The sequence below is a fragment of the Callorhinchus milii genome, unplaced genomic scaffold (assembly GCF_018977255.1).
Source record: "Callorhinchus milii isolate IMCB2004 unplaced genomic scaffold, IMCB_Cmil_1.0 Scaffold19, whole genome shotgun sequence".
Classification (NCBI taxonomy): Eukaryota; Metazoa; Chordata; class Chondrichthyes; order Chimaeriformes; family Callorhinchidae; genus Callorhinchus; species Callorhinchus milii.
In genome coordinates this window covers 8038882-8110248 of record NW_024704760.1, presented here as the reverse complement: position 1 = coordinate 8110248, position 71367 = coordinate 8038882, and the positions used below count along the sequence as shown (strand labels likewise).

The 71367-nt window shown below is 46.8% G+C and overlaps 3 protein-coding genes across 14 annotated transcripts; 2 read left to right on the top strand and 1 right to left on the bottom strand.

The window, feature by feature from the left end:
- The first annotated feature begins 874 nt into the window (after positions 1–874).
- On the top strand, positions 875–2497 carry LOC103179166 (potassium voltage-gated channel subfamily A member 10-like). Its single transcript, XM_007894298.2, has one exon. It carries the CDS (start codon positions 875–877, stop codon positions 2495–2497), a length of 1623 nt encoding a protein of 540 aa, XP_007892489.2.
- A 9317-nt stretch (positions 2498–11814) lies between these two features.
- LOC103179167 (EF-hand calcium-binding domain-containing protein 4B-like) lies at positions 11815–36876 on the top strand. Of its 12 annotated transcripts, none has more exons than XM_042342201.1 (32): positions 11815–11984; positions 14083–14288; positions 16182–16293; positions 18054–18225; positions 19265–19411; positions 19534–19624; positions 19990–20096; positions 20488–20578; positions 20938–21068; positions 21634–21724; positions 22038–22168; positions 22711–22801; positions 23164–23294; positions 23944–24034; positions 24345–24475; positions 26086–26176; positions 26495–26625; positions 27166–27256; positions 27575–27717; positions 28306–28396; positions 28771–28901; positions 29709–29799; positions 30585–30715; positions 31401–31482; positions 32071–32201; positions 32630–32813; positions 33126–33255; positions 33634–33715; positions 34324–34438; positions 34579–34680; positions 34909–34985; positions 36260–36876. In XM_042342201.1, exons 2-32 carry the CDS (start codon positions 14106–14108, stop codon positions 36360–36362), a joined length of 3606 nt encoding a protein of 1201 aa, XP_042198135.1. In that variant the 5' UTR covers positions 11815–11984; positions 14083–14105; the 3' UTR covers positions 36363–36876. The 12 variants fall into 12 exon arrangements, with proteins under 12 accessions (XP_042198135.1, XP_042198134.1, XP_042198131.1 ...); XM_042342200.1 differs by having other exon boundaries at positions 19975–20096; positions 24351–24475; XM_042342197.1 differs by having other exon boundaries at positions 19975–20096.
- Positions 36877–63817: 26941 nt separating this feature from the next.
- LOC103179090 (adenosine receptor A1-like) lies at positions 63818–69737 on the bottom strand. Its single transcript, XM_007894178.2, has 2 exons — positions 69295–69737; positions 63818–64467 (listed from the first exon to the last, which is right to left on the bottom strand). The coding sequence occupies exons 1-2, from the start codon at positions 69624–69626 to the stop codon at positions 63819–63821; spliced, it is 981 nt and encodes a 326-aa protein (XP_007892369.2). The 5' UTR covers positions 69627–69737; the 3' UTR covers position 63818.
- Between the last annotated feature and the right edge of the window lie 1630 nt (positions 69738–71367).

The window sequence follows — 71367 nt, the reverse complement described above, 5'->3', positions numbered from 1 at the left end:
AACCTCTTCATGAGCGAGAGGATGAATCCTGTGTATGACGGTTTGAATTCCACAACAGCAATAGCTTTAGCCCTGTGCTGGCCGATGGCTGGAGGCTCAGGGTGATGAGCTGGCTCTGAGCCCCATCACTGATACTTTTCCATCTCCCTTACCCATCTGTAAACCTCCCCTGTCCATATGTTCGTCCCTCCAGTCTCGGTGTCCCTCCCCCACTTTCTCCCTCACTCTCTACAACAACAACAAGATTCCATTTATAAAGCGCCTTTCACGTCAGGAGGACGTCCCAAGGCGCTGCACAGTTGGGTCATGACCCGAGCAGGGGGGAAATGGTCAGGGTGAGGGAGGGAAGGGAGGGAGCGAGGAGGGGGAAGAGAGTCGAGAGGGGAGCTGAAGGCACGGTCAAAGAGAAAGGTTTTGAGACCGGCCTTGAAGGAGGAAAGGGAGAAGCAAGGCGAAGGCACTGGGGGATGGAGTTCCAGAGCCTGGGGGCTGAGAGGCTGAAGGCCCGACCACCGATGGTAGGGCGGTTGGGGCGGGGACGTGGAGCAGACCGGAGCCAGAGGAATGGAGGGTACGGGCAGGTAGGTAGGGGGATAGTAGGTTGGAGAGGTAGGAGGGAGCGAGGCCGTGAATGGCCTTGTAGGTGAGGATGAGGATCTTGAAATCAATCTACCTCTCTTTCCCTCCCTCCCACCTTTAACTCTCCCCCTCCCGCAACTCTCTCTATCCCTCCCTCACTCAGCCCCTCACCTCCCTCCCTCCTTCCCTCCCTATCTCTCTCCATCTCTCCCTCCCTCACTCTCCGGTCTCTTTGTCTCTCCAGCAGCTGCTCCGCTGGGATCCGAGCAGTATCTGTGAGCAGTCGAGTGCTGAGATGACCGAGCCGGAGATGGAGATGGCTCTGATCAGCTTGGACCTGGCTGACGAGCTGGGAGGTCAGGAGGAGGGGGAGCGAGGGTGGCACACACAGCAACAGCATCGGAGCCGGTCTCGTCACAGCTGCACCAGCCTCTTCTCCACCTGGAGGATGCTCCTGAGCAACGAGGGCAGCTTGGACTACATGCTGATCCTGGCAGAGCAGGAGCACAGCGAGGAGCTGAGCAAGCTGGAGCAAGAGGAGGGCGAGCAGAAGATCATGGTGAACATCGCCGGGCTGCGCTTCGAGACCAGGCTCCGCACCTTCAGTCAGTTCCCTGACACCCTCCTGGGCAACCCCTACAAGAGGATGAAGTTCTTCGACTGTGTGAGGAACGAATACTTCTTCGATCGCAACCGCCCCAGTTTCGACGGGATCCTGTACTACTACCAGTCCAAGGGCAAGATCCGGCGTCCGGCCAACGTGCCATTGGACGTCTTTGCGGAAGAGATCCACTTCTACGAGCTGGGCGCGGCGGTGATGGAACAGTTCCGGGAGGGCGAGGGTTTCATCAAAGAGGAAGAGGTCCAGTTACCGGTCAACCAGACCCACAAGCAGTTCTGGCTCCTCTTTGAGTACCCGGAGAGTTCTGGTGCTGCCAGAGGTGCTGCGCTGGTCTCCGTCTCCATCATTGTGGTGTCCATCGTCAACTTCTGCCTGGAGACTCTCCCTGAATTCCAGGACAACCGTGAGTTGAGAGATTCCACCCAGCCTGCTAACTTGAGTCAGGCCCTGGAGTCCAGCTCCCAACATAACATCTTCAGTGACCCTTTCTTCCTGGTGGAGACCGCCTGCATCTTCTGGTTCTTTGCAGAACTGTGTATCAGGTTCGCTGCTTGCCCCAGCAAGCCCGAGTTCTTCAAGGCAATCATGAACATCATTGACCTGATGTCCATCATCCCATACTTTGTCACTCTCATCACCGAACTGGTACAGGAACAACAAGAAGCCGATGGACAGCAGCAGACCACGTCACTTACCATCCTGAGGATCATCCGCCTTGTGCGAGTTTTCAGGATCTTCAAGCTCTCCAGACACTCCAAGGGGCTGCAGATCCTGGGGAAAACCCTGAAAGCCAGCCTGAAGGAGCTGGGGCTCCTTATCTTCTTCCTCTTCATCGGGGTCATCCTCTTCTCTAGCGCCGTCTACTTTGCCGAGGTGGATGAGCCGAACTCGCAGTTCTCCAGCATCCCCGATGGCTTCTGGTGGGCGGTGGTGACCATGACCACAGTGGGCTATGGGGACATGTGCCCCATCACTCTGGGGGGCAAGTTGGTGGGCATGCTGTGCGCCATCGCTGGGGTGTTAACCATCGCCCTGCCCGTTCCTGTCATAGTCTCCAACTTTAACTACTTCTACCACCGGGATAGAGAGAATATGGAGAAGCAATGCATCACCATTACTGATGAGAATGCCCCCCCACTGAGCGAGGGCTCAGTCACCCGTGACTGCATCGTCTCCATTAACAAGGTTGACGGAGTCTATGTGGGCGGAGAGGAGGGGGCAGCCATGTGGAAGGAATGGCTCTGTGGCAGACGAACCTTCAACATTCGCACTTTCCTCTCCCGCAAGACCTCCTGACCGCAGTGGCTCTCTGCCCTCCTCGGGCTCCCTCTCTCTCTCATCCTGCAGTTTCACACTGCTTGTTCACTGTCTCATACCCGCCTAGGTTGCTCCGGGAGCTCACCTCACACCTCACCTTCTGACCTTGAAACACAGAGCTGTTAACATGATAACCAGTCTCACCATATTCCATTCCAACAGTCTACCTCTGGGATTTCCACGTGCAGGTGGGACGCATTGGAATTCTCAGGTTGGTTTGCATACTCTTAAGCACGTTGATGGGTTTCCGCATGAGTCAGACACCCGGCTGACCATCCCCAAACCCCCCCCCCCGAAAGAAGACTATCCCAACCCGATCGCTTTTCATCCATTCCTACCCTGAGGCTTATTTGTACTCTCTAACTTGATATTGGTTGATCTGAACCTGATTTGCATTTTGTAATCTCTTTTAACTTCTAATCATTTATTCTCCGGTTTTATATTTTGTACAACTTTGCTCTGTGCTTAGCGTGTAAGTGAGAGACCGAATGGTAATGAGGGGGAAGAGGCACCAATGGCCGGTAACAGGTGGGGGAGAGGTGAGGTGAGGATGGTGAGGTGTAAATGAAATGGTGAAGCTTCATTTGAGGGGATTGTCATAAACCATGATGACCAGTTTCAACAAGTGATCATTTAAAGATAGAATAAGGAGGAGGTGCAGCGGATTAGATTGGGGAGATAGATTTCCTCTGATGGGGGATTCCAGAACAAGGGGTATAATCTTAAAATTAGAGCTAGGCCGTTTAGGAATTAAATTAGGAGGCAGTTTTCACCCAAAGGCTAATGGAAATCTGGAACTCTCTACCCCAAAAAGGCACATTTTCAAGACGGAAGTGGATAGATATTTGTTAGGTCAGGATATTAAAGGATATTGCGGAAGGCTGGGTAATTGGACTTTAGGTACAGATTAGGCGTGAGAGGCTAGAGAAGCTGGGATTATTCTCTTTGGAGCGGAGAAGGTTAATAGAAGATTTAATAGTTTTCAAGTTTTCAAAGCTGTGAGGGGATTCGATAGGGTGAAAAATGAAAAACTATTTCCACTGCTGGGTGGGTCGGTAACCCGAAGGCATCGATTTAAAATAGTTGTTCAAAGAAACAGAGCGGAGAGGAGGAGAATTTTTTTCACACAACGAGTTGTTCGGATCTGGAATGCATTTCCTGAAAGGCTGATGGAAGCCGAATTTATAACAACTTTTAAGAGAGAAGTAAATAATTATTTGGGAGGACAAGTTTGCAGGGCTATGGGGAGAGAGCGGGGGAATGCGATTGATTTGATAGTTTCAAAGAGCCAATACAGACACGATGGGCCGAATGGCCTCCTTCTGTGCTGTATGATTCTGTGATCTAATAGAATGGCAGAACAGGCTCGAGAGGCTGAATAGAGTACACCTGATTACTGAATTATTCTGACTATTATTGTGATGTTGAGGGCATCAGGGATGCCCAGGACATGCTTAGCACTTTCCGGGTTGGGGGAGGGGGAGATGTATCCTGTCCAGCACCATGTGTTTCGAGTCTGTGCGCAATTCTTGCAAAAATAGCACTATCGGTTGATCCGCCACAAGGCACAGAGGTCCCTCAAATATTGAATTAATTGTCAAATAGCTTTTTGAATGACAATGATTGAGTTTTATTCCAACTGAGTGAGTGCCTTTCATAAAAGTGTGTTACTGCACAAACGCTACGGTTTTCAAGACCCTCGGCTTCGCTTCAATATTATTCTCACCACAAAGGAAGGACCTTCCTTTCAGGATCAGCGCCTGCGTCAGTCATAGAGAGGATTGGAGAATTGTAAATGGGAGTGTGATAGATCAGGAGTAGTAAAGTAGGTGGGTGTGGGGGTGAGGCACAGCAGAAGAACGTTCGCACCAGCCTAGGTATGATGGACAGAATGGTTTGTTTCTACGCGGGACAATTCTGTGATCCAAGGAAGCAGCCGTCGGGAAGATGGTCCTGACTGTGTCAGAAAAGGAACGATTTAAGATTGTTAACCAGGTCGGCCATTGTGTTGGAGACATTTCTTTGTTGCCAGCACCTTGAGGTAGCTCTTCATTTGGAAACTGTTGACAGAGCTAGTTCTTAGTCACTATCACTGAGGAACACTTCATTCACAAAATCTTCTCATGCCTAAGTGCGTGTAAGACTGAGATGTCTGCAGGAGTCGGGACAGAATGCAATTTCCTGTGATCCCAGTGAAAGGAGGTTACAATAATACTATTAATTATTTGGAGGGATTATTACTACCGGAAAGCGATCCGCCAATCATCAAACAACCAAGTTCCTACTTACTGCTCAGTAAACAGAAGTGTGTGGAGTAAGACACATTGCTTTGCTTGGGTATGAAACCGGAATTGAAGAGGGGCAGGAGAGAGAAAGAGGAGAAGGAGAGAAGGTAGAGGAGAACAAGGAATGAAAGGGAAAATCTTGTCCTTATTAGAGAAACCGTGCATGCGGGTGACACTCAACTCTACTTTTCCACTGCCAGCCTCCACACCAGGACTGTTGTGATCCATGTCCTGTCAGACATCAAATCCTTAATGAACCTTGACTTCCTTCAGTTGAAGGTCATCAAGACTAAAACCATTCTAATTGTTCTTGCTCCTCGCTCTGACTCCCCCCCAAAATCACTGGCCCTCACTTGGATTTAATCAGTGAGTTCATCAATTTGCATTTCTGCTCAATTTCAAGGTGTGCTTCAAACCTTACTTAAGCTCTCACCCCACTCTGTGGTTGGAACCTCATCCATGCCTCTGTCCTGTTGACTTCTCCAATGCCTCTCCACCCAATCTCCGTAGCTCCAACCTTAAATATTTCCCTCTTATCTCAAACATGGTGTTCTTGGCTGCTGTGTGTATATTTTCAGGTTACAAATAATGAAAGGCAACGTACTTAAATGGCAAGGTTTTTGAATAGAGGAAGGACATTCCAAATATATCTGTCATTTAAAAGGTTCGGCATGGAGTAAATAATGCAGATAAAAAGGCAAATTAAATGTAGGGTTTTATATCGAAAGACATAAAATACAAAAGCAAGGAGGTAATGTGAACTTGCACAAGAATGACAACTGTGTAAGATTCATCAGATTATATTTTCAGAGAGAAGAGAGCGACCAACTGAGACCAGAAAACAAAACTACAGACTTTCCATTGTCTGATTGTCAACAGTTACTTGCGTCCATGTCCGTGTTAGTAATTGTGTCTTTTGATAATAACTGTAAATAAAAACTCTTATTTATTTTAATATACAATCCGTTTGCCTTAATACCCACCTTATAACAACACCTTGCACTTATAAGGCGCAGTGGATCATATTGTGCAGACAATGATTTAGATTATTCATGTACAGCAGAGGCCGTACATGTATAATATATTATATATTAATGTATAACATTAATGCTTGTTAACAATGGACAAGGGGCGCCGTTTATTTTGGACAAAATGCCAGGTCCCAATTCCTTTCTGTTGTAAGCGTCTATTTAAAATATTCTGGTTCATTTGAACATAAATCTGGTTGATTCAGATAGAATGTCGTGCTGGTGGTCATTGCTGCGTGGCGCTTTTTTGATAATCAGATCACTGGAGCATTTTGTGAAGATTAGCTCGCTGGTCTTTTCATGCGCTGCGAAAATGCTGCCTTTGAGGATTTGTTGTGCTAAATCCACTTAATTCTCTTGCACAGCAAGTGTGTGTAAAATAAACAAACAAAAAAAACACAGAGCTCTCGTCCCTCGCAATCAGTCTGCATAAATATCATGTAGAGGAAAGTGTCTCTAATGCTCCTGCAGAAGCTAGAAGTTTTAGACAGAGTCAAGAAGGAGACGCCAGTGACTCCTCTATGAGAACTAGCCACAAGACGTTGCCTCTTTGACAGTGGACATAAGCCACGTGACACACCTGCCACTTGAGCTAAAGGCCATGTTGGTCTCTTTAAGCAGAGAAAATGCCGATGAAAAGATCCAGAGATAGTCCATGCTCTTCTTGTGTGGCTCCAAAGAGCATCCGTCAAGGGTCTGGGGCTCAATGGGCCCGTCCTCAAACTGAAGCAGCGAGTTTGGCCACGACCTTGGTAAGTTGGACTTCTCTGTGACCTTTACACACCCACAGACCTGGTGTCCTGTAATTGGTGCTGTAAATAGGTCCTGCGATGAAGACAACTGGGTGCTTTTTAACGTGGCTGCTGTTTCGTGGACCCGAAATGTTGACTCACTTTCCTTTCTCCATGGATGCTGCCATGGAGCATTGTTTTTTGTTTTCAGATTTCCAGCATCCAAAATATTTTGTGTTTTGCTGTTTAATGTGTTGACCTGAGATAGCTTTGGACGCTGGTTAATTCAGACAAAACGCCCTGACATATCTGAATTAAATGGCATCCATTGTATATACATATATATACCCTCACATTTTGGATTTTGCTCTCTAGCACTCACAAACGTTGGGTTAAAATGTCTAAATTACGCCTCACGAGCCAGTTTTGTAAAGACTTAAACTCATTGAAACTTTTCAGTCCTGGAAAGTTCAAGGGAAATTCCATTTGCCAATCCAAAACAAATCACTTGATAGCCTCCTGACCAATCCCACACTTGAGCTAAGTGCCAAAAACAGCCATTACACATTTCCACTATGACCATTGATGTGGGAAATTGAAATATCAGTGTGATTGAGGCACAGTATGAGAGGTCAAAACAAAGAGGCGGATGGAAAAGGCGCTTCACGAGGGTTTTATCCTAAAGTGGAGTGGCCGTGTATTTGTACATGAATGTGGTAACTAATTAAAGCACAACAATGACCCACAAACAGACATGAAATGAACGATCAATTTTATTTGGGAGATTGTTGGCTGGGAGAAACTCCATTCTCTTTTCCAAGGCCAAAGTACAACTTGTCACTTTATGGTCATATTGGGAGTGTACCTAAACAAATAAAGTTATACTGATGCAAAACCTCAATCAGCGCACCATAAAGTGGGAGGATTCTGATGTTGATGTGATGCATTCCTCTGTAATCAGGAGAGGAGAAAGAGAGAGAGAGATGAGAGAAGAGAGGATTGCTGAGCACATTAGAGGAGCGGAAAGAGGTGTGAGGAAAGGAGAGTTCAAGAAAAGGGACAGGATAAGAGAAGAGAGGTGAGGAGAACCCAAAGTGCTGTGATATGCCAAGATCGCAACTATGAATGATTTATTGTTCAAGTGTGGGAGCTATTCCCGGGCCAGACAGTGTAACACAGATCCTCTCACTCGCAATGCGCTTAGGACTCTGCTGATGTAAACATATAGTGTAGGAGTTACAGTAACAGAGCATGGAACTTTCCATGAAGCAGGAATCATTGATGAATTTCCCTCATGCATCTTTTACAGGAGCAGTTTCTCAGAAGCTATGACACACTCCTTCCAAACAGTCACAGAGAGTGTTAGCGAAACCTTCACCTGGCTCCAGCTCCCCACCTGCACCGTGGTTATACTATCCAAAATCAGAGTGTGAGATAGTGCTCACGGTGTGTTCAGTGCCCGGCAAAAGTGTGAGACAGTGTTTGGGTGGGGTGGGGGGGTGGGAGGCGATGATGGCCAGCGGATGAGAAAGTGATTGGGGGATGAAATGGCTGGATTGGGGTTGGGAGGGGTGTGGGGGAGGAGTGCGGTGAGGGTGAGAGTGTAGGCCGGGTATATGTGTGTGTGTGTGTGTTTGTGAGAGAGACCAGGCCTGTATGTGAAGCATTTTCTCTCCTCAAACCTATGAGAATTTCAGTCATCACATATTTACATCTCTCTGTGTATGGTTTTAGCACGAGTGATGAACTCCCTATAATGTCCGAGTGCAATGGTGCCACGAGTCAGAAACTGCTTCCCCAGCGATAAGATCACTAAGATTGAGATGACACCAGAATACAAATCCTGAGGCAGAGCAGGACTGCTGTGCTGGTTAGTGCTTATCTTCTCCAGGTTATGGTGTGGTTGCCATGCCTGAGGGTATGGAATTTGAAATGTGTAAACAGTTAAGTTGCTTCTGTGTGAGATTCCATACCCAACAAAACCTTCCCCTGCAAATGAACGTGCAGATATCTGGTCTTTGTCCAGCAACAGTCCAGCCATCCCGATTTTGAGCCTACAAAGACAGACTGACGTTCATCTACAAAATGCACAGTCACTACACTTTACGGTAAAACCCTACCAAGTGCTTTGAGACGTCCACAGGGCCTGAAAAGCACTGTATCAAATGCAAGTATTATTATTATAAAACAATTATTATTACTTCAACATTAAGAAAGAAGAAAATTGCACCGATAGGAAATTGGTGCCAAAGCATAAATGGCTCCATCCTATTGAATAGTCCCCTGTTCATTTGGAGAAAGAACATGGTTATTACTCGATTGGCGCATCGCTTTTCCAGGGATAATAATTCCTTCAAAAATAATAATAATAAATTGGTCACTCAATCCACGACTGTTTGTGGGACACTGTTGTGTGCAATTGGCTGCTGTATTTCACCCACAAAATATACAGTCAATTCACTTTACAGTATATTCTGTGAAGCGCTTTGAGATGTCTCAGACGTGATAAGGGGCTATATCAAATGCAAGGATTATTATTATTGTTATTTATAAAATGAGGACAGCAATGAGCAGCCTTTGTGATATTTGAGCTGGACGAAGATGAAGATAAAGAGAGAGAGAGAAAGAGATTCTCCCCAAACCCTCCTTCAAGAGTAACGGTAGGGTGGTCACGTGTCAGAATCATCCTTCTAGTAAATAGTGTTACTGCCTAGTGGGTCATTTTCAAAAGTGTGTGTCTTGAGATGACTTGTGCTTTTGGAATGAGTGTTCAAATCCCTTCACTCTTTGGTACCTCCCTACCTCTCCGACCTCCTCACTCCCCAATCCACCTCCCGCGCCTCTACTCAACTGGCCCCGGCCTCTTGCTCATCCCACACTCCACCATCGGACGTTGCGCTTTCAGCCGCTACGCCCTGAAGCTCTGGAACACTCATCTCAATCCCCCCATCTTGCCCCTTTCTCCCCCTTTTTAGGTCTCATGCGAATACCTTCCTCTTCGACTGTGCTTATGGCCACCTCTACCCTTTTCGTCTAGCAATTCCTATGTTCCTATGTCACTACCTAGTGGGCCACCTTCATAAGAGGGTGCCTTGAGGGGCAGCTGTCTTGTCTCTTTGGACTGAGTGGAGGTGTGACGGGATAAGATTGTCTCCCTCTGCCTCCTTCTCCTCCTTCCCCTCTGTCCTGGGGTCCTTCACAATAAATATAAATATTGTAAAAATGTTATGCATCGCAATATAGTTTATTTTGACCATTTAACTTGTCCTAAGTCTTTTCCTCAACGTATCTGTAACTTTCTTTTCCACGTATATATTTCTGTGACCTTCTGTAATGTGCACCACTAACCCAACACGCAGTCTAACGTTGTTTCAAAGATATACATATGGTCTTGATGTCCTAGATAAAATTACTCAATTTGTGACTTGGAAGGAATCTGCCCACAGTGATTATATAGCTGATTCTCTGTGGGATTTTCCTGTACGATGTATCAGGGAGGGTCTGTGTGTGAGTGTTGTGGATGTGGGGGTTGCGTGTAAGATATGTGTGTGAGTGGTGTGAGCTGGTGTGTTTGTGTTTATGGGTAATAATAATAATCCTTTTTGATATATCATGTCGTCGAGACATCTCAAAGCGCTTCACAGAATATAATATAAAGTGAATTGACTGTATTTTGTGGGCAAAATGTGGAAGCCAATTGTGCACAGCAGTGTCCCGCAATCCGTCGTGGATTGCGTGACAAAATTATATGTACTGTTTTTTTTGAAGAGGAATGATTATCCCCAAAAGAGATCTGCCAATCGACTAATAACTGAGTTCTTATGGGTATATGTGTGGTGTGCGTGTAGGGATGAGGGAGTGGGTGGGAGGGAATGGAGGAGGTAAGGTGGGGGAGTAATTAGATGGGGTTGCCAGAAAGACATAGTGATACTAATCCACTAATTACTCAAGTAGCCGAGAGCGTAGTCAGATGCAGGAGAGATTAGATTTATTGGCTATTAAAGGGCAGGATTTGATCGGGTGTCTCTCTGTCTGAACGGGCTCTGTTTGGGCCAGCGTCTGATATCAGTCCCATGTACTATGTAATTCTCTGGTCAGGTGGCAGTCACTGATACCAGCTTGGGTTAAAGTGTCAGGGACCAGAGGCATCCGCTCAGTGACTCTGCTTGTCTGTGCCAGTGAACGCAAGAAGCCAGATCAGGTTTCTGTTTACAATTTGCTTAAGAGCCCTATTTGTGTAAATGAAACGGGTTACTGCGCTGTGAGCAGCCACACTCCTCCACCTCTAGTATTACGTGATTTGTGGCAGAGGACCAAGGTTGGGCACTGAGTTTTTGGCATCTGGGCACTGGGTATTTGGCACCTGGGTTCGAACAAGAATGTCACAAGTGAAGCCTTTTGGCAGCAGCCTTAGCAATTCTACTTATGTAATAATAGCAACAGCTTGTTACAGCACTCTTCATGCCAGATAGTGTCTCGGAGTGTTTTATTTTAATAATAATGATAAAAATAATAATCCTTGCATTTGATATAGAACCTTATCATGTCGGAGAAACGTCTCAAAGTGTTTCACAGAATCTACTGCAAAATGGGTTGACTGTGTGTTTTGTGAGCGGAATTACAAAATTACTTCATTAAAAAGCATACTCTGAAGCCAGCAGCAAAAGAAAGTTTGATCACATGAGACAGCTTGAACAAGTTAACTATCTATTTTAGAGACATAGAAATGTTCTGCTCAGAAGAAGCCCATTTGGCCATCATTGACCTGCTCTGGGTCGAGTGCATCGGCTGTGACACCAGACACTGATGGCAGGTTGCTTGCTCCAATTCACTGTCACCGTATGTTGCTGGATGCCATTGTACTATCATTGGGTGTCACTGAATTTCGCTGTGTGTTGGTGTGTGGTATCTGTATGTCATAGGATGTCACAGTATGTCTGTGTAGGTGACTGTGTCTCACTGTGTGACAGTGTGTGTCGCTATGTGTTGTGGTCGCTGTATGTCACTGTATATCTGTGTATGTCACTGTATATTTGTGTTTGGCACTGTATATCTGTGTGTGTCGCTGTGAGTTGTGGTCACTGTATATCTGTGTATGTCGCCGTGTGTCCCTGAGTGTCGCTGCCTATCTGTGTATGTCCCTCTGTCTCTCTCTCGCTGTATATCGGGGTGCTCTCACTGGCCTGCGGCGGTGTGGTGCGGTTAACTGACACAATCTGCTACTACGGATGTGTGAGAAGTCAGCTCAGGAAGTGCAGTGTGGCCGTGGTTATTACTTCAGCTCCACTCCTCACAACCGAAAGGAACAGATGAAGCAAGACTGAAATTTCACTTTGCAACATTTGTGCACTGAGTAACTTTGCCGAGTGGAGTACAGGACAGCGCAGCGAGAGACTCAGGCAGAGACAGCAGTTGTGCCGAGGTAAGGCCATGAACTTATTTAGTCACAGCTCCTGAAACTCAGACGGTGTATGTGTTCCTACTGGAAAGTGAATCCTTCATTTCCTACTTGTTGAGGGGCAGAGGAGTGTGAGGATCAGGTAGACCTTGTTCCACCAGCCTCCAGATCAGTTACTCAACGCTGTGTCCGAGCTCTGATCAGAGTCCTGTGACGCAGGGCTCAGTAATAGGACCATTGCTCTCAGGTGTAAATCATAAAAATGATCGGGCCTCCGGTAATAGGAGCCACAGTATCAAAGTTTGCAAAAACGCAAAACTAGCGAGTGAGGCCAACAGCTAGAAAGATAAGATCAAATGGGGCCAAAGGCCTTCCTATCTGTCCCTCTCTTTGGAACATGTGACATTGTTCCAGGGCACTGTTCATAGATGAGCCTCATTCGGAGGGCAGATCAATCGCTGGGGGCAGGATTCTCTCCATTCAGCTCCCGTTAACCATGCAAGCCGAAGCTCTCAGCAGCACAGATCAGAGAAAAGCACAACACTGGGATGATTTAGGCACAAGGACTGTTAGGCAACTACAGGAGAACACAGACAAGACTCCACATCCCCCGCCCCAACCGCACTACCATCGGTGGTCGGGCCTTCAGCCTCTCAGCCCATAGGCTCTGGAACTCCATCCCCCAGTGCCTTCGCCGCCTCCTCCCTTTCCTCCTTCAAGGCCGGTCTCAAGACCTTTCTCTTCGACCGTGCCTTCAGCTCCCCTCTTGACTCTCTACCCCCTCCTCGCTCCCTCCCTTCCCTCCCCTCACCCTGACCATTTCCCCCCAATGCTCGGGTCCCGACCCAACTGTCCAGCGCCTTGGGACGTCCTCTCAACGTGAAAGGCGCTCTATAAATGGAATCTTGTTGTTGTTGTTGTATTGGGCACATAGAGGGCAAATTAAATTTGATGCAGAAAAGTACGAGGTGATACATTTTGGGAGGTTGTTTTTGGTCAGCCGGGTGACATACGCGGATACCCATCATCAGCATGCTCAAGAGTATCCAAACCAAACTACAGAGAGATTCACATGAAAATTTCTACTTGGGCACTGGAACTAGTCCCAACTAACTCCCAAGCCTTGCCTCTACCAACCTGAGGCTAATACTCTCTGGAATCAGGTCATGTCTCAGTAAAAGTCATATTGTAAAATACAGTCACTGTGCATTTCACTTATCACCCTCTGTGTTACTCATGTCTCTGCTCTGCCTGTACCTTTGCTAATTATTTGGTTTGCATGAAGTGCGAGGGGTTGAGGCCAGGACACGGAACTTATTTTAAAAAAAACTTGATGCTATGATGGGAGGATAGTAAAGTGGATATTCTGGGGGAATGGGATCTGATGGGCCGAAGGACCTTCTTCAGATTGTGATGGCTCCGCTGTGTCTCTGTGTCTGTCTTTATTCTGGTTCTGCTCTGACTTTACTCTGTGAGAAACGCAAGATTTCTGAAGCTGCTTAAACTCCTCTTCCTGTCCCCGAGTTTCAGAGATTCAGTGACAAAGAGAAAACATGAGCAATACCACTGGAGGTTGTGGACATCAGCCACCCAGATGTTCTGTGTGGTATAACATAATACAGGACGATAGGCAGAGCGCATGTGTTGCTGCTGTTTCGGACAGGACATAACCCTCATCTGTATCTTCACGCGCAGTGTCAGAACAAGGGAGGCAAGCAGAATTTACACACCAAAGAGGTATGCGTGGTGCTGCGCTGCTCAGCACTCTGTCTGAGTTTCTGACAGTTGAGAGGCGAGCTGTGCAGAGGAAACCTCCAAAATCAGGAAGTAGTGCTTGGGCAATGCTGAGTTTGCGTGTGAAATCTGCAGCGTTTCAGAGGGGGCGAAGGGGGCGGGAAGTGTTCCATTGGCTTGTAGCGGTGGGAAGGAACAACTCTCAGAAGGTGACGGTCTTCGGGATTCATAAGCACTTACGAATTTGCTGGTCGAAACTAGGTCCATCCGGTTCGCCTTCCACCATCCTGGCAGTCACATGCACGTACCACGCCGCATACTATATATTGTGTCCCGAGATATCATTTCCTAACAGAAATCGATCTCACTGAGTTTTCCATCTTGCCAGTTGGGAGCAGGAGGTGATGCTCGATGGCCGAGAAGAGGTTGAGCAGACACAGCAGGAGGACGGCACGGCGGAGGAGAGAGCTGCCGGAGGAGCCGGGAGAGAACGTGGGGCGGAGGGACGAGGCCTACATGATCCAGAAGGTTCGAGAGTTCTTCCATGAGGTCGGTGGAGATGACAGGGGCTCCATCACACGGACTGACATGCAGGTAAGAGGCATTCCATTTCCTCTCACGTGATGGATTCTTCATGCTGTACCAGTGTGGTGGTGGACATTGGTGGGCACAGTGATTTCTGAGTTTTCTTCCTCGGCTCTCTGCGTTTTGTTTACACACACAAACACACACGCACACACAAGGCACGGACGCATACATACAAACTACACATGTACACACATACCCCCCACCCCCCTCCACACACACACACACACACGCCACAAGCACACACATACAACAACAGCAACAACAACAAGATTCCATTTATAGAGCGCCTTTCACGTCGGGAGGACATCCCAAGGCGCTGCACAGTTGGGTCAGGACCCGACCAAGGGGGAAATGGTCAGGGTGAGGGGAGGGAAGGGAGGGAGCGAGGAGGGGGTAGAGAGTCGAGAGGGAAGCTGAAGGCTCGGTCAAAGAGAAAGGTCTTGAGACCGGCCTTGAAGGAGGAAAGGGAGGAGGCGGCGAAGGCACTGGGGGATGGAGTTCCAGAGCCTCGGGGCTGAGAGGCTGAAGGCCCGGCCACCGATGGTAGGGCGGTTGGGGCGGGGGATGTGGAGCAGACCAGAGCCAGAGGAACGGAGGGTACGGGCAGGTAGGTAGGGGGATAGTAGGTCAGAGAGGTAGGAGGGAGTGAGGCCGTGAATGGCCTTGTAGGTGAGGATGAGGATCTTGAATTCGATCCTCTGGGGGATGGGGAGCCAGTGGAGGCGAGCGAGGGTGGGAGTGATGTGGTCGCGGTGTCTGGTGCGGGACAGTACACGAGCTGCAGAGTTCTGAATGACCTGCAGTGTGGAGGGAGGACCGGGAAGGCCGGCGAGGAGAGAGTTCCCAAAGTCCAGCCTTGAGGTGATAAAGGCGTGGACCAGAGTTTCAGCCGCGTGAGGGGTGAGATAGTGCCGTAGTCTGGCGATATTCCGGAGGTGATGGAAGGCGGTGCCAGTTGTGGTGTGGATGTGAGGGAGAAAGGACAGCTCAGGGTCGAACAAAACGCCGAGGTTCCTGACTGCTTTGAGAGGTGGAGAGTGCGGCCTTGGATGCTGATGCTGTCAGCGCCTGAGGTGCGGAGGCGCTGACGTGAGCCAATCAGGCGGGCCTCAATTTTACGCACGTTGAGCTGAAGAAAGTTGTCTCTCGTCCAGGACTCGATGTTGGACAGACAGCTGTCAGGACATCGGTGGTCGTGGAGTTGAGGGTAGAGGAGAAAAGGTAGAGTTGGGTGTCATCCGCATACATGTGGAAGTTAACCCCATGTCTGAGGATGATGTCACCATAGGGGGAGCATATAGAGGGTGAAGAGGAGGGGACAGAGCCCTGAGGGACACCGCACGAGACAGTGCGGGGGCTGGAGGAAAAACCATTCGTGGAGACAAAGTGAAGACGGTGGGAGAGGTACAACCTAAACCACTCAAGGTTTAAACCACATACTAAACCACATACATCACACACCATTCACATACACATGCACACACCTTCCAGCAGCAGGTCAGGTCTTGTAGTGGTTAGTTTGAGTAAACCCAGGCTGATCACCAAGGCCCCCAGTAAGGAAAAGAACTTGGATAAAAATATCCTTATCTTTAGGGAGTCCGTGGTGGTGCACACGGGGATTTTTTGTTTGGTCGGCTAGGTTTCTGACACTCGCGGATACCCATCACCATGCTTGAGAGTATCCGAACCAAGCTGAGAATTCCCTGCACACTGGGAGTGTGAGGGATGTGTACATGGGGAGTGTGGGGGCGGGAGGCGTTTTCCTCCTGGCTTTTCTTTGACATTATTTGGGAGGTGGAGATTGGGTACATGCTAATGTCCTGACGTCATTGTGATGTTGGATTTGGTTGCCTGGTGTCCAGCAGTTTGAGTTATCCCGTGTTCGCTTCTCTGTCTCAGACGCTCCAGGCAAAGTTTGGCTTCAGCCCTCAGGACCTGGAGGTGGTGTTTGACAAGCTGGACGTGCATGGCAACGGGTACCTGACTCGCGAGGAGCTCACTGACCAGCTGAGTATGTTTATAATGTCACATTTATAAGCAAAATGCCGTGAATCTTCTGCGGTTATGAGAGCAGCAGGCGCCTGGTGGAATCGGACAGTGTTTGCAGTACAGGAGGAGCTCATTCCCCCACTGGAGCTCTCTACTGTAATCTGTGTTTCTCAAATGTGGCCAGCGCTTCACTTGGAGTGGGTTTAGAAAAATTGATTAAACAGGAATTTGCCGAGACGAGTGCGAATGTCCGGGAGGGTGGGGGGAGCATTTCTGGACAGCCTACAGACCATTTCCGGGTTGGCTACCACTGGTATAATGATGCACAACTGAAAGCGTACATCAGTCGGCCTGATTTTTCAGTACAGGAGTTCTGGGGCAACGTGTACCTGTTTGCAGAGAACTCCAAACCCTGGCTATGTTTGTGTTGGTCTTCTTGCCTATGTTCCCCTTGGCTATGCTGTGTGAGAGAGCATTCTTTCTGAACAGAAGTACTGGACCCACCCATATATTGTAAAGTGGACTGACTGTGTATTTTGTGGGCGAAACCCATGAGAAACGAGAAACCTGTGAGCCAGCAGGACACACATGTTTCCATTCAAAAAAAACTGCTGAAGTTTTGCAAATCGTCCCGAGTTGAAAAAAAGAATGGTGTGCTTGTGCCCTGTGCGATTGAGCAGAAAGTTGTACCAACGCCATCAAAAAAAAAGGCGTTTGAGAACCACAGAGCCTTTGGACCTCCTCCCGACGTGAAAGGCGCTATTCAGATTTGTCGTTGTTGTAATCCCATTCACCAGCGTTCAGCAAGAAATACACAGTCACCGCACTTTACAGGAAAAGCTCTTGTTTATCTAAAGCTAACCTGGAAGCTTTGCTTCATAATTTCACCATAATAATAATAACTCTTACATTTGAAATAGCGCCTTATCACGCCGTTGAGAAGTCTCAAAACGCTTCACAGAATATATTGTAAAGTGGACTGACTGTGTATTTTGTGGGCGAAACCCATGAGAAACCTGTGAGCCAGCAGAACACCCGTGTTTCGATTCAAAAAAAAACTGCTGAACTTTTGCGAATCGTTGTGAGTTGAAAAAAAGAATGTTTATTACTATGCTGCAAGGGACACTTTTCGGAACAAAAAGTGTGTTCTGCATATACTTTTCTTGTTGTTGCGCAAGGTTCTGTGCAAGAGCACTGTTTTCTCAAATGTGGTTTGTGCAACGTACAGAAATAAGTGAAACCTGCGCATGTCTTCATTTCCTTTATTTTTCGTATGATTCACTCAGGAAAAACTAGCAGTGAGACCGCCTACATGTGTTGGTGGCCTCACACCTTCAACTGCAGAAACGTTCTGTTTCTGCTAAACAGTGTGCTTGTGCCCTGTGCGATTGAGCAGAAAGTTGTACCAACGCCATCAAAAAAAAAAGTGTTTGAGAACCGCAGCGCCTTTGGACGTCCTCCCGACGTGAAAGGTGCTATTCAAATTTGTTGTTGTTGTAATGCCATTCACCAGCGTTCAGCAAGAAATACACAGTCACTGCACTTTACAGGAAAAGCTCCTGAGATGTTTCATCACAATATCAAATGGAAGTGTTATTGTCGTGAAATCATTGGGTTTGGATTGATGCGATGGACAGGGCTTAACTAAGTCCTCAGTTGGATCAGCAATAGGCGGTTCTGAAGCTGATAAAATGCGGTTTGATCATAGAGTGAAAACCTGACTTAGGATTGGGGTTTGGTGACTGGATGAAGCACTGATCACACATGTGCTGCTGTTTGTAGGTCACTTCCTAACAGACCAGAACCAGGGAGGAGATGAGGACGTTGAGCAGCAAATGGCAGACACCTCTTACCAGTCACAGGGACTGCAACAACAAGTACAAACCGAGGACGAGGAGAAGCAACATTTTGAAAAATTGGTGGAGCGTCTCGGAGCCACAGTCATATCTGAACAGTGAGTGAAGAATTGACTAGCGAGATGGGAAGGTGTGATTCATCTGCTGCGCGTCGCCCGATCTGGGCCGCGCGTCGCCCGATCTGGGCCGCGGGTCGCCCGATCTGGGCCGCGCGCGTCGCCCGATCTGGGCCGCGCGCGTCGCCCGATCTGGGCCGCGCGCGTCGCCCGATCTGGGCCGCGCGCGTCGCCCGATCTGGGCCGCGCGCGTCGCCCGATCTGGGCCGCGCGCGTCGCCCGATCTGGGCCGCGCGCGTCGCCCGATCTGGGCCGCGCGCGTCGCCCGATCTGGGCCGCGCGCGTCGCCCGATCTGGGCCGCGCGCGTCGCCCGATCTGGGCCGCGCGTCGCCCGATCTGGGCCGCGCGTCGCCCGATCTGGGCCGCGCGTCGCCCGATCTGGGCCGTGTTCAAACCCCTTCCGTCGCCGGCACCTCCCTCCCTCTCCGACCTCCTCACTCCCCAATCCACCACCTGGCCCCACCGCTCAACTGGCACCGGCCTCCTGCTTATCCCTCACACCTTCTGCTCCACCGTTGGAGGGCGCACATTCAGCCACTATGCCCCGAAACTCTGGAACACTCTCCCTCAATCCCTTTGCTTTGCCCCATCTCTCCCCTTTTCAAGTCCCGCCTGACAACCTTCCTTCTTGACCGTGCTTAAGGCCCCCTCCCCCCACCCCATGAGAATTGATCGGAGATTGGAAAGTAGTGCGAATGAAATAGTCCACAAAAGGCACCAGAACACATTAGGTGTGCAGCATCAACATATTTAAAAGGAACTTTGATGCACAGGGAAGGGGGAAGGAAATGGAGGAGGTTGGGTGAGAGGATCAGGAGGGCTGGAGATTCATGTGGAGTAGAGACAATGGCACAGACTAGTTGGACTGAGCTTGCACGCTGTCACACTCTACGTAGAGGGTGGTATTCGGAGTTGAGTCAATCCGGGTCGAAGCAGATGTCAAACCTTCAACGACAGAAAGGTCCTGTTGGGCTGAACAGGTTATTTGTGCGCTGTACGATTGTGTGATTGGCTTTACAGTCGCTCTGAGATGTGGAAGCTGTGGGTGCAGATACGGAGGGAAGAGCCCAACCTCCTCGGCCTCCTGGAGGATTTCATGGCTAAGGTGACCTCACAGATTCAGGAATCTCAGCAGGAGAAGGAAGAGGTGGAAAAGACATTAAAACGGTGAGTGAATTTGTCCGACCCAGCACTGCCAACGAGTGAGCCCCCGGACACTAACTCCCCATGACCCGCACCCCGCACACTGACTCCCCGCACATGCTGACACCCTTCCCTCTCTGTCTCAGGCGGGTCACGGACCACAACACTGAGGTCCAGCGGCTGTACGAGGAGATGGAGCAGCAGATCGCCAGCGAGAATGAGAGATTCCAGAGTGAGGTCAGCCCCCTCCCCCACCCACCCCCATCCATGTGCGTCACCCCGAGTCTCCCCTGTTGTGTACCTGAGCTCATATAACCAATAGCTTGATGCCTTAATGGGAAGACAGTCGGAAAAATGAGATCAAATGGGCTGAAGTGAGGTCAGGCCTCTGAATCTCCCCGTGTGTGTACCCCAAGTCTCCCCTTGTGTACCCTGAGTCTGTGTGTGTGTGTGTGTGTGTGTGTGTGTGTGTGTGCGCGCGCGTTCGGGTATGTGTATGTACCCCACGTTTGGGTTACGCAATCTCCTGCGACTGTGCGGTCAATGTGCGGTCACTGTGTGGTCACTCCGCGGTCACTCTCTGGCAGCTGCGCAGGGAGCAGGATGTCACACTGGCCGAGAACGAGAAGCTGAAACTTAGCAACAGGGAGCTGGAGATACAGCTGCAGGAGACACGCAATCAGCTGGTGGCCCAACAGCAGGAAGCAGAGTAAGTATGAACCCCTCCTGCCCCCCCAACTCCCCAACACACACACACTAGTTAGTTATCCCCAAAAAAGTGATCTGCCAATCGACTCATAACCGGGTTTCTACTTACTGCTGGGTAAACAGAGGTGTGTGGATTAAGGAAACTTGCCCAACGTTTCGCCCTGCGGGGAATCGAACGCTTGCGAAGCGAGTGCTATAACCACTGAGCTACAGGACTCTACCTAAGGATTAGAGTTTGGAGCATTCGCCTCGCAAGTGGGAGGACCTGGGTTTGATTCCCAGTGGGGCAAAACCTTAGGCAAGTTTCTGGGGATAATACTCCCTCAAAAAATATGTGGTCACTCAATCCACGACTGTTTGTTGAGAGACTGACCCGTTCCTCTGTGTCTCAGGCGGGTCACAGAGCACATCGCTGAGGTCCGGAGGCAAGACCAGGAGGAGGAGCAACAGATCTCCAATGAGAACGAGAGCATCCAGAGTGAGGTCAGTCCACCCACCACCCATGTGTGTCACCCCGAGTCTCCCTGTGTTTATTACTCCGTCTCCACGGGTGCAAATCCCGAGGACATATTTAAGATTCATTGAAGAGTGGCCGGAGAATGACCGGGGAGTTTAATGGTGGCGTTAGGGCGGGGGTGCTGGAAAAATTAGATAAAAAAATTACCCTCCTTCACCCGAACCTCTCCTGTGGTCAGTCTGTCTGTGGTCTACCAGTGCCTCCCTTGCCCTCTAGTCACTGGCTTCTTTCCCCAGTCAAGGTTATCCATTTCCTGTTATTCTACTGTCACTGTGCAGTCACTGAGCGGTCACTCTGTGTTCACTCTGCGGTCACTCTCTGGCAGTTGCAGGAGCTGCGCAGGGAGCAGGATGTCACATTGGCCGAGAACGAGAAGCTGAAACTCAACACCGAGGAGCTGGAGATACAGCTGCAGGAGACACGCAATCAGCTGGTGGCTCAACAGCAGGAAGCAGAGTAAGTGTGAACCCCTCCCACCCTCCGCCCCACCACACACTACTTGTAGGAGTCCTGTAACATAGTGCAGCGGTGCCTCACAAGCAAGAGGACCCAGGTTGATTCCTGGGCAGGACGAAACCTGAGGCAAGTTTCCTAACTTCACATGCCTCTGTTTAGCTAGCAGTAAGTAGGATCCGAATTGTTAGTCGATTGGCTGATCGCTTTCCGGGGGTAATAATACCTCCAAATGAAATTGGTCACTGACTGTTTGTGGGACGCTACTATGTACAATTGGCTCCTGAGTTTCATCCACAACATATACAAGTAAATTCACTTTACAGTACACTCTGCTAAGCGCTTTGAGACGTATCGAAGACACAATAAGGCACTATATCAAATGCAAGGATTATTATTATAATAACCCCGTACCGCGACCCTATGATCCAATCCCAGAATCCTGATCCTGTTCCAGATGCCCCGTGACCGCAGTCAGGAATGTGGGTGTGAGGCGGGCGGTGTGATGGCTGAGCGGGCGGGTGGGAAAGGCTGTGTTGAGAGATTGAACCTTTCCTCTGTATCTCAGGCGGATCACGGAGCTCAAAGCTGAGGTCCAGCGGCTAAACCAGGAGAAAGAGCAACAGATCTCCAGCAAGAACGAACGCTTCCAGAGTGAGGTCAGCCCCTCCTCCCCCCGCCACATGTGTGTTACCCCGAGTCTCCCCTGTTGAGTACCTGAGCTCATGCAGACAAGAGCTTGATGCTTTAATGGGACGATAGTTGGAAGAATGAGATCAAATGGGCTGAAGAGCCTTCTCCCACAAACCTCTCCTTTGGTCAGTCAGTCTCTGGTCTGGCAGGGCTCCCTCACCCTCTAGTCACTGGATTCCTTTCCTGGTTGGGTTACCCAATGTCCTGTCATTGTGCGTGGTCACTGTACGCGGTCACTGTGGGTCAATGTGTGGTCACTCTGCGGTCACTCTCTGACAGCTGCAGACGCTGCGCAGGGAGCAGGATGTCACATTGGCCGAGAATGAGAAGCTGAAACTCAACAACCAGGAGCTGGAGATACAGCTGCAGGAGACACGCAATCAGCTGGTGGCCCAACAACAGGAAGCAGAGTAAGTGATACCTCCACCACACCCCAAACACCAAGCCCGGAGTCACTGCTCCCCCCACCTCCCCAAACACACGCACACCAAACCCAGACAATATTTCCAAACTGTTAGAAAGATTGTATGAAATTGGGGGAGACAAACAGCAGCCAACAACTTGCATTTATTGAGCGCTGTTTACGTGGGGCAGAGTCTCGTAGCGCTTCCCACATAGACCACTGAGCAGAGTTGCCAGACACGTACCCTGACCCTATGACCCAATCCCAGAATACTGATAGAAACACAGAAGTCGCTGGGAACACTCAGGAGGTCAGGCAACATCCGTGGAGAGAGAAAAACCTGAGTGTTTCAGGTCTATGACCTTTCATTGGAACTCGAGGCGGAGCAGCAGATCTCCAGTGAGAACGAGAGCTCCCAAAATCCTGATCCTGTCCCAGATGCCCCGTGACCACAGTCAGGAACGTATGTGTGAGGCGGGCGCTGTGATGGCTGAGCGGGCGGGTGGGAAAGGCTGTGCTGAGAGACTGATCCTTTCCTCTGTGTCTCAGGCGGCTCACGGAGCTCAATGCTGAGGGCCAGCGGCTAAACCAGGAGAAGGAGCCACAGATCTCCAACGAGAATGAGAGCTTGCAGAGTGAGGTCAGTCCACCGCCCAATTGTGTTACCCCGAGTCTCTCTGTGTTCACTACTCCGTCTCCATGGGTGCATATCCTGAGGACACCTTTAAGGTTCATTGAAGAGTGGCCTGAGAATGACCGGGGAGTTTGATGGGGTTGGTAGAGTGGGAGTGCTGGAAAAATGAGACCAAATGGGCTGAAGAGCCTTCTTCACCCGAACCTCTCCTGTGTTCAGTCTGTCTGTGAATATGCCAATGGCTCCCTCACCCTGTAGTCACTGAATTCTTTCCCCGGCCAAGTTATCCATTTCCTGTTATTCTCCTGTCACTGTGTGGTCACTCTGCGCGGTCACTGTGTGGTCACTCTGCGGTCACTCTCCGGCAGCTGCAGACGCAGCGCAGGGAGCAGGATGTCACATTGGCCGAGAACGAGAAGCTGAAACTCAACAACCAGGAGCTGGAGATACAGCTGCAGGAGACACACAATCAGCTGGTGGCCCAACAGCAGGAAGCAGAGTGAGTGCAGCCCCCGAACCATTAACCCCATACCCCCACCCCACCACACACTACCTGTAGCAGTCCTGTAACGTAGTGGAGTGGTTAAAACACTCGCCTCACTGGAGACAGGACCTGGGTTCGAATCCCGGGCAGCGAGGAAAACCTTAGGCAAGTTTCCTTACTCCACATGTCTCCCTTTACCAAGCAATAAGTAGGAACCCGATTGTTAAGTGAATTGGCGTATCGCTCTCTGGGGGTAATAATCCCTCAAAAAAAATTGGTCACTCATCCCCATGACTGTTTATGAGACACTACCATGTGCAATCGATTGCGGCATTTAGCACACAAAAAAAAGTCAATCCACCCTACAATATTATCTGTGAAGAGCGTCAACAATGTGATAACGTGCTATTTCAAATGCAAGGATTATTATTATTATAATAACCCCATATCCTGATCCTACAACAACAACAACTACTTGCATTTATATAGCACCATCCACTGTGGACACCGTCCCTCCTTATGACCTAATCCCAGAATCCTGATCCTGTTCCAGACGCCCCGTGACCACAGTCAGGAATGTGGGTGTGAGGCGGGCGCTGTGATCGCTGAGCGGGCGGGTGGGAAAGGCTGTGCTGAGAGACTGACCCTTTCCTCTATGTCTCAGGCGGCTCACGGAGCTGAACACTGAGGTCCAGCGGCTAAACCAGGAGATGGAGCAACAGATTTCTAGCGAGGATGAGCGCTTCCAGAGTGAGGTCAGTTCCCCCTCCCTCCCCCATGTATGTCACCCCGAGTCTCCCCTGTTGTGTACTGAGCTCATACAGCCAAGAGCTTGATGCTTTAATTGGAAGATAGTCGGAAGATTGAGATCAAATGGACTGAAGAACCTTCTCCCCCAAACCTCTCCTTTGGTCAGTCAGTCTCTGGTCTGGCAGGGCTCCCTCACCCTCTAGTCACTGGATTCCTTTCCCGGTTGGGTTACCCAATGTCCTGTCACTTTGTGCGGTCACTCTGCGCGTTCACTGTAGGTCACTGTGTGGTCACTCTGCGGTCACTCTCTGGCAGTTGCAGGCTCTGCACAGGGAGCAGGATGTCACATTGGCCGAGAACGAGAAGCTGAAACTCAACAACCAGGAGCTGGAGATACAGCTGCAGGAGACACGCAATCAGCTGGTGGCCCAACAGCAGGAAGCAGAGTAAGTGCAGCCCCCACCTCCCCCCAAACACCAAGCCCGGAGTCACTGCTCCCCCCACCTCCCCAAACACACACACACCAAACCCAGACAATATTTGCAAACTGTTAGAAAGATTGCATGAAATTGGGGGAGACAAACAACAGCCAACAACTTGCATTTATTGAGCGCTGTTTACGTGGGGCAGAGTCTCGGAGCGCTTCCCACATAGACCACTGAGCAGAGCTATCAGACACGTATCCTGACCCGATGACCCAATCCCAGAATACTGATAGAAACACAGAAGTCGCTGGGAACACTCAGGAGGTCAGGCAACATCCGTGGAGAGGAAAATTAGTTAACGTTTCAGGTCTATGACCTTTCGTAAGAACTCGAGGTGGAGCAGCAGATCTCCAGTGAGAACGAGAGCTTCCAAAATGCTGATGCTGTTCTAGACGCCCCATAACCACAGTCAGGAATGTGGGTGTGAGGCGCGTGATGTGATGGGTGGCGGGCGGGTAGGAAAGGCTGTGCTGAGAGACTGACCCTTTCCTCTTTGTCTCAGGCGAGTCATGGAGATCAACGCTGAGGTCCAGCGGCGAAGGAGACTTCCAGTGAGACCGAGCGCTTCCAGAGTGAGGTCAGCAAACCCTCACCCACACCCCCCTCCCCCATGTGTGTCACCCCAAGTCTTCCCTGTTGTCTACTGAGTTCATACAGCTAAGCGCTTGATGCTTTAATGCGAAGACACTCAGAAGAATGAGATCAAATGGGCTGAAGAGCTTTCTCCCCCAAACCTCTCCTTTGGTCAGTCAGTCTCTGGTCTGGCAGGGCTCCCTCACCCTCCAGTCACTGGATTCCTTTCCTGGTTGGGTTAGCCAATGTCCTGTCACTGTGCGGTCACTCTTGTGCGGTCACTCTGCGTGTTCACTGTGGGTCACTGTGTGGTCACTCTGTGGTCACTGTCTGGCAGTTGCAGGCGCTGCGCAGGGAGCAGGATGTCACATTGGCCGAGAACGAGAAGCTGAAACTCAACAACCAGGAGCTGGAGATACAGCTGCAGGAGACACGCAATCAGCTGGTGGCCCAACAGCAGGAAGCAAAGTAAGTGCAGTCCCCACCACCCCCCAAACACCAAGCCCGGAGTCACTGCTCCCCCCACCTCCCCAAACACACACACACCAAACCCAGACAATATTTGCAAACTGTTAGAAAGATTGTATGAAATTGGGAGAGACAAACAGCAGCCAACAACTTGCATTTATTGAGCGCTCTTTACGTGGGGCAGAGTCTCGTAGCGCTTCCCACATAGACCACTGAGCAGAGTTGCCAGACACGTACCCTGACCCTATGACCCAATCCCAGAATACTGATAGAAACACAGAAGTCGCTGGGAACACTCAGGAGGTCAGGCAACATCCGTGGAGAGAGGAAAATTAGTTAACGTTTCAGATCTATGACCTTTCGTCAGAACTTGAGGTGGAGCAGCAGATCTCCAGTGAGAATGAGAGCTCCCTATTCCAGACGCGCTGTGACCACAGTCAGGAATGTATGTGTGAGGCGGGCGCTGTGATGGCTGAGTGGCGTGTGGGAAAGGCTGTGCTAAGAGACTGACCCTTTGCTCTGTATCTCAGGCGGCTCACGGAGCTCAAAGCTGAGGTCCAGCGGCTGGACAAGGAGAAGGAGCAACAGATTTCCAGTGAGACCGAACGCTTCCAGAGTGAGGTCAGCAACCCCCTCCCCCATGTGTGTCACCCCAAGTCTTCCCTGTTGTGTACTGAGTTCATACAGCTAAGCACTTGATGCTTTAATTGGAAGACAGTCAGAAGAATGAGATCAAATGGGCTGAAGAGCTTTCTCCCCCAAACCTCTCCTTTGGTCAGTCAGTCTCTGGTCTGGCAGGGCTCCCTCACCCTCCAGTCACTGGATTCCTTTCCCGGTTGGGTTACACAATGTCAGGTCACTGTGCGGTCACTCTTGTGCGTCACTCTGCGCGTTCACTGTGGATCACTGTGTGGTTACTCTGCGGTCACTCTCTGACAGCTGCAGACGCTGCGCAGGGAGCAGGATGTCACATTGGCCGAGAACAAGAAGCTGAAACTCAACAACCAGGAGCTTGAGATACAGCTGCAGGAGACACGCAATCAGCTGGTGGCCCAACAGCAGGAAGCAGAGTAAGTGCAGCCCCCACCTCCCCCCAAACACCAAGCCCGGAGTCACTGCTCCCCCACCTCCCCAAACACACACACACCAAACCCAGACAATATTTGCAAACTGTTAGAAAGATTGCATGAAATTGGGGGAGACAAACAACAGCCAACAATTTTCATTTATTGAGCGCTCTTTACGTGGGGCAGAGTCTCGTAGCGCTTCCCACATAGACCACTGAGCAGAGTTATCAGACACGTACCCTGACCCTATGACCCAATCCCAGAATACTGATAGAAACACAGAAGTCGCTGGGAACGCTCAGGAGGTCAGGCAACATCCGTGGAGAGGAAAATTAGTTAACGTTTCAGGTCTATGACCTTTCGTAAGAACTCGAGGTGGAGCAGCAGATCTCCAGTGAGAACGAGAGCTTCCAAAATGCTGATGCTGTTCTAGACGCCCCATAACCACAGTCAGGAATGTGGGTGTGAGGCGCGTGATGTGATGGGTGGCGGGCGGGTAGGAAAGGCTGTGCTGAGAGACTGACCCTTTCCTCTGTGTCTCAGGCGAATCACGGAGCTCAACGCTGAGGTCCAGCGGTTAAACCAGGAGATGGAGCAACAGATTTCCAGTGAGACTGAGCGCTTCCAGAATGAGGTCAGCAAACCCTCACCCCCACCCACCCCCTTCCCCACCATGTGCGTTACCACGAGTCTCCCGTGTTGTGTACTGGAGCTCATAGAACCAAGAGCTTGATGCTTTAATGGGAAGACAGTTGGAAGAATGAGATCAAATGGGCTGAAGAGCCTTCTCCCCCAAACCTCTCCTTTGGTCAGTCAGTCTGTGGTCTGGCAGGGCTCCCTCACCCTCTAGTCACTGGATTTCTTTCCCGGTTGGGTTACCCAATGTCCTGTCACTGTGCGGTCACTCTGTGTGGTCACTCTCTATGGTCACTGTGTGGTCACTCTCTGACAGGTGCAGGGGCAGCTGCAGACGCTGCGCAGGGAGCAGTATGTCACATTGGCCGAGAATGAGAAGCTGAAACTCAACAACCAGGAGCTGGAGATACAGCTGCAGGAGACACGCAATCAGCTGGTGGCCCAACAGCAGGAAGCAGAGTAAGTGCCGCCCCCACCACCCCCCAAACACCAAGCCCGGAGTCACTGCTCCCCACACCTCCCCAAACACACACCCACCAAACCCAGACAATATTCGCAAACTGTTAGAAAGATTGCATGAAATTGGGGGAGACAAACAACAGCCAACAACTTGCATTTATTGAGCGCTGTTTACGTGGGGCAGAGTCTCGGAGCGCTTCCCACATAGACAACTGAGCAGAGTTATCAGACACGTACCCTCACTGGATGGCCCAATCCCAGAATACTGATAGAAACACAGAAGTCGCTGGGAACACTCACTAGAGACAGGACCTGGGTTTAAATACCGGCCAGTGTGAGAACCTGAGGTCAGGCAACATCCGTGGAGAGAGGAAAATTAGTTAACGTTTCAGGTCTATGACCTTTCGGAAGAACTCAGGGTGGAGCAGCAGATCTCCAGTGAGAACGAGAGCTCCCAAAATCCTGATCCTGTCCCAGACGCCCCGTGACCACAGTCAGGAATGTGTGTGTGAGGCGGGCGCTGTGATGGCTGAGCGGGTGGGTGGGAAAGGCTGTGTTGAGAGACTGACCCTTTCCTCTGTGTCTCAGGCGGCTCACGGAGCACAACACTGAAGTCCAGCGGCTGGACAAGGAGGCGAAGCCACAGATCTCCAGCGAGGACGAGCACTTGCAGAGTGAGGTCAGTCAACCGCCCACTGCTCCGCCGCCCATGTGTGTCACCCCGAGTCTCCCTGTGTTTACTACTCCGTCTCTACGGGTGCGTATCCTGAGGGCACATTTAAGATTCATTGAACAGTAGCCTGAGAATGACCAGGGAGTTTAATGGGGTTGGTAGAGTGGGAGTGCTGGAAAAATGAGATCAAATGTGCTGAAGAGCCTTCTTCACCTGAATCTCTCCTGTGGTTAGTCTGTCTGTGATCAGCCAATGGCTCCCTCACCCTGTAGTCACTGACTTCTTTCCCCGGCCAAGTTATCCATTTCCTGTTATTCCCCTGTCATTGTGCGGTCACTATGCGGTCACTGTGTGGTCACTCTGCGGTCACTCTCTGGCAGCTGCAGACGCTGCGCAGGGAGCAGGATGTCACATTGGCCGAGAACGAGAAGCTGAAACTCAACAACCAGGAGCTGGAGATACAGCTGCAGGAGACACACAATCAGCTGGTGGCCCAACAGCAGGAAGCAGAGTAAGTGCAGCCCCCGACCCATTAACCCCGCACCCCCACCCCACCACACACTACCTGTAGCAGTCCTGTAACGTAGTGGAGTGGTTAAAACACTCGCCTCACTGGAGACAGGACCTGGGTTCGAATCCCGGGCAGCGCGAAAACCTTAGACAAGTTTCCTTACTCCACATGTCTCTGTTTACCAAGCAATAAGTAGGAACCGATTTTTAAGTGAATTGGTGAATTGCTCTCTGGGCTTAATAATCCCTCAAAAAAAAATTGGTCACTCATCCCCATGACTGTTTATGAGACACAACCATGTGCAATCGGTTGCCGCATTTCGCTCACAAAATACAGTCATTCCACGCTGCAATATTATTTGTGAAGAGCTTTGAGGCGTCAACAACGTGATAACGCACTATTTCAAATGCAAGGATTATTATTATAATAACCCCGTACCCTGACCCAACGACAACAACAACAAAAGCATTCTATTCTAAAGGATAGAGGGATCAAGGGATATGGGGATAGGGCAGGTAAATGGAATTAGGTTAGAAGATCAGCCATGATTTTATTAAATGGTGGGGCTGCTCGAGGGGTCGAATGGCCTACTGCTCCTACGTCTTATGGTCTAGCAACTTGCATTTATATAGCACCATCAATGCCGGGCATCGTCCCTCCCTATGACCTAATCCCAGAATCCTGATCCTGTTCCATACGCCCCGTGACCACAGTCAGGAATGTGGGTGTGAGGTGGGCGGTGTGATGGCTGAGCGGGCGGGTGGGAAAGGCTGTGCTGAGAGATTAACCTTTTCCTCTGTGTCTCAGGCGGCTCACGGAGCTCAATGCTGAGGTCCAGCGGCTAAACCAGGAGATGGAGCAACAGATTTCCAGTGAGACCAAGCGCTTCCAGAGTGAGGTCAGCAACCCCCTTCCACCCCCCCCCCATGTGTGTTACCCCATGTCTCCCCTGTTGTGTACCTGAGCTCATAGAACCCACAACTTGATGCTTTAATGGGAAGATAGTCAGAAGAATGAGATCATAACATAACATGTAGGAGCAGGAGTAGGACATTCGACCCTTCGAGCCTGCTCCGCCATCCAATCATGGCTGATCTTCTAATCTAACTCCAGCTAATAACCTGACTCTGCCTTATCCCCATATCCTTTAATCCCTTTTGCAATAAGAAATCTATATCTCAGTCTTGAATATGTTCAAGGACTGAGCGTCAACAGCCCTTTGTGGTAGTGAGTTCCTTACATTCACCACCCTTTGGGTGAAGAAGTTCTTCCTCAACTCAGTGGGAAAGGGCTGGCGTCTGATTTTAAGGTTGTGACCCCTGGTTTTAGTTTCTCCAACCAGGGGAAACAATCTCCCTCTATCTACTCTATTGTGCCCTTTGATGATCTTATAGGTTTCTATAAGATCCCCTCTAATTCTTCTATATTCTAGAGAATATAGGCCAAAATTGATCAAATGGACTGAAGAGCCTTCTCCCCCAAACCTCTCCTTTGGTCAGTCAGTCTCTGGTCTGGCAGGGCTCCCTCACCCTCCAGTCACTGGATTCCTTTCCCGGCTGGGTTACCCAATATCCTGTCACTGTGTGTGGTCACTGTGCGTGGTCACTGTGTGTGGTAACTGTGTGGTCATTGTGCGTTCACTGTGGGTTAATGTGTGGTCACTCTGCGGTCACTCTCTGGCAGTTGCAGACGCTGCGCAGGGAGCAGGATGTCACATTGGCCGAGAACGAGAAGCTGAAACTCAACAACCAGGAGCTGGAGATACAGCTGCAGGAGACACGCAATCAGCTGGTGGCCCAACAGCAGGAAGCAGAGTAAGTGCTGCCCCCACCTCCCCCCAAACACCAAGCCCGGAGTCACTGCTCCCCCCACCTCCCCAAACACACAACAACAACTTGGATTTAAATAGTGCCCTCCACGCTGGACGGCGTCTCAGAGTGCTTCACAGTGACACAATCCGGGGCCGAGCCAGGCGGAGGGGGAGGAAGGTGTCCAAAGGCGTGGTTGAAAAGAAAGGTCTTCAGCACACACACCAAACCCAGACAATATTTGCAAACTGTTAGAAAGATTGCATGAAATTGTGGTATACGAACAACAGCCAACAACTTGCATTTATTGAGCGCTGTTTACGTGGGGCAGAGTCCCATAGCGCTTCCCACATAGACCACTGAGCAGAGTTGTCAGACACGTACCCTGACCCTATGACCCAATCCCAGAAAACTGATAGAAACGCAGAAGTCGCTGGGAACACTCAGGAGGTCAGGCAACATCCGTGGAGAGAGGAAAATTAGTTAACGTTTCAGTTCTATGACCTTTCATTGGAACTCGAGGCGGAGCAGCAGATCTCCAGTGAGAACGAGAGCTCCCAAAATCCTGATCCTGTTCCAGACGCCCCGTAACCACAGTCAGGAATGTGTGTGTGAGGTGGGCGCTGTGATGGCTGATTGGGTGGGTGGGAAAGACTGTGCTGAGAGACTGACCCTTTCCTCTGTGTCTCAGTCGGGTCAACACTGAGGTCCAACAGCTGAACAAGGAGGCGGAGCCACAGATCTCCAGCGAGAATGAGAGCTTGCAGAGTGAGGTTAGTCCACCGCCCACCCCTCTGCCGCCCAATTGTGTTATCCCGAGTCTCCCTGTGTTTGCTACTCCGTCTCCACGGGTGCGTAATAATCCCTCCAAAAAAAACAATAATAAATTGGTCATTTTCAATCCATGACTTTTTTGTGGGACGCTGCTGTGCACAATTGGCTGCCGCCTTCGCCCACAAATATACAGTCAATTCACTTTACAGTATATTCTGTGAAGCACTTTGGGACGTCTAGAAGATGTGAAAAGGGCTATATCAAATGCAAGGATTATTATTATTATCCTGAGGACACCTTTAAGATTCATTGAAGAGTGGCCGGAGAATGACCGGGGAGTTTAATGGGGTTGGTAGAGTGGGAGTGCTGGAAAAATGAGATCAAATGGGCTGAGGAGCCTTCTTCACCCGAACCTCTCCTGTGTTCATTCTGTCTGTGATCTGCCAATGGCTCCCTCACCCTGTAGTCTCTGACTTCTTTCCCCGGCCAAGTTATCCATTTCCTGTTATTCTCCTGTCACTGTGCGGTCACTCTGTGCGGTCACTGTGTGGTCACTGTGTGGTCACTCTGCGGTCACTCTCTGACAGCTGCAGACGCTGCGCAGGGAGCAGGATGCCACATTGGCCGAGAACGAGAAGCTGAAACTCAACAACCAGGAGCTGGAGATACAGCTGCAGGAGACACGCAATCAGCTGGTGGCCCAACAGCAGCAAGCAGAGTAAGTGCAGCCCCCGACCCCACACAAACACATACACACACGATATGACTCTTCCTACCCCCACCTGTATTGCCCCTCCTGCTCAGGCTCCCACTTCATCTCTGCAAAGCGCTTTGAGACGTTGAACTATGTGAAAGGCAGTTTATAAGTTATTAATAAGTTATTAATATATATAATATTTATATTATATATATTATATATATTAGTGAACGTTGTTGCTGTTAATTCCCAAGTCAAAGTGGTGATATAAACATACCATTTCTCTCAGCTGCATGTTAGTGCTTTGGCCCTTCATTGTTCCATATGCTGGACAGTCTTGGAAACTCTTTATCCCTTGGACTTTGACCAGTCACCAAACTATCTTTTTGTATAACAATGTGTGTCAGCTGTTAATTCTAACCCATTCATTCCCCTGTCGTGCCATCCAGGAGTTTGAGGATTGGCGCTGCTGCTGTCCAAGGGAGTCAGGAACCCCTGTCCCGAAAGGAGTCTTCGCTGCCTTACCTGAAGTCGGATAATCAGGCAGAGGTTGAGAGAAGTTCTGGAGCTAGAGTTAGTGAGGAAAAGGAAGCGGATTTACTGCGTGATGGTGAAGCAGGGCCAAGCAAAGAGGTACCGTGAGTGGGCAGACTGCTCCGTGGTGAAATACACACTGGCTGCTGCGTTCAACTCCCCATGCAACTGACCACCAACCCATAAACATAACCTCTCCTCAGATACACACCCACACAACCTCTCGTCAGATACACACACACATGCATAACCTCTCCTCAGACATTCGCATACGAAATCTTTTGTCAGATACACACACACAACCTCTCCTCAAATACACACAAATGCACACACACTCTGGGATGGGGAGGGAAGATGATTATTATTACAATTATGTGTAAGGTTAATGTTTCCATCTCTTTCCCTCCACAGACTGAGATGATACGCAGCCCGGAGCGTCTCTACAATGTCATGTTTATTGGGAGCACAAATGTCGGCAAGACATCCTTCATCCAGCGTTTCTACAATGGCACTTTCAGCCCGGGGTCACCTGCCACTCTGGGTACCTCTTTCTTACATCACCTAAGGCAGGGATGACCAAATTGGGGCCCGAGTGATTATATCTTTTTTGGGGTCAGTCGGGTTTCTGACACTTACGGAAACCCATCACCGTGCTGAAGAGTATCCAAACCAAGCTGGGAATTCTATGCATCCCACCCACACCTGGAAATCCCAGAGAGAGATTGTTGGAATGGAATGCGCGCTCTCTCCCTGGAGGGACGCCTCCTGGTTACCTAATTCCAGAAAGTATTAGGCGCAGGTTGGCAAGAGCCAAGGCATGGGGAGAACCCAGAGTGTGCGTTGGGGTAACTGCTGGAGTCCAACCAGCTAAAACCACTGGTAACTGTTGGATGTTATCTTTTCTATTGCATTGTTGCAGGGATAGATTGTGTGATACGGACGATGACTGTGGCAAAGCGATGTGTGGCACTCCAGCTTTGGGACACCGCTGGACAGGAACGGTCAGTCTGTAGATTTGTAAATGTTTCTGCTTCTCGCTAATCCTGCAATCTCCAGCCACGCACCCGACTTCCATGTTCTCCTGTGAAAAATTGGCTCCAGAAGATTAATAATATTAATAATCTTTGCATTTGATATAGCACCTTAACATGTCGTTGAGACGTTTCAAAGCGCTTCACAGAACGCATTGCAAAACAAATTGACTGTGTATTTTGTGGGTGAAACGCGGCAGCCAATTGGGCACAACAATATCCCACAAACAGTCCTGACCAAATGCCAGAAACATGAATGACCAAGTTATCACTTTCTTAAAGGTTTTTATTTTTTTGTGGGAGGTGGGGGGGAGGGATTATTACCCCCGGAAAGTGATCCACCAATTGACTAGCAACCGTGTTCCTACTTACTGCTCGGAAAACAGAGGAGTGTGGAGTGAGCAAACTTGCCTCAGGTTTCGCCCCACCCGGGAATCAAACCTGGGTGCTCTCGCTTGTGAGGCGAGCGCGCTAACCACTACGCCATGGGACTCCATTATAATTGCATGATTAGCTCAAAGCATGGCTTGTGCTCAGCCTCAGTGCCTCCGCTCTGATGCTCGTTCCTCTCCCCTCAGCTTCCGGAGTCTGACAAAGCAGTTTTTGCGCAAATCTGATGCAGTGGTTGTCATGTACGACATTACAGCGTCTCAGTCCTTCACCGAGGTCCGTTACTGGCTGCATTGTGTACAGGTAAGGCAGCTCCTTCCAGCACAGCATTACCCTGGGGCAATGTGTGATTCCCCCCCACCCCCTGCCGTGTGTACGTTCCTTAAATTATTGTTAAATTATTGTTAAAGGTGTTCCTCACACCAGTTGCCTCTTATGTGCAGGAGGTGGCCTCTGAAGCTGTTCTCATCCTCCTTTTGGGTAACAAGAGTGATGATGCTGCCAATCGGCAAGTCCCCCACGAGGCAGGAGAGCGATTGGCCCAGGTCAGTAACTATCACCACCGTCACTGCGGACACTGATCCCACAGCTCAGGGCGCAGCCGTAGAAAGGGGGAATGGTTATTACATGGAGTTACTCACTGGATTTATCAGGGACCAGCCTGGGCTGCGATGAGCACTCAGCTCTGTGAGTGACTAGTGACCAAACCTCAAACCCTGATCTATTGCGATGTCTCTTTCACTCTCACTCTCTCTCTCTCTCTCTCTCTGCAGGAGTGCGCTGTCATGTTCTTTGAATGCAGTGCATGTACCAACCACAACATCACAGCCCCACTGGAGCAACTAACAGTGTGAGTGATGCTTTGTGCTTCCCTTTGCCTATGCTTTGTAGGGTGCTTTAAAATGTTCCCCCCCCCACCTTGCTGTCCTTTATCGTTGTTCCATAACAGCCTTGAAAGTTGCAGTGCAGCGATGCTACCATTAGATGTCAGTACACAACAGGCTTCATTTATCTGACACGAACGGGTTTCACAAGGTGGCAAAACCGGATCGGCTGAAGAAAGGCCTTCAGCCCGTTCTGATCTTATCCTTTGCAGAACAACCACAAGATCATCCTCCCATCACAGAATCAAGCCTTTTTTTTCTAAATGAGTCCGGTGTCCTGGCCTCCACCATCCTTCCCGGCAACCTGTTCCAGTTGTTAATTATAATAATAATAATAGTAATAATCCTTGCATTTGATACAGCGCCTTGTCACGTCCTCGAGACGTCCCAAAGCGCTTCACAGAATATACTGTAAAGTGAACCGACTGCATATTTTGTGGATGAAATCTCTGGGTAAATTTACCCCACTGGGTAAATAAAATCTTCCTGGCGTCAGTTCTTAAATTGCCCTTGCAATTCTAAACCCATGTCCTCTTGCCCTCAAGCGCCCTGGGACGCCACCCTGCGTGAGGGGTGCTATATAAATGCAAGTTGTTATTTTTGTACTGTTCTGTTTCTCGGTGGAGTCACATCTAAACCAGACAGGCAGCACTAGAGACCAAGAGTGTACCGTACATCTAAGCTCTGTAAGCAGACTCACGCTTAACCACCACCATCAACGACAATACCAACTTGCATTTATATAGCGCCCTTCACATGAATAACACCTCAAAGCGCCGTAAGCAGGGCATGTTATAACAGAATCACCATGTGATCAGCATTTCATCCATAAACACACAGTCACTCCACTTTAATAATAATAATCCTTGCATTTGATACAGCGCCTTATCAAGGCTTCTAGAAGTGTCAAAGCGCTTCACAGCATATACTATAAAGTGAATTGACTGTACATTTTGTGGGTGAAACGTGGCAGCCAATTGCGCACAGCAGCGTCCCCTAAACAACCGTGGATTGAGTGACCAAATTGTTTTTTAACAGTATATCCTGTGAAGGCTTTGGGAGATCCTCCTGATGGGAAAGGCAAATGCAAGGATTATTATTATACGTTGAGTACTTTGAGATGTTTTATGTGAAAGACGCTGTGTAAATGAACGTCAGCTGTTATTTGCAGTGAGCGCATTATGCAGCTGCTTCTCACCGAGGGTCCACCTGCTCAAACTCACCTTTCCTTCTCCCAAAGGCTATTGGAAAAACAGGAGCAGAAGGTTAAGGAGATAGTGGTGGAGGAGCCGGCGGTGGAGATATTGACATCAGCTGCTCAGAAAAACAAGTGCTGCGTATAGGAACAGCATCATCAGACTCCCACGACAGTCAGCGATATGGTGCAGCACAGCTGGACACCAACCACTGTCCCAGGGTAGCTCTGTGCCCACCTCACAGACTGAGAGTGCAGCTCTCTGGTTCCACCAACACCATTACCATAAAGGAAACGCAAGAACGACAACAACAACTCCAACAACTCGCATTTATATAGCGCCCTTCACGCCGGACAGACAGCGTCTCGCAGCGCCTTCCGAGAATTGTTTGTTAATAGCTAAACTTTGGCAAAAGTTCCCGCAATGTTCATTGTCAACGCAGCAAAGAAACTCCCCCAGAGGCGATGCAGCGATTGACACCCAGCTCAGCCCGTGCGTCTCAGTGAACCCCAAGCACACCCTCGGGACCAGATAACCCCTGCACTCTGTGCGTTCGCAGCACTCACTGCACACTATACTCTGCGTCAGCCTGGTGTAGCGGTAACGCTCTCAACTCCGAATCAGAAGGTTGTGGGTTCAAGCCCCACCTCGGGACTTGGAATCACATAGTCTAAGCTGTCGCTCCAATGCAGTGCCGGGGTGTGTTTCTTTGTCGGAGGTACCGTCCTTCGGATGTCACGTTAAAACCGAGGTCCTGTCTGCCTGTTGAGGGTTATAGAGCCCAAGGACTATTCGAAAAGAGAAGGGAGTTTCTCTCTCCCAGTGTCTTGGCCAACAAATCCCCCAAATAAAAATCAGTAACTCTCTCTGTGGCTGTTTATGGGACATTGTTGGGTGCAAATTGGTTGCCGCACTCGCCCACAAAATGCACAGTCACTCTCCTTTAGAGTATATCCCATGAAGCACTTTATGATGTCCCAACGAAGTGATAGTTGCTGTATCAAAGGCAAGGATTATTATTATACTGTGAATTCATCAAGCACTCAGGGGAATAACATTGTACTGTGCAGATTCATCCTTCCAGAAACCCCACCTAATTTTCGCATTGCAGCATCAATCTGCCTCGTAAATCAATCCAGCACCTCAGCCTGAAGCACACCCCCCCCCACTGCTGGTAACCCACTCCAGCCTTAATGCCTTCCTTGTGTCTGTTCTGAACTAGGCTTGTGAAACCCAGTAACACTGTGTCAGCCCAGCTCAGTTGGTAGCACTCCGAATCAGAAGGTTGTAGGTTTAAGCCCCACGTGGGGACTTATAGCCTGTATAGTCTGCTGATGCTCCACATCAGTGCTGGGGGTGTGGAAATATCCTTAAGCTCGTGGAAGCTGCTCACATTCAAAAGAATAAGGAAGAGCCTTACCAAGGTTTTGAAATTTCCGTGTGATGGCAAAGGAGTTAATGAAGGAATTTTAAGCGTTGAGTAACACATTTCCTTTTTTGACAGCGTACGAAATTCCAGAGTGCCTTGGCGCAAAAAACACTTGGTAGCACTGTCAAAACCTTGATTGCGCCTCATGAACTGCTGATTTATGGCCGGGCGCAACGTTACTCTGCGAATTCCATCCGTTCTGTTGCCATTAAAGTATATTTTTTTTGGTACAGTTATTAAATTTGCTAACATTCTTGAGGTGTGTCAGTTTGGAAAGAAATTGCAATGGGGCGTGTGTAGAAATTTTTTTCCTGCTCATATCCATACATAAGAAGCCAGATGGGTAGGAGGCATAAATCAATGATCTGCTGTGCTCAGATAGTTGCAATGCTGCATCCCACCACTGTACCGTTAGTCAATACCCTGTAGGAATCGAGCAACTCAGCCACTCAAATGTTAAAGAAAACAGTAAAACCCAACATAAGTTGTATCGTTCAGGACCCTAACATTTAATATGACATTTGCTAATTATATTTCAGATGCTGTGCAGAAATATTGATATGCTTCACGACGAAATGGTCAGCGTTTTTGTATGTTAGTTGACTGTCCTTTCTGAAAGTTGTGAAAATGTTCATTGTGCTGTGTGGCAGTAGCAAATGCCCTGTACATATATTTGGAATAAAGCCTGTAATCGCCACATTTATAACTCTGTAAAGTTGTTAAAACTTTTCTTTTGGGGCAGAGCTTGACATTGTTGGGAAAAATTTGGAAACGCAAATCGCAGCCTATCGAGACACCGTCTGGGAACAAATTGATATTTTTCCCTCCATTCCAAAGTCCAGATCATTACTATCGTCAAGAGACGTTGCATTCATTGCCACTTCAAAATGCTTCCTATTTTTTAATCCCTTCTCCACCTATTGCTCTGCTCCAACTATTACTCTACCCACACAGACATTTCTCCCTTAATTGGAATCCTGTAGCTCAGTGGTTAGAGCACTCGCCTCGCGAGTGAGAAGACCTATGATCGATTCCCGGGCAGGGTCAGATGTTAGGCAAGTTTCCTTACTCCAAACTCCTCTGTTTACCTAGCAGTAAACAGAAAACCAGGTTGTTAGTCGATTGGTGGATCGCTTTTACCGGGAGTTATAATCCCTTCGAAAAAATAATAATAATAATTTGGTCACTCAATCCACGACTGTTTGTGGGACACTGCTGCATGCAATTGGCTGCCGCGTTTCGCCCACAAATACACAGTCAGTTCACTTCACAGTATATTCTGTGAAGTGCTTTGAGACGTCTCAATGATGTTGTAATGCATGGATTATTATCAAATGCATGGATTATTATTGCTGTAGGATTACTATTGCCCCTAAATTGATCAGAATTCCTGCTGCTGCTTTCTGTTAATTGAGTAGGTCTGTTCCCAGGGAACAGTCGCCTTAGCGTTTGGTTGGTGGAAAAGTGTGACGATCCGCTTGACACACAGATAACTCTGGAAGTGAGCCAAGAAAGAGACAACAGAGCTGGAGACAACCCAAGATGCACGCAGGAGGAGCAGATTTGATTGAGAGAATCATGAAAGGGTAGAAATTTACAGCACAGGAGAATGTGCTGCCTCTTTTAAAGAACAATCTTTTTTTATAATTTACGGCGTAGAAGAAAGCCATTCGTGCTATCCTGTACTTCCAGTCACATTTATCTACCCTTTCCCTGGAGTCCTGTAGCTCAGTGGTTAGAGCACTCGCCTTGCAAACGAGAGACCTGGGTTCGATTCCTGGCGGGGCGAAACCTTGGGCAAGTTTCCTTACTCCCCCCCAAAAAATTAGTCACTTCAATCCACGACTGCTTGTGCGACACTGCTGTGCGCGATTGGCTGCCGCGTTTCGCCCCCCACAAAATACAGTCAATTCACTTTACAGTGTATTCTGTGAAGCGCTTTGAGACATTTTTGTCATGAAGCATATCTCCGCTGTCCTGGAGTCCTCCGAACTCCTCCCACTCTGGCCCACCTCTCGCACCAACCCACTCACTGCGCTTACTCTTCTCCACAGCACCCTCTTCACCACACTCGCCGCCCTTGCCCCTCTCACCTCCCGAACTGCCTCCTATTCCCGATCCGCACCCTGCTTCACCAGCCACCTCCGCTCGCTTAAGGGCCAGATGCGGGCTGCCGAACGCACTTGGCTCAAATCCGCCACCGCCATATCTGGCTGGACCTCATCAAAACCTACCGCTCGTCCCTCGCCTCGGCCAAATCGTCCTTCTATTCCAGGTTAATCCTGGAGGCGAAGGGCAACCCCAGGCTCCTGCTCTCCACCACCAACCGGCTCCTTCACCCTCAGATCATCCAAAACTCTGCAGTTTGTGTACTCGTGTGCTCCGCAACCCCATCACTCCCACCCTCGCCCGACTCCACTGGCTCCCCATCCCTCAGAGGATCGAGTTCAAGATCCTTGTCCTCACTTTCAAGGCCATCCACCTCTCTGACCTGCTGACTTCCTACCAACCTGCCCGTTCCCTCTGTTCAGTGGGCTCCGGTCTGCTCCATGTCTCCCGCCCGACCCGCCTTACCATCTGCCCCCACACTCTGGAACTCCATCCCACAGTCCCTTCCCCTCGCTTCCTCCCTTTCCTCCTTCAAGGCCGGTCTCAAGACCCTTCTCTTCGACCGTGCCTTTGGTCACTCTCCCACCTCTCTGCCTTCCCTCACCTCTACACCACCCCCTCCCCCATGTTCGGGCCCCGACACCTGTCTGTTCAGCGCTTTGGGACGTCCTCCCGACGTGAAAGGCGCTCTATACGTGTAATTTTGTGGTTGTCATTCTCCCTTTGCAAAGAAAGACTCCTAAAGAAGTGGTCTTGAGCATTACTCATGTTTCTGTATTATCAGGTCTGAGGGTTAGGGGCAAAGGCCTGTGCGAGTGGAAAAGCCAACCATTGTTAAACCACATCCTGTGTGGAGAGTTAGATCTTGTGGATGACCCAGAAGCTATTTTGGGATTAATCTGATTGAATTTCTGATAAAGTGCTCAATAGCGGTGATTACTTTGGTGCAAGCGCAGGCCCTAATACGTGAAGTGTATACAAATGTACGGTCAATTCACTTTACAGTCTATTCTGCGAAGCGCTTTGAGACGTCGAGAAGACGTGAAGAGCGCTATATCAAATGCGAGGATCACGTGGAGTCCTGTAGCTCAGTGGTTAGAGCACTCGCTTTGCGAGTGAGAGACCTGAGTTCAATTCCAGGCAGAGGGCGAAACCTTGGGCAAGTTTCCTTACTCCACACAGAGCCTAATAATAATCCCTCCAAAACCAAAAACAATAATAAATCGGTCATTTTCAATCCACGACTGTTTGTGGGACATTGCTGTGCGCAATTGGCTGCCGCGTTCGCCCACAAATATACAGTCAATTCACTTTACAGTGTGTTCTGTGAAGCGCTTTGGGACGTCCTCCCGACGTGAAAAGCGCTATATCAAATGCAAGGATTATTATTATTATTATTGTTATTATTATTATTGTTATTATTAGTGACGCTCCGGGCTGTGATGTGTGAGCACCCAGCAGAGGGCGAGGCTCGCGGAGTGGCAGGTATGGTGCGGGGGGCGGGGGGTGGGGGGGTTTGGGGTGGGGTTGGGGGTCCTCATGACTCCGACACCGCGCAGACCGTGAGCTCCGCCTCGTGTCTCCCGGGGGGTCGATCGCTGCCGGTGAACCCCGGAGGTAAGAATCCGACGGCGTTCCCCACGGAAACACTAACACACGCCACACCCCCCCACCCCCCGACCCTGCAGCCCCCCCACCCCACCCCCCCCACCCCCCGACCCTGCAGCCCCCCCCACCCCCCCCACCCCCACCTCGCAGGCGGTCCATGTGTACATGTGTCACGAGCTGCCTATGGGCTGTAGCCCATAACGCACACCCGACACGCACACACACAAGCACATGCGCACGCAAGCACACACGCACCAGCACACACGCACCAGCGCGCGCGCACCAACACACGCACACCAGCACGCACATATACACACGCACCAGCACACACGCACCAGCGCGCGCGCACCAACACACGCACACCAGCACGCACACATACACACGCACCAGCGCACACACGCGCGCACACACACAAGCACACGCAAGCACACACGCACCAACACACGCACGTACGCGCACCAGCACGCACACGTACACACGCACGCACACGCACCAGCGCACACGCACCAGCGCACACGCGCGCACACGCGCGCACACTGCAGTCAGCTGCTCGCTGCCTCTAACGCTGGCCTCGAGCTGCGGCACGGCAGAGCTCTCCGGACTCCGCGCAATCATTCACGGGACGGCCTGGGTCTGAGGAGAGATGATGATGATAATAATAATAATAATAATCCTGGCATTTCCATACGGCGCCTCATCACGTCTCCGAGACGTCTCGAAGCGCTTCACAGGATAGACTGTGAAATGAATTGACCGTATATTCTGTGGGCGAAACCCGGCAGAGCCGATTGGGCGCAGCAGCGTCCCCACGAACAGTCGGGGATTGAAATGACCAAATTAATATTATTATTATTATTATTATTTTGAAGGGATTATTACCCCCGGAAAACGATCCGCCAATCGACTGACAACCGGGTTCCGGCTTACTGCCGGCAAACAGAGGCGTGTGACGAAAAATAAAGATAAAGATAAACTTAACACCCAATCTGGCTCAGTGCTATTTGCGGAGCGCGGGGACAGTTTTGAGCAGCACATCTATTTTTAACCGTTTCTTTCACCTCCTCCTCCTCCTCCTCCTCCTCCACCTCAGCTTTAGTGTTCTACAATAGCGTGAACGATAATGAATATCAGCCTCCTGCAAAACAGTAGCTATTTTACTGCGTGGCCGTTTGTGGGGCATTGCTGCGCGTAAATTGACCGCCTCGTTTGCCTCCAAACGAGTCTACACGTCCCCAGTGAAGCGCTTTGAGACTTTTCAACGTCGCAATAAGGTGTTCATCAAACGCAAGGTGTTGTTCTTATCATTTTCGAAAGAACTTCTGACAGGGCGTCTGAGAGATAGCGCCTGCGCCACTGCTCGCTATACAGCGAGTGCTTTATGAGTTGCACATTTCAGCTCTTTCCCCATAAAGCAATGGCTCTACTCCTCAGGTTCTTATTCTAATTCTCTTGAATGGTTCCATTGATCGAGCCTCAAAGGCCACTTTAATGAATTGCACACTTGGCAACTTTCTGAGTGAAGAATCGCCTTCCAGATCACCCTCTTCCACGGTTCTTCTGCCAACTGTCCTGAACCCACGCTGCCTCGTTAGCGATTAAAGCAACTTTTTCACGTAGAGGGTGGCGAGAATACGCAACTCACTGTGGTTGAAGCCACAAGCATAGGTTTTATTTAAGAGAAAACCTGATGTGTTCAAGAGGGAGAAGGGAATAGAAAGGCCTAAGAATAGAAAGGAGAACAGTGAGGACTAATGTGGAGACTAGTTGGTCCAAATGGTCTGTTTCCGTGCTGTATCACTTTATGTAACTCACGGAAATTCCACCTAACTTTACCCCATTAGAACATTTTGTCTGAAACTATAAAAATGCGCATCATTTCTGAAAGTTCATAAACTCAGGTTTATTTTTGGAGAAATACTGGGGAACTTCAACTGATTAGCGTCGGAGTTAAGGAAGTGTCTGTGTGGAACATTCCCTCGGGAGATGGAGTCGGGTGAAGGTGTTGCTGGGCTGCGGATGGTACAGCTGGATGTGGTACAGGCTCCCGAGGGAGACGTTTGAAGCAAGAAATGTCGACTCCTTCAAATACGGATTAAATAGTTTTATTCTGGGAAATAACATTATGGGATACAGTACATAGGTAGTTTGGGACATATGCAAATGCCAGGAACAACAACAACCACATTCCATTTATAGAGCGCCTTTCACGTCGGGAGGATGTCCCAAGGCGCTGGACAGTTGGGTCAGGACCCGACCAAGGGGGAAATGGTCAGGGTGAGGGGAGGGAAGGGAGGCAGCGAGGAGGGGGTCGAGAGGGGAGCTGAAGGCACGGTCAAAGAGAAAGGTCTTGAGACCGGCCTTGAAGGAGGAAAGGGAGGAGGCGGCGAAGGCACTGGGGGATGGAGTTCCAGAGCCTAGGAGCTGAGAGGCTGAAGGCCCGGCCACCGATGGTAGGGCGGTTGGGGCGGGGGATGTGGAGGAGACCGGAACCAGAGGAATGGAGGGTACGGGCAGGTAGGTAGGGGGATAGTCGGTCGGAGAGGTAGGAGGGAGCAAGGCCGTGAATGGCCTTGTAGGTGAGGATGAGGATCTTGAATTCGATCCTCTGGGGGATGGGGAGCCAGTGGAGGGGAGCGAGGGTGGGAGTGATGTGGTCCCGAAGCCTGGTGCGGGACAGTACACGAGCTGCAGAGTTCTGAATGACCTGCAGTGTGGAGGGAGGTGCCGGGAAGGCCGGCGAGGAGAGAGTTCCCATAGTCCAGCCTTGAGGTGATAAAGGCGTGGACCAGAGTTTCAGCCGCGTGAGGGGTGAGGTAGTGCTGTAGTCTGGTGATGTTTCGGAGGTGATGGAAGGCGGTGCCAGTTGTGGCGCGGATCTGAGGGAGAAAGGACAGCTCAGGGTCGAACAGAAAGAAAGGACAGCTCAGGGTCGAACAGGAAGGTGCAGGGTGAACTAGATGGATTGTGGACTTTGTCTTGTCTGGCATTTCTTCTTATGTTCTTATGACCCTTCCTCACTGTGTCCTTTTTCACGTATCTTCATTTTCAGAGACGTCCTTTCAGTGGAAGAGCTTCAGGCTTTGTGTTAATTTGCAGCCGGGTGTTCCGCAGTCATTAAAAAGAGACGGGCTTTGTAAAAGCTGTGGACCAGCTTTGTGCCTCTCGATCGCCTTGCCACAGAAACAAATCCTGGACTCTAATCCCTCTGAGTTCATCTCAGCGTGTTTCTCACCGACACACTCAGTGGAGATCGATTTGCTTCCAACGTGGTTGCAGAGTAGCTGCTAAGGAGACATCTCTTCCCTCCAATCCCCATCAACCCCCTCTCACTCTCACGCTAACCATGACCACATGGAGGCTGCTTGTGCTGCTTTGCCTCTGGTCTACAACCAACATCTTCGCATCGACTGAAAGAACCGTCCACACCTACTCGGGAGGCGTCTGCTTCAGTCCATGCAACAATCAAGACCGCGAGCACTACTGGTGTTACAGCCATGGGGGAGATCTGGCTCTCTGGGATTACTGTTCTCCCACACCTCAGGTGGATTACGATGGCAGATTCTGTTCCAGTGACTGCTACGAGGGTTATGCTTACAGTCACTGGTGCAACCTGGAGAAGGGGGGCTGGTCCTTGTGCAGTATTGTCACTGGTTGCTGAGCCACACAACCCTCTCAAGTGAGATTCCTATAACCCAATATCTTTACTGTTCTCGTTGATTTTCAGTTTGTATTGATGATACCTCAATCTGTTGTCAAGCGAAATGGCTGAGTTATCTGGTTTGCAGCCAGAGGAGAGGTTGAGGCCACCATTGATCTCTGGGTGGAAAAGTCAAATAGCTTTCCTTCTCCCTCATGGTCTTAGTCCCTCTTTGGGTACTACTTTGGGTTCTAATTCTGCTTCACCGGGAGTCGTATTGTTTCATGTTCACTAATGGGAGTTTAACAGAAAACTCTGTAATTTCTTGATTAAACTGTATGATTGGATTGTGTGTTTGTTAATCCTGTCGCTTCGTGTTTACAACGTCTTTGTTCTAAACATTGGGTCTCCCAAGATCACAAGACTAATTTGGATCAAGAAGGCCCTTTGGCCCATTTGATCTCATCCTTCCAGAACACATACAAGGCTGGAGGACAGTTATCGACCCCCCCATTCTGGGAGCTGGCATTTTAATAATAAATGAGCAATGTGAAGTGTTGTTCAGCTTTCACATTCCCAGCGTCTTGTGTCACCAAAACACTCCCAGCCACGTCAATCTCTGCCAAGGAAAATGACCAGCAGTCCAACATCTTTGTTGCACGATGTCCACAGGTGAGAATCTCAGAACCACAGAGCATATTGCGGATTTTAGTAACTGAAAGACAGGATAAGACTATCAGTAATGGCTGGAAACATTCAAAGCTAATACAGTACAAGAGAGGTAGCCAATAACAAATAGTAAAGATGACATTTGTCGTATTGCTCCACAAATGCACATAGAGTTATCACATGTTTCTTTGTGATTTAAAATCGTACCAACAACAACCACGCATTACATTTATATTGGGGCCTTTCACGTCGGAAGGATGTCCCAAGGAGCTGAACAGTCAAGGTAAGATTCCAAGGTAAAATGCTTCAAAAATTGACACATACTAACATGCACCAATGGTGACTAATAAAGGAAAATCGTCCATCCTTTGGATGAGACGTTAAACTGAGGCCCTATCTGTCTGTTCAGGTGCATGTTAAAGATGGAGTAGCACTATTCGAAAAGAGAAGGGAATTTCTCTCCCAGCGTCCTGGCCAACAATCCCCTGAATAAAATTGATCACTCGCTCCATGGCTGTTTGTGGAACATTGTTGCTTGAAAATTGGCAGCTGTGTTCACCTACAAAGTACACAATCACTACACTCTACAGTGAATCCTGTGAAGCGCTTTGAGACGTCCTCCCAACTTGAAAGGTGTCGTATTAAATGTAAAGTTTATTATTATTATTATTAGCTTTACAGAAAAAAATGAAACCAAATACAGATATTTGTAAATCTATGACTGAGTCTGATTGCAATCACAGTGTAGAATGCAAAGGGCCCCTCAAACAGGGCAGTCAGTTTTCACTGGACGTGCCATTGTAACTACTCATCTATTTCCACTACAACATTGATGACATCCCACTACAAATACTGAAGTCCTTTAAATATGGGTTGTCTTTCGGAGCGAACGCCTTACTGGAATGGATCAACAATTTTCTCGAAGTCTAATTTGTTTCTCTGGCCCGTCAGTGGGAAATGTGTCAAAATGAAGAAAAATATTATCATGAAATCTAAACAAATAAAATGTAGGAGCCAGAAGACTCATCAATATAACCACTTGGACTGCACCACTGTGTAACAAGTCATAATAATAATAATCCTTGCATTTGATATAGCGCCTTATCACATCTTTGAGACGTCTCAAAGCGCTTCACAGAATATGCTGTAAAATGAAGTGACTGTATTTTGTGGACGAAACTCGGCAGCCAATTGCACACAGCAACAAACAGTTGCGGACCGAGTGGCCAAATTATTATTGTTATTAATTTTTTTTAAGGGACTACTACTGTCAGAAAGCGATCCGCCAATCAACTAACAAGTGGGTTCCTACTCACTGCTAGGTAAACAGAAATCTTGAAATCTAAACAAAGTAAAACATAGGAGCCAGAAGACCACTTAATATAACCATTTCCGTATGGACTGCATCTCTGTGTGTAAAGTCATATCCCTAAATTGGCGATTAGTCCACGCATAAAGAGCGACATAAAATCTTTAGTGTTTCAAAACTCGGGATGAATTGCCACAGAGTTCACCAAGAGTGTTTTAGCTTTTTATTATTGTGTTCCCTGTGAGTGCCTTGTCTCTGTGTGTTTTGGTGATAATCAATGCAGTGGCCAACACTTATTCTCAATACTGTATTTTCCAGCCTTGTTTACATCAGATTTCCTTTGTTCCCTCTCGAATATTTATGTACATTACTTGAGAATTATTGGCAGCACCTTTGCACTCAATGCCTGGAGGCTTGGACATCCCTTCCTCCTGAATCAGCCCAAGTGCATACTCTGTCGAGCTCTCTCAGCTGGCTTCTCTGATTCCACAGTTTGCTATAACCGGAAGGATCATAATAACTAGGGGTCGTTTTACAGAGGTCAGCCTGTATCAAGGGTTCTTACATGGAAAGAAAACACATAAAAAATACACAATATCATACGAAATTGTATAGCGCCTTTCACGGCGGGAAGACATCCCAAGGCAGTCAGAGATTTGGACCCGAGCAGGGGGTTTGGGATCAGGGAGGGCAGGGAGTTCAGGGGGGTTGGCTGAAGGCACGGTTGAAGAGGACGGTCTTGAGATGTGCCTTGAAGGAGGCGAGGGAGGGAGCGAGGCAAATGGAACATGGGATGGAGTTCCAAAGAGCGGGGGCACTAATTGTGGGGCAAGCCACAGCCTGTTGAGTGGAGGGAGGGGACAGGTTGGACTTGGGGTTAGCAGGTCACAGATTTATAAAGCTCCTTTCATGTTGAGTAAAGTTTTGAAGCGTATTCCTAAAACGCGTTTATGGTTTCGTCCACAGAATTACAGTTACTACACTTTACAGTATATCCTGTAAAGCGCTTTGAGATGTCTCGCCAATGCGAGACATTTATATTTATATCAAATACAAGGATTATTATTATAATTATTAAATTATCACATTCATAGATACTCGGCTATTGCTAAGTCCATTTGGTGGAAAACCAATTTCTGAAAACTATTTAAAGACAACTCGGTTGTTGCGAATTCAGAAGAGTACGTTTTACTTTCTTGAGTCAAGAGGTTTATCCTGTATCTAGTGGTGAGACGGGAGATCAGAAGAGAAGAGAAAAAGCAAGATCATTATTTCTAGGCTTGTAATAACTGTAATTCATGTGTAGTATCTGTCATTACATTGTCAACAGACCCTTTCCAAAGAAGTCAGAGGAGAGTCAGTCGCAAAACATCCCATTAAATGTTTTGGCTTGGATCTGAGGAACTGTGGCGGAAATAGTCCGAAGCTCTTTTTCAAGGCGATCAAAGTAATACATTTCCTCTTTTGAAGAATAAAGTAAAACATCGGAACTTAGTTTCCCTTCCTTTCCATTATAAACGTCCCAAGTGTTTAACCTTTTTGTGTCAGATTGTTAGGTGTTTCTGTTTTCAGACTCAAATGTTCCTAAACTTTCAGTGTGACAAACAATCCTGAAGGTAAATTAATATTCCGGAAAGAGAAATGCACAGATCTTTATTTTGGGATAACTGTTGTTTGGTCATATTTGGATGCAATAGGAAGATGCTATGATAAGTGATGGCTGACAGTGTATTTAAAGTCTGTCTCACGAGAGCTCGGCTTTGAAGGTGCAAGCCAGTCAATTCACTATAGCGTAGTAACTTCTGCGAAAGAAAGTGGGAAGAATAGGTTTGATGGAATTGAACGACATCTCTTTCTCAACGTCGAAACTGAGTTTCTCTTCCCAATTCTCACAAACGTCCCAGTTACAAATGCTCAACTTGAAAGATAATAATAATAATCCTTGGATCTTGGATTTGATATAGTGCCTTATCACATCTTCGAGACCTCTCAAAACTCTTCACAGAATATATTGTAAAGTGGAGTGACTGTATATTTTGTGGGTGAAACACAGCAGCCAATTGTGCATAGCAGTGTCTCACAAACAGTTGTGGATTGAACGACCAAAATTATTATTCATTCATTCATTCATTCATTTATTCATTTATTCCTTTATTTATTTATTTATTTATTTATTTATTTATTTATTTATTTATTTGTTTGTTTGTTTGTTTGGAAGGGATTATTATCCCAGGAAAGGTGATCCACCGATCGACTAATAACCGTGTTTCTCTTTACTGCTAGGTAAACAGAGGCGTGTGGAGTAAGGAAACTTGCCTAACGTTTCCCCCTAGCCCGGAAATCAAACCCAGGTCCTCTCACTTGCAAGTCCTCTAACCACTGAGCCTCAGTACTCTACAAGATTGTGGACTGTGGCAAAGTGTCTGACCGGTAAGTCGAGCCTGCACAGCCTGGATATTACACAGCGACATCTGCAGTCAGTAACATTTAAATCGTTGCAGATGAACACTAACGTGTAAATGATCAGTCACTATTTTCCAAAGCTTTTGAGAACATTTTTGCGGGATGTTAAGTTGAAGGAAGGCAAATACTTCTCCAGATGTATATTTAACAGAACGGAAGCAAGTAGGACGTGACACTTCCTCCGTAATTCTTACATTATTTTGTGGATTTCTCTGTGATTTACTGTCCAAACCCTGGACTCTCGAGCGCAGGTTGACCAAACAGACCACGCCGTTCACCACCAAATCTGGCTCGAGCATCTTCGCATCTACTGCCTCTCCCACTCTCATGCCAAAACCGAGCCTGTGTACTCACCATCCCCAACCTCCGTACCCCTATCCACACCAGTTCTCGCCAGGCTTCACTTGCTCAACTTCAAGATCCTCACACTAGTCTACAAATCCCTTCATGCTTTGGGAACCTCTCTACCTCTCCAACCTGCTGAGCCCCCCTCCACCACCTGCCGCATCTGCTCGGCTGGCCCCAGCCTCCTGCTTGTTCCTCGTCCCCTCCGCTCCACCATCGGTGTCTGTGCTTCCAGCAATTACGCCCCCAAAACTTTGTAACTCTCACCCTCAATCTCTCCGCCTTGCCCCCTCCTTCCCCTTTTTCACATCACGCCTGAAGACATTCTTCTTCAACCGTGCCTACTGTCACCTCCTACCTCCACCCGGCTCGGTGTCGCTCTCTAGGACGCTATCCCCACATAAAGGGTGCTATATAAATGCAAGTTGTTGTTGTTATTCTTTTGATGTGTATAACGAGACAGCACCATTTGCACTTATACAGTGAATTTACTTGCCATCTGTCATAGTGATAAAACTGCTGGTCCTATTTTTGTAACTTTCTATTTATAATTCTCAAATGTAGAAAGCAAGGAAAAACAATATTGAGCAGGTGACTTATTACCAAGATGCATTTCCTATAACAGAGAGCAAGAATCCTTACAATGCAAGACATATAAAAGGCCACATGGTCAGTCACATCAAACACATTTAATAATAATACTAACCCTTACATTTGATATAATGCCTTTCATGTTAGGAAGATATCTCAAAGTGCTTCACAGGATTTACTGTAAAATGTAAAGACTACTTTGTAGGTGAATGCAGAAGCCAATTTGCACATAATAGTGTCGCAAACATAGCCAACAGCCATGAAGTGAATGAACAATTTTTATTTTGGGAATTGTTACCAGGACACCGGGAGAACCTCCGGTTTCTTGTCGAATAGTGTCATGGAATCATTAACAGACAAACTGAACTCTGTTTAATGTCTCACCCGCAGGACCTCATCTCTGACATCGCAATGCTCCCCAGTGTCAGCCTGGATTATGAGTTCAGTGTTTTGATTTAGAGCCAGTCAGACTGACAACTAATGATCATCTTGTCACCCGGTTAGTTTGGGTGTGATACTAATTGTTGAACAAAGCTTGCTTTCGCCATATGCTCAATACATCTGATCAGAAAATAAATGTACAATAAGGTTTAAGAATTAAAGGAGGAAATGATTAGTCTAGCTGTATCCCATCCATTGTTAAAGCAATATCTGCAGGATTCTGCCATTTCCTTCATTTAAACAAAAGTTCTCAAAACCTTTGGAAAATACAGACCAAACCTCTGAAGATAAAAAAGTGTTTCCTTAACATCCTGGAGAGCTCAGTCTGTTGAGCGCCAGTGTTGGGATCAGACAGTTCTGAAGTCAAATTGATTGAAATGACCAGGTCTATAAATTTCCTGTGTGAGGTTTTGTAATGTCAGCCGGGTGTTTGACACAAGCAGAAACCCATCACCATGCTTAAGAGCATCCAGATCATAGGCACAAGCAGGGGGCCGGAGCCAGTTGAGCGAAGGCAGCGAGTAGTGGGTTGGGGGGTAAGCAGGTCGGAGAGGTAGGGAGCTGCCAGGGAATGAAGGGATTTGAAAGCGAGTGTGAGGATCTTGAAATTGTTCGGCGATAGGGAGCTAGTGGAGCCCGGCGAGAGCTGCTTTGATGGGGATATGGAGTTCAGTGCGGGTGAGTATGTGGGCGGTGTCCAATAATGCGCTGTTCAAAAAAAACCTTGTACTCTCGCTTCAGCCTTGCACTGTTATACTTTGAAAAGGAAATTTAGTCTGTAGCCCGTATGGAGGGTGGAGATTACGGTCACTGCATTTTGCAAGGATGCTTTTTTAAAAATATTTTAGTGCAGTGGTAGCTACATTCTGTGCACAGTGTGAACAGGGTCTCTAAGCGACTATCTGCCAAGCTTATCAGTTCGTAGGAAAGCAAGGGCCTAACCACAAGACTACTTAGAAGGCTCAACACCTCACTCAAACAAACACACATGTGTGTTTAACGGGAAACCTCAGCATCTTTCCATTAGTACAGAGAAATATAATATATAATATATAATAAAAATGACATTACAAAAATTGCATTTGTATAGCACCTTTCACGTCAGGAGGATGTCACAATCCTTGCATTACTAGGACTTTATCACGTCGTGGAGATGTCTCGAAGCGCTTCATAGGATAGACTGTAAAGTGTAGCGACTGTGTATTTTATGGGCGAAATGTGGCAAACAATTGCGCACGGCAATGTCCCACAAACATGTGGATTGAGTCACCACATTTTTTTAGCGGACTTATTACCCCCAGAAAGCGATTTGCCAATCGAATAACAATTATTATAAGGATTAAAATAGAGTCGAGACTTCTTGAGAAAAATGATTTTCCAGATGTATTTGGCAACCTCACACGCAGAGGTGCATCAGGACAAGTAAACAACAAATAATGACAAATAACAACAAATTTAGATTTATACAATAATAATCTTTGCATTTGATACAGTGCCTTATCAGTCATGGAAACACCACAAAGCGCTTCACAGGATATACTTTAAAGTGGCGTGACTGTGTATGGGAGAAACGCAGCAGCCAGTTGTGCACAGCAATGTCCACTAATAATTTGTTGGCCAAGACACTGGGAGAATCTCCTCTTTTTGAATAGCGTCATGAGATCTCTAATGTCCACCTGAACAGGCAGATGGGACCGTGGTTTAACATCTCATCCAAAGAACAGGACCTCCAACCTCCAGCATGGCATTGGAGTGTCATCTTAGAAACCCTAATAGTCCTTTAGCTCACTGGTTAGAGCGCTCGACTCGCAAGCGAGAGGACCTGGGTTTGATTCCCGACAGGGCGAAATGTTGGGCAAGGTTCCTTACTCTACACAACTCTGTTCACCCAGCAGTAAGTAGGAACCCGGTTTGCTAGTCAGTTGGTGGATTGCTTTTCCGGGGGTAGTAATCCATTAACAAAAATAACAATAATAATTTGGTCACTCAATCCATGACTGTTTGTGGGACACTGCTGTGAGCAATAGGCTGCCACAATTGACCCACAAAATATACAGTTAATTCACTTTACAGTATATTCTGTGAAGCGCTTTGAGATGTCTAGAAGATGTGATAATAACAACAACAGCAAAGTTACATTTTTTATATCGACTTTCATGTCAGGAGGACATCCCAAGGCGCTGGATATGGCGCTATACCAAATGCAAGGATGATTATTATTATTATTATAATGCCTTTCAGATTGGGAAGACGGCCCAAATCGCTGCAAACCCTCAGGACGTAAGCTGAACATGAATGAAGCTCAATCAATAAGCTGGCAAGAAGCCAATTCCCATTTATTGGAAAAATAACTCTAAATATTCATGCCAGGATCGATTTTTATGTGGTGTTTGGCTTACACACAAAAACATTTTCTAAGCAGGCGTAATAGCATGCATTAAAATGAAGGCTAAGAAGAATATAATACGAAGTGCTGTACAATGCAGAAAGGAGGAAATATTCTATCATATGTTGCACTTTCCACCTGCAGTATGTTTTTCTGCATAAACTGGTGTAACTGTTCCTACACATTTTACTCTGGACTATAGAGCACCATGAATCTCACAGCAGTTTCTAAAAGCTGTGGGAAATGTAATATACAGATCTGAGTACATTCAAACTACAGCTGCTTATCTGCCTTATCAATGCAATGTGTTTTGCTCGTCCACATGCACATGTTCATGGCAATGGAACAGCTTTACATAAGGTTGGTGTAGACCTCTGGTACAAGAGAAGTGGAACAGTTTCCTTTGTACGAAGGTATGATCAGGGGATGATCATTTGACCCCCCCACTCACTCCACTCCCAGAACCAACTCTGACAATTAATTAGAACATGGCAGCTCTACTTTGCTTCAGTCCACAGGCTCAGCTCAGCAGGAAGCAAACAAAACAGTCTGCAAATTTTGAAGGCTCAGTGGTCATGTCTCTCCAAACAAGCCATTTGTGCATTGGTTTTATAACCAAACATTCGCCAAGTTGACGAGCGAAGAAGACCTTTTGTTTTATAAATACATGTGGTTCACTGGGTAATAATAATCCTAATAATAGCCTTCGCATTTGGTATCACGTATTTTCACATCACCCAACCCTCTCAAAGCCTCGCAAAGTTGAACAGATATTGACCATCCTGACTGCAAATCCTATAGCTCCTGTAGGAGTCCTGTAGCTCAGTGGTTAGTGCAAGTGAGAGACCTGGGTTCGATTCCTGGCAGGGTGAAACCTTGGGCAAATTTCCTTACTCCACACGCCTGATAATAATCCCTGCAAAAAAAACAATAATAAATTGGTTATTTCAATCCACGACTGTTTGTGGGGCACTGCTGTGTGCAATTGGCTGCCGCGTTTTACCCACAAATATACAGTCGATTGACTTTACAGTCTACTCTGTGAAGCGTTTTAAGACGTCTAGAAGATGTGAAAAGCGCTATATCAAATGCAAGGATTATTATTATAATCAGCCTGGGGAATATCCAATAGAATGGACCTTTAAGATTCTGAACGTGGCAGTAAAACTAAAGGCATTTAACAGGATTTTACATCCTTTTGAAGATTACAATTTTGATAAAGGATTGATTACATCTTGGGTTTTAAAAGGCCTCTCAGCAGTATTTAATGCTGAAGATTAACTTAATTATAAATGGTTCGTTTCTGAAAATCAATTGGCCATTTTATGCTGTGCATGCTTTTCCTGTATCAGTTGAGTTCACTGATAAATTGCTCGCTTGCTCTTCCCCTCTGGCGAGCGTAGGTCAAAGTCTTGGTTTACATTTTTAAAAACATGATCGAGGGAACTGTTGATTTATATCGATATGAAGAATTGTAATCTCCTTCCTGTCAGTTAAAGGATAATGCAACTCGTAAAACTCTCAAACAGGAAATCAAATGTCACTTTGATACAAAACCAAGCTATGCCAACCCCTCACCCCGCATTGAAACAACAACAATTTTAGACTTAATTTGCACCTTTCGTGTCAGGAGGATTTTGTGTCAAGAAATATTCAATCAACAACGTTCATTTTATTAACCAAAAAGGTTGGCCACCACTGCTCTAAAATAAGGCCTGTTCATGCCTTATTCTTTATCATATCGACCTGTCTGTCATATTGACCTGTCCGCTCCCTCTGCTCAACAGGCTCTGGCCTGCTCCACGTCACCCTCTTGGCTCGCCCGACCCCACCATCAGCGGTTGGGCTTTCAGCCTCTCAGCTCCCTTTACCACTCCATCCTACAGTTCCTTCGCCTGGCACCATCCCTTACCTCCTTCAAGGCACGTCTCTTGACCCTCTTCTTCGACCGCACCTTCGCGGGGTCACTCTCCTACACCTACCCTCCCTGCCCTCGACCCCTCCTGATCCCAACCCCCTGCTCGGGTCCAAATCCCTGACTGTCCAGTGCTTTGGGATTTCCTCCCGATGTGAAAGGAGCTATACACATTTAATTTTTTGTTGTTTTCCACCCATGTGCCTCTCTGAGTCAGGCATTTGCCCTGTGTTTGGAATCCAGTAATTTACGCTTTCCTCCCTTACTTGTCAAAACAAATCAGCTGAAACACTGTGGAGTCCTGTGGTTAGAGAACTCGCATCGCAAGGTGAGAGGACCTGGGTTCGATTCCTGACGTGGCGAAATGTTGGGCAAGTTTCCTTACTCCACACGCCTCTGTTTACCTAGCAGTAAGTAGAAACCCAGTTGTTAGTTGATTGGCGGATGGCTTTTCCGGGAATAATAATCCCTACAAAAAATAAATAATAATAATTTGGTCACTCAATCCACCACTGTTTGTGGGACACTGCTGTGCACAATTGGCTGCCTGGTTTCACTCACAAAATATACATTAAATTAATGTAATAATAAATTAATTTTGCACTATATTCTGTGAAGTGCTTTGAGATGTCTCGAATACAAGATAAGGTGCTATATCAGATGCAAGAATTATCGTATTATTATTATAATAATAATAAACCTTGCGTGTAGTAAATGTATGGAACAAGCTCCCGAGGGAGACAGTAGAAGCATAAAGCGTTGACTCTTTCAAAAGCGAATCAGATTTTTTTTAGGAAATAGTATCTTGGGATACAGTAAATAGTTTGGGAAATGACATGTGAATGCGAATGCCAGGGTGGTGGGAGGTGAACTGGATAGACCTTGGTCTTTTTTCTTGCATTTTATTATGTGCTCATGTTTTTATGCCTTGGATTCTGACCAAAATTTAAACAAGGAAAACCTGAGACAACAGCAGCCTCTGGCTACTCGAACCTGGTTCTATTTGAAGCACAATGAAAACATGAATGTTTTTTTGAGTCCTTCCTGGGGCTGATAACATGTACGTGCTGTGAAGCTGTCTCTCCAGAAAACAGGTCTGCGATTCTTTTCCATCATTGTCCACTTTGGTAACCCGGTTAGCTCATTCCAATATTAAAACCTACAGTACACTACTAATCATGGTTTATTAAATAGTTTTGACAAGCAGTGAACCTCAAATAGATTAAACAGCACATAAATGCCACCCTGAGTAAAGGGCGGTACATAAATGTAAGTTGTTGTTGTTGCTGCAGTTGTGGTTGCTACAGTAATCGTTCCTCAGAATACCCTGATTAACATCCATGATATTTATCGTTAATCTGCTCACCTCCTAATGTCAGCCCCTACCCCCATCCTATTCTTTAATAGTAATAATAACAATCCTTGCAAAGTGCTTTTTAGGATTAACTGTGAAGTTAATTCATTGTTGACACCAGCGTCTTGGATTCTGCCCAAAGTTAAACCCCAGACGCCAGCAGCCTGTGCTGCTCGAACCTGGTTTTATTTGAAGCACAATGAAAGCATGAAGGACGTTTTGTGTTGATGGTGTGTGTCAAGTAGGTACACATGGCAGCCAATTTGTGCACAGGATCATTCCACAAACTGCCATGGCATGAATGACCAAGCTTTGCAATTATTTACCAATATCTCAGCTAATGGCATTTCTGTGGTGCAGTAGGTGTTTTCAATTGTGCTGTTTCCGATAGGATCTTCACTGGGGGGGAGAGACAAAAAGAAAAGAGGAGAACTTTCACCCATTTGCCTGGATCCCAGAGGTGAGAGGCATTTGGCAGCCTGCCTTAGTTGGTAGCACACATGCATGTAAATTGACTGTATTTTGTAGGCAAATCTCAGCATATAGATGTTTGACTTTGGCCACCTGGCTGGCGAATCCTTTTCCGCTGACGTACAAACTCAGCAGCTATTTCCAACCCAATTTTGTGGGAAAATTGTACACTATTGGAACCAAAGCACAGATCAAAAGTTTTGCCTTTGACCTCAAGGTATGAACATATCTAATATTATAGTTTTATTTCAAATTAGCTTCACAAGTTCTGCAATAACTGTGTTTCTAACCAGCAAAGCTCTCCACTTGACAATATGTACCATTTCTTTGTATGATTTCTTTCATGGCACTCTCTTAAGAAAATGTTTGAAGCTATAGTTTACAGAATTTAAAATGGATAAGATTATTGTTCCTTGAGTATCATAATATCATTTGCATGTAATGATTTTACCAGATTGTGATTAAGGTTCATTTGAACTTTTATTATTGATCAATGAGCTGTATTTTCTTCAGGTGGAACCTCAATTATCCATCAAGTGTCTACCAAATGGATTCTATTGTGATGGATAATTGAGACCAGTGAATGTTAACGAATCTTGAGTTTTAAAGTTTAAACGAGACAAACTTGATTTGAGTCAAAACTTTTTTTAATAGTACCCTATTAGTGTCAAAATTAGGTTAGAAATAGTTTGTATGCCAGCAGGAAAGGATTTGCTTGCCATATAGAAGGAGAATTAATTTAAAGTACTCCTCTGTCACAAGTGAAGGTTTTTTGGCAAGATTGATGAATTGAAGTCGAAACAAGCTGGGTTATTCCCCTAAAGCCTTCCAAGGAGAAACAAAATAGTGGAAAGAATCAATCCTATTTCTTATTATATTTTGCCTTCTACAAACCCAGTCTCAAATGTTCTTATCCCGTCATTTGCAAATGTGTTGGCAAACGCAGGAAGGCACATTGTTGACTTGGAAGAGACATAAAGATCTTATTTGTCACCCAAGCGAGAAAGAGAGTTCCAGCTGCAACGTGTAATCAATAGCTATCCTGCACTAAATGCAGTTGAGGGAGTTTCTTTTCATGGCGCAAACGCAGCAGTAAGCATTCAATTGTTCGAGATTTGGAACCAGGATTTCTAATGTGTTGCTTGTGTTTCATTTTATCTCTCTCCAGTCAGTGCTGTGTGTTGCATTTATTGTTGTCTGAGGCCTTTGGAAGTTTGAGGCAGACAAGACCATTGTATGTGGGGGACAAAAATAAAGTCATGAGGTCAAGCCTCAATCTGGGCTGAGAAAAGTGATCTCATCCAGTGTTTATACCCCACACAATCTTCCATGTCAATGAATCTCGTCTTCTATTTCTTTCTATTCCATTCTTCCTCATGTTTTCTCTTAAATTCGCAAGCGAGAGGACCTGGGATTGATTCCCGGCAGGGCAAAACGTTAAGCAAGTTTCCTTACTCCGCACGCCTCTGTTTACCTAACAGTAAGTAGGAATCCGGTTTGTTAGTTGATTAACGGATCACTTTTCTGGGGGTAATAATCCCTTCAAAAATGATAATAATTTGGTCACTCAATCCACAACTGTTTGTGGGACATTGCTGTTCCCAATTGTCTGCTGCGTTTCCCCCACAAAATATATGGTCAATTGACTTTACAATATATTCTGTGAAGCGCTTTAGGGCGTCTCGAAGATGTGATAAGGTGCTAAACCAAATGCAAGATTTTATTTTATTATTATTAAATGTATTGACCCTTCTTAAATCAACTACAGGTTCTAGCAATGAATTCCATACTCTCACCATCCTCGAAGTGAAGAAATTCCTTCAAAATTTCCTTTTAGATCCACCGTTTATATTTATCCATTATCTTTGATTTATGCCTTCTCATTTTGGACTCACAACTAGTGGAAATAACCCATCAACCTCCAACATATCAAATCCTTATTTGTCCATTTCATGGATATGGAGTAAATATTGGTCTTGAAGTTTGATTAAATGGCCTGGATGATTTATGCAGAAACTGTTTTATGAATTTGCTACCATAAACAGGACAGATCCAACTTATTTAGGATATACTCTGACTCTTTAACATTTGTACTTAATTAATCCATCACTCCAAGACACTATTCCGTGTGAACAACAACAACAACAACAAGATTCCGCTTATAGAGCGCCTTTCACGTCGGGAGGACGTCCCAAGGCGCTGTACAGTTGGGTCAGGACCCGAGCAGTGGGGGAAATGGTCAGGGTGAGGGGAGGGAAGGAAGGGAGCGAGGAGGGGGTAGAGAGTCGAGAGAGGAGCTGAAGGCACGGTCAGTACACGAGCTGCAGAGTTCTGAATGACCTGCAGTGTGGAGGGAGGACCGGGAAGGCCGGCGAGGAGAGAGTTCCCATAGTCCAGCCTTGAGGTGATAAAGGCGTGGACCAGAGTTTCAGCCGCGTGAGGGGTGAGATAGTGCCGTAGTCTGGCGATATTCCGGAGGTGATGGAAGGCGGTGCCAGTTGTGGTGCGAATATGAGGGAGAAAGGACAGCTCAGGGTCGAACAGAACACCAAGATTCCTGACTGCTTTGAGAGGTGGAGAGTGCAGCCTTGGATGCTGATGCTGTCAGTTGAAAGACGTTTTTTAAATCCAAATAGTTGTTGTTGTACTTCTTTCCAATATTATCTGCTGCCAATTACATAAAACGCCCTACTCACTAATATAAAACAATATAGGGGTAATGTTTGACATGTTTCAAGATTATCACCGGCGTCAGACTATCACCAATGTAAATTAACATCATCTTAGTTTTGAAGTGTTCTAAACTTTCTCCCAGATGTTAATTATAGAGCAGGGCAGCTCTCTCTTGATGTCTGTGTTCACTAACAGCAACAACAAGATTGCATTTATAGAGCGCCTTTCACGTCGGGAGGACGTCCCAAGGCGCTGGACAGTTGGGTCGGGACCTGAGCATTGGGGGGAAATGGTCAGGGTGAGGGGAGGCAAGGGAGGGGGCGAGGAGGGGGGTAGAGAGTCGAGAGGGGAGCTGAAGCTGAAGTAAAACACTGGTCTCAGCCACTTCTCAGTTACAGTGTCTGTGAAAGAGTCAGATCACAAGGGAAATATGTTTTTAATGAATGTTAACTTACATTTAATACTTTGGTTCATGTATTTTTCATTTGGTGCCGTAATGATTTAATGATCCTCTATTATTGCATGTGCCTTGAGAATGCTCAAGTGTTCTGTGGTCAGTACTGTATAGACAAAACGTGACTCAGTCAGGCAGGTCAGTTTTACACTGTTCATTCAGTAAATATATGTATTGGGTGGGGGGGGGTATATATTTTCTGAGCAAAGCTGTTGCTTCTTATCATGTGGCAAGTGTTAATCTTCGTTGAGATAATCTTGGCAAATATTGGAAAATTTCAGGTTAATTTGCACACTATTTAATAATTATACCGCACACTATTTAATAATTATACCAATCAACATATGGGTCATTGGTAATAATATAATAATTTGACTTCTCAAGTGGTTCACAGAATATACTGTAAAGTGAATTGACTATATTTTGTGAGCAAAACGTGGCAGCCAATTGCGCACAGCAGCGTCCCACAAACAGTCGTGGATTGAGTGACCCAATTATTATTGTTTTAAAAATGCAACTAATACCCCACGGAAATCGATCCACCGATCAACTAACAACCCAGTTCCTAATTACTGCTCAGAATACAAAAACTTGTGTAAGGTTTCACCCGGAAATCGAATCTGAGTCCTCTCACTTGCAAGGCGAGTGCTCTAACCAATTGGCTACACTTTACAGTATACGCTGTGAAGCACTTTGAGACATCTCAATGACATGATTATTATTATTATTTAAGTATGGACAGATTTTGCTTGCAATTTGCAGTTGTAAAGAGTGCCAAACCAATAACCAGCAATTACCTAGCAATAAGAACCGAAGTAGTTGAGACATTAACCCATGTGAAGGGTGCGACGGAAATGTTGCAGTGGGATTTCTGACACATTTAGAAAGTTCATCTATAATAATATAAATTCTACCTTAATTTTTTTTTATACCAAAACATTCCTTGGAGCTGTAATGATTTTGCAATCCTCTATTATTGTGTTTTGCCCACAAATATACAGTCAATTCAATTTACAGTATATTCTCTGAAACGCTTTGAGACGTTTAGAAGACATGAAAAGTGCTATATCAAATGCAAGGATTATTATTATTATTGCAAGTGCTTTAAGAATACTTAAGAAGTGTTCAGATGTTAGTACTTTATAGACAAAAGCAGATTCAGTTCAGCAGGTGAGTTTTTTCTTCCAAGAACTATGAAGTGAAATGACTTTCATGAATCCCATTCTTGTGCACGCTGACTGAACACAATGGGCTCCAATATTTTCAAGGAAAAGTATGACAGCAGAAGGATAGCTAAATTATCGATTTTACTTATAATATTGTAGTGCATATCGAAAGATGGGAAAGTAATAATTAAATCCACATGATTAATCCAAAACCCGATACTTTATTTGCAACAAAAATACTGTGTAAAGAGTGCAACAATGATAGGAATGTGGAATAATAATACCTGCATGTGATCCTTGTGTTGAAACGTCTCAAAGCACTTCAGTTTTTCTGTAACGTGTAGTGACTGTATTTATCGATGAATGCAGCAGCAAATATGCACATAGCAATGTCCCACAAACAATCATGAATGAATGACCAATCTTTTTGTCTGGAAGATTGCCGACCAGGATACTGGGAGAAACTCCCTTCTCGTTTCAAATAGTGTCGTGGGATCTTTAACATTCATTGGAACAGATTGCAAAAGCCAAGGCTTGGGGACTCTAGAATGTGCACTGGGGTATTTTTTGACCAAATAGTTTGACCACATAGTTTGCCATTAAACACATTGTCTGGCAACCTTCCAGATGCTTATCCAGCTAAAGACTGCTGTACCCTTTAGATCTTTGTCTTGCAGGGTTAACAGGAGCTGAGTGGGAAGAATCCTTATCCCCAGTGACTAAATCAATATGTATTATATATAGTAATGTGGCAATTTGTGGGTCGGAACTCCACATCAGGACTTTGAACTTATAGTCCAGGCTGACATTTCAATGCAATAAGGAAGGGCTGCATTGTTGGAGGTGGCAGCCTTTGTTAAACTGATGTTAAACTGAGGTCCTGTTTGCCTTTTCGGGTGGACGTTTCCGATCCAACTATTCAAAATGAGTTTCTCCCAGTGTTCTAGCAAACAATCCCTCAAACAAAAAAATGGCCATTCATTTCACAATTGTCCGTGTGCAAATTGGCTGCTCTGCTTTGACTAGAAATAAATGGACACTAAACTTTACAGTAAATCCCTTGAAACGCTTTGAGATGTTCCGATGACTTGATGAGGTGTTACATTAAATGCAAGGATTATTATTAACATTCCCTGAGTCTATTTCTTGTGGATTATCACCAGCATTAAATTATTACATTATATGTATCCAGGATGTCTGATAAGCACAATTTTGGAGTAAGAAAGGCAGATAAAAGTGAACAATAGATAAGGTGACACAGGTTAGTTAACAAACCATTCTTATTAATATGCTACACATACTCTCTATTAGCCAAAACGAAGCCTTCACATACATGACTCCATTAGATCTCCATTTCATAAGTTCACTTATTATTTTCAGATAAGCCAGAACATAAATAACTGGATGAAATATTAATTACCTGCAAGAGAAGATTAATTGGGAAGACACGATAACAGAATGTGACATTGTCAGCCTATTGCAGTGAGGAAGTGGAGGGAAATAAACATGGCTTACTTTATACAATGTCCGAAATCAATGTTACTGCAATCAATAGAGTGGGTATCTGGCTGGGCTGTCCATTCCAGTAGTCGAAACCTCAGTTTCCACTGAAGTGATTAAAATGTAAATCTTGGTCTTCAATGAGACAAGGATCTCCATTCTAAACAACAGTTTGTGCAACCAATGGTAAAGGAACTTACTGTATTTATATAAATAAGAGTGTTGCACTCAAGTTACCACTCAGATCACTTCTGACAATAAAGCTTCTTTTACCCTAGTGTTCTCTTTTGAAGTTTTTTTTTTGGCAGCTCCACTCTGTTGATTATGGCTACGTCAGGAATTCATAAAGAACAATTCGTACAGTTGTCCTTGGCCGGGCTGCTAACACCTTTGTCGTGTAGGGAAAGGTAAGAAGCCAGACCTTCTGCGTAGATATGCTCCTTGTATCAGATAACTGCAGACGTCACAATATTGTGGAGAAAACAACAACAGTCTCTCCTCAAGAATGAAGCGAGGCAGCAATGTGAAATTAATGTGGAGGCGGATTTAATTTGGAAATGCAATTTATACAGGTACGATTGGCTGAATGGCCTTCTTCTGCGTTGTGCTGTAGATTTCTATGGTTCTATATATAAGTAATTTCTGGTTCCACACATACAAAATCACTTCTTAAAGGATCTGGAAGATAGCTCAGTGGTAAACTTCAGATGTCAATTATTCAACCATGAGAAAGCACTTGGAAGCACACTGGCTGGAAATTACTCAGTAAAGAATTAATGCACTAATATATTGGCCAGCAAACAAAATGCTCTACAATGTCCAACAATTGTTTGTGATAAACCCTGCAGTGAGCAAACCGAAGGATGCTTTTACTCAGTGTTGTCGTCAAACATTTGCTGTAAAACCCCTTTGAAAGCATTCACATACAGTAAATTGCAAGAATCCACCACAGTAAACTCTTTTCCCACCTTATACCTTTGCTGATAATGAGAATAGGGCGTGATCAAAGTGTCTTGCAATTTGCTTTGAGATAAACAAATTGTTTATTGTATTCCATTCAAATGTGCAACACTCAAGTATTAATCAAACACTGCTATTGTTTTCTGTGGCTGTTCTGCCATCGTAATTATAGATACTTAAGTTTTCATTTTTACACAGGATGTATTTTTTCCAGATCTGAAAAAACGTTACCCTGAATTTCTTTATTCTGAAAGCGTATATCACTGGATTCACAGCTGAATTTGCATGGGACATAAATATTCCGATATAGAAGGCAGTTTTCGTGACTTTCCACTTTGGGAAAAAATATTTAAGGGAGTTCATGGTATGCAAAGGTAGCCAGCAGACAGCGAAGAGGAACAGAACTAAAGCCAGTGATTTCGCGAGTTTAAGTTCTTTTCCAAAATATCGTCTCGAGTCCGTAGCCTTGGCCATCTTCTTGCTCAGTTGTTTCTTTATCAAGTAAAATATTTCAGCGTACAACCCGAACATGATCAACAGAGGGAAGAGGACCCAGCCGAAGAAGTTAAAGTAAACCATGTAATCCATTCGGACGACTAACGTAAACTTGCATGTGATGTATCTCTCGCTGGAGTTCTTCTCTTGCTCTTGCACAGCCTCGCTGCTCCTGTTGTGCCAGCCCAGCATGGGTGTTATGCCAATCAAAAAAGATCCAAGCCAGCAGATGGCTACGGCAATCCAGGCTCTCCTCTGGGTTACAATGATCCTGTACCTGGCCAATGACACAGAAGGTTTTAGAAATGAGTGTGCTTGCTCTATACCAATAGACTTCAGTTAGTCATGAACGTGACATCCCAGGTAACCTCAGACATCTGTCTTTCCTGAACCTTTACTGCCATTTGAAACAACCCATGTTGTGCATTTGGTCACTCAATCCACGACTGTTTGTGGGACACTGCTGTGCGCAATTGGCTGCCGCGTTCGCCCACAAATATACAGTCAATTCACTTTACAGTGTGTTCTGTGAAGCGCTTTGGGACGTCCTCCCGATGTGAAAAGCGCTATATCAAATGCAAGGATTATTATTATTAAGAATATCCAAACCAAGCTGAGAATTCCATGCAGCCCACCTACACATAGAAATCCCAGAGACAGGTTGTTGGAAAGGAATGCGTACTCTCTCAGGGACTTTTCTGGAAAATAGTATGCACAGGTTGGCAAGAGCCAAGACTTGGGGACCCCACAGTGTGCAACGGGGTAACTGCTGGAGTTGAACCAGCTAAAACCGCCATTGATATTGCTGTCCAGCAAGCTTTCCTGCTGTTTGTCCAGCCAGGGCCGCCCTACCTGTTAGGGCTTTGGTTTGCAGGGTGGGATGACTCTCTGCCCCCAGCGACTGGTCCGCCCTTCCAGGTCCTGCTGATGAACCAGACTGTGCTGTGCTGACGTCAGCAGTGCCCTGGAATACTGTGGACCTGCCTGCACAGAGTGACATCAGAGCAGGGCTTCCTGGTGCATTGCACACATGGCTGCAGGAAGTGACGTTAGTGGTGTCCTGTAAGACCTGAAGCCCTAATCACCGGCTAATTTTTAGTAAGCCCCTGAGTTTCTGGACCCAAATCACCATGTTACAATGGGGTCAGTATGAAGTAACAAAGCCAATAGTTAAAATATTAAGTACAATTGGGGGTGGGCATTTTTTCTCCTTTTCGCTTCTCAACTCTTGCTGCACTAGTTTCATAAATTTAAGTCTCAGATATGAAGGATGGTAACCTGAGTAAGTTACCAGACGACATCTGGGACCAGTGAAACTGCACCTCAGCCTGACAACCTCCTTCATGACAGGGAGAAAATTGGAAGAATAAAGCTTTGAACGTGTTTCACAGATTAAGAATAACCAACTGCGTATTTTGAGATTGCAAGTCATTTTGGGGGTGAGGTAAAGATGCCAACTTGTAATTGCTGTACTCTTTATGATTTGCCTAAGCGCTCTGGGATGCTATCCTGCGTGATGGGCGCTATATAAATGCAAATTATTGTTGCTGCAGAATGTGCAACGCATTTACTTCTACCTATCCATTCAGACATGTTTTCAATTTAATGTTATTACTTTGTTCCAAACAAATAGGGCCAGATTGCATCCTTAACAACCAATATTGGATTTAACATCTGTTCAATTTGAGTAATCTGAATGAATAAGAGAAATATGATGAACAATATAATTTGCATTTATATGATGTTGGATTGGGAGGTCATCTCAAAGTGCTTCACACAGTTGGATGGACATGATTTGCACATCCTGTGTCCCCAAATTCTTTTGTAATCTACTTGTTTTCATTTGTTAATTATAGCTGTTTCACCTTATAGCTGCTTGTCGGGCTCCCCAACTCCTCCCTCCACAGGTTGCAGATCATCCAGAACTCTGCAGCCCGTGTCCTCTCCCGCACCAGGCTCTGTGACCCTATCACCCCCATCCTCGCCCGACTCCATTGGCTTCCCATCACACAGAGGATACAGTTCAAGATCCTGATCCTCACCTTCAAAGCCCTTCATGGCCTCGCTCTCTCCCTTCCTCTGTGACCTCCTAACCCCCTACCATCCTGCTTGGTCCCTCTGCTCAGCAGGCTCCGCTCTGCTTCATGTCCCCTGCCTTACTTGCCCCACCATTGGTGGGCAGGCCTTCAGTCACTTTGCCTCTACCCCCTGGAACTCCATCCCGCACTCCCTCCGTCTCACCCTCTCCCTTGCCTCCTTCAAGACCCATCTCAAGACCCTCCTCTTCGACCATATCTTTGATCACCCTCCTTAGCCCCCTGTTATCCACCCTCGCTGATCCCGATCCCAAACTCGGGTCCAAAACACTGATTGCCCAGCACCTTGGGACGTCTTCCCAACATGAAAGGTGCTATAGAAATATAATTTTGTTGTTAGTTTTATCAGCACTGGTGAATCAGTAGTCAGTCACTGGGGAATTGGCTCCTCCGCCCTTCCCCTTCAGTGAAGCACTTTGAGATCTCTTGATATGAAAGGCATTCAATAAATCTAAATTGATTGTATCGTACGTAAGATGGATGCCTTGTTTGCCTGCAAATATACAGTAACTTCCTGTGAAGCACTTTGAAATTTTTGACGTTGTAGGCACTATATTGAGTGCAGTGATGATTATTATTATACATTTAAAAATGCTCCAACTTTTTCGTGGTGCAATCGGTCACTGTTTAATAACTTGTATCTGAATAACAAGATGCAGTTCTGCCCCTTCCTCTCCTATTTGCCAAACATTTTTTTGTTAAGGAAGAAAGTGCTTTAAAGCTAAATCGACCTGGATCAGATCTGCATAACACATTGCATTTGATAAATCTAGATCTCTAATGATAATAATAATTAATAATAATAAAACAGTTCTTGCATTTGATATAATGTCTATAACATCTCAAATGCTTTACAAGTTTAATCATAGTCACAATTTGTACAGTTGGCCTATGATTAAACTTGTAAAGTACTTTGAGATGTTATAATAATAATAATAATAATAATCCTTGCATTTGATATAGCGCTTTTCACGTCTTCTAGACGTCTCAAAGGGCTTCACAGAATATACTGTAAATTGACTGTATATTTTGTGAGCGAAACGCGGCAGCCAATTGCGCACAACAGTGTCCCACAAACAATCGTGAATTGAAGTGACCAATTTATTATTTTTTCTTGAAGGATTATTATCAGGCGTAAGGAAACTTGCCCAAGGTTTTATCCTGCCAGGACTCGAACCCAGGTTTCTTGAGTGCTCTAACCACTGAGCTATAGACATTATATTGCATCAGATTGCGAGGATTACTGCTATTTATTTATAATAGACATGCAGATTCCCTTGTACAGACAGCTGAGGCCATCTACACCCGCTTTATTTGTCAGTAAATGTTTTCAGGACAGTTTGGAATAATTCTCCAATGTACTATTGTACTGAGTGAGTTGGTGATGTCTGGAGAGGGAGAAAATTAGCTTATTCAGCACATTCTTAATTAGGAAATGTTCTTACCGGTTTGCAGTATATTGATGCCTGTGCAACGCAATGCAAATCCATTGACATAATGGTATTTGGCAGGGAGAAGGTAAATATTGAACGGATTGATCACAGCAGGCAACATGTTCCAGCTAAAATACTTTGCACAAACCGTTCTGCTCTATTGAAACCCTTTGACTCGGCATATAAAATTGCCACATATTATAGAATATAACCTAATAAAGAAGGTAATGTATTATATAACCATATGAATAAAAAAATAAATCTTGCATTGGATACACATTGCCTCGTCACTTCACCCAAATGTTGCTTCACAGGATTTACTGTGACCATGTATTTTGTAGGTGAATGTGGCAGTCAATTTATGCACAGTAATGTCCCACAAACAACGATGTAGTGAATGACCAACCGGGGGATTGTTGGCCAGGACTCCGGGAGAAATTCTTTGTGAATTCTTTGTACCATGGCATCTTTAATATCCATCTGAACATGCGGACACATCTCGGTTTAATCTATTCAAAATGATGGCACGTCTAACAATGCAGTGGTTCTCAGTACTGCACTGAAGTGTCAGCCTAAATTATGAGTTTAAGCTCCCACAACCTTCCTCTGCTGCACTCGCAACAACCTGTGATCTCCAGAAATAAATTAACAATAAAAGAGACTGATTTTTTAAAAAAAAGAGTTAATACCTTGCAAAATTCCATTCTATTTTAAATATAGCTTACATTTACGTGGCACACCTTTCAATGTAAACCAAAGCAACGGGAAGCGATTTACAAAATAAATTTGTTGAAAAATGAATGTAAATGTTGTTATACACTCAGGTCCTGACTATCACTTAAATTAAAATTTAACATTTAAGTCATGTTTAAATTAAACATGTTTTAAATGTTAAATTTAAATAATTTACATTTTAAACCTTAAACCTAACATTTAACATTAAAATCGTGCTAAAGATCCCAGGGCACTATTCGAAAAGAGTAGGGAGTTTCTCCTGGTGTCCAGAGGCCAACAATTCCCTAAATTAAATTGATTGTGGGAACGTCGCTGTCCGCAAATCAGCTGCCGGGTTTGCCCACGAAATGCACATCACTTTGCAGGCAAATCACTTTACAATACATCCTGTGAAGCCCTTTGACGCGTTTTGACGACGTGAAAAAGTGCTGTATGAAAGGCAAGGATTATTGTTATCATGTGGGAAAACTTGGCAGCTAATCTGTGCCAACCTCGCACCACAACATCAATGAGTAGCCGATAAATCAGATAGAGCAGATGAAAGGACAACAACAACTTGCATTTAATACAGCGCTTCTCAAAGCAGGGTAAGATCCCAGAGTGCTTAAAGGTATTGAACCAATGGTTTCTAAGTCAGCCAATCGCCCGCAGGTCTGCTTCGATGCAACAACGCCCCGATACATTTAAGCGCTTTGAGACGTCTCGAAGACGCGACGAGGCGCTGTAACAAATGCAAGGATTATTATTATTATTATTATTACTACTTTCGACGCGAGTCTGTTTAAAGTAAAGTGGTAACGCCATCGGGTTGGAAGGATCGAGGAGCGAAAGACTGTTCACCTGGTTGGGATCTTGACTCGCAGGTAGCGGTCCACGGCGATGGCCAGCAGGGAGAGAATGGAGGACTGAGTCAATGTCAGCAAGATGCAGGCTATGAAGAGGCAGGTGTAGAAATGTGTCTTCATCCCCAGGCTGATGGTGATGGCCAGGGGGATAGCCAGAGCCCCCACTGCAATGTCAGCCAGAGCCAGGGACACAATGAAACAGAAGGTCGTGTCTCTCAAAGAACGATTGATTTTGACAGCCCAACAAACCAGGACATTCCCCAGGATAGAAGTCACTGCAATCAGCAGCTCCACCACTATGTACACAACATCTACTTGATCCGACATCCTGCTCTCTCTCTCTCTCTCTCTCTCTCTGCTGGAGGTCTTCAGTCTTGGGTTTGGGCTTCTTCTGTCTTTTATCTTTATCCTCTGTGTGTCTTGAGTGTATCTGTGTGTGTGTCTGAGTGTATCTGTGTGTGTGTCTGAGTGTATCTGTGTGTGTGTGTGTGTGTGAGTGTGTTGTGTGTGTCTGTCTTTGTGTCTGTGTGTGTGTGTGTCTCTGACTCAGGTTTCAGTGTTCAATTTGCACGAATTCTGCAATTGCAGAGAAAAAAAAAGGGTGATATTTGTCCTTGTGTGTTGGGTGGTGGTGGGGAGGAGGAGAGGGGAGGAGAGAGAGAGAGAGAGAGGAGAGAGAGAAGGGCAAGGGGAGAGAAAGAGAGAGAAGGGGAAGGAGGGAGAGAGGGAGAGAGAGAGAGAGAGCATCAGCAATCTTTCTTTGGAGTCAGGAATTTCTATCCCTGATAAGCAGTCTGTGGCTTCCTCCAGCAGCAGCTCCTCGTGTCCATTTCCCTCTGTCCAGTGAGTGAGTGAGTGAGTAAGTGAGTGAGAGTGAGAGTGTGGAGTGAGCTCCACAGCAGCAAAGGCTCTGGGATGTACCCTCAGGTGATGGGTGTCTTGCAGCAGATGCAGCTCTCTCTCTCCAATCTCAACCAGAGGTCCACTTTGATCTCCTGGTGTGTGTGAGTGTGAGTGTGAGTGTGTGTGAGTGTAGTGTAGTGTGAGTGTGAGTTGGACCTCTTGATTCGATAGAAAAATCTGTCAGATGCACTGATCTAATTCATTCCCCAGCCCAGCTCCAAATTCCTGGTGTTAACACATTTCTCTCTCTCTCTCTCTCTCTCACTCTCTCACTCTTATCTCTCTCTCTCTCTCTCTCTCTCAGGCATCGCACTCCATCGACAGACACATCTGACCCTTTTGCACTTTATTTAAAGACCTTTGCAATAAAAGTGCTGTCGTTGCCAAAGGGAGGGACTTTCGAGCAGAGAGCTACACCCTCCCCTGGGCTTGTCTGTGGAGCTGTGGGTCGACTGGTCTCTCACTCAGCCTTGTCCTCTTTCCCCCCCCCCCCACCCCCCTCCCCTTTTTCTCCCAAGCCTTTTATTTAACCCTTTCCCCCCCCTCCCCTTCCCCCCCTTCCCCCCATTCAGAGACAGAGATCCCTCTGATATTTCACACACTGAGTTCTTATTCCATGTTCTCCATTCCACAACGAACCTCACTCAGTTGCAGTTGCTGAGACTGTCCACACACACTCCATCCCTTTTCTTGTTGAAACATCCTGTTGTTTTGTTGTGGAAGGATAATGCGACGACAACAACGTGCACTTATACAGCGCCCTCTCTGCGGGTTAGTGCCCAGGGGAGCTTCATCATCATCATAATCGTAATAATAACCATCATTGCATCTGATGTGGTCCCTTTCGATCGCGCCATCCCCCTCCACCGCCTTTGCTCCGCCGGTGGGACCGCACTCGCGTGGTTCGAGTCCTACCTCATGAACCGCCAGCAGTGCATCTGCACAAACGGCTTCTCCTCCCGCTCTCACTCGGTCACCTGCGGGGTCCCCCAAGGATCCTTCCTTGGCCCCCTCCTCTTTCTGATCTATATGCTCCCTCTTGGGGATGTCATCCGCAGACATGGGGTACACTTCCACATGTATGCAGATGACACCCACCTCTATTTCTCCACCTCACATTGTGACCCCCAGTCTCCTGATGTTCTGTCAGCTGCCTGTCAGACAT

Excerpts from the sequence above, each read along its gene's own strand:
- LOC103179167 (XM_042342197.1), top strand. The coding sequence starts at position 14,106 with ATGGCCGAGAAGAGGTTGAGCAGACACAGCAGGAGGACGGCACGGCGG. Across the intron at positions 19,412-19,533 it reads GTGGAAAAGACATTAAAACG|GCGGGTCACGGACCACAACA; the intron begins GTGAGTGAATTT and ends TCTCTGTCTCAG. Across the intron at positions 27,718-28,305 it reads GCCCAACAGCAGGAAGCAGA|GCGGCTCACGGAGCACAACA; the intron begins GTAAGTGCCGCC and ends TCTGTGTCTCAG.
- LOC103179166 (XM_007894298.2), top strand. The coding sequence starts at position 875 with ATGACCGAGCCGGAGATGGAGATGGCTCTGATCAGCTTGGACCTGGCT.
- LOC103179090 (XM_007894178.2), bottom strand. The coding sequence starts at position 69,626 with ATGTCGGATCAAGTAGATGTTGTGTACATAGTGGTGGAGCTGCTGATT. Across the intron at positions 64,468-69,294 it reads CGAGTCAAGATCCCAACCAG|GTACAGGATCATTGTAACCC; the intron begins GTGAACAGTCTT and ends GTCATTGGCCAG.